This window comes from Oncorhynchus gorbuscha, linkage group LG02 (genome assembly GCF_021184085.1).
Source record: "Oncorhynchus gorbuscha isolate QuinsamMale2020 ecotype Even-year linkage group LG02, OgorEven_v1.0, whole genome shotgun sequence".
NCBI classification, from domain to species: Eukaryota; Metazoa; Chordata; class Actinopteri; order Salmoniformes; family Salmonidae; genus Oncorhynchus; species Oncorhynchus gorbuscha.
In genome coordinates, this window is record NC_060174.1 from 38,153,781 (window position 1) to 38,225,869 (window position 72,089).

General features: G+C 44.1%; 2 protein-coding genes across 5 annotated transcripts; one reads left to right on the top strand and one right to left on the bottom strand.

Moving 5' to 3' along the window:
* Window positions 1-1,661: 1,661 nt before the first annotated feature.
* On the top strand, window positions 1,662-8,964 carry rad52 (RAD52 homolog, DNA repair protein). Its single transcript, XM_046294145.1, has 11 exons — window positions 1,662-1,768; window positions 2,897-2,993; window positions 3,590-3,691; window positions 3,853-3,946; window positions 4,110-4,177; window positions 6,662-6,780; window positions 6,889-6,964; window positions 7,042-7,322; window positions 7,471-7,673; window positions 8,293-8,535; window positions 8,763-8,964. Exons 2-11 carry the CDS (start codon window positions 2,934-2,936, stop codon window positions 8,822-8,824), a joined length of 1,308 nt encoding a protein of 435 aa, XP_046150101.1. The 5' UTR covers window positions 1,662-1,768; window positions 2,897-2,933; the 3' UTR covers window positions 8,825-8,964.
* A 105-nt stretch (window positions 8,965-9,069) lies between these two features.
* On the bottom strand, window positions 9,070-53,679 carry LOC124001949 (serine/threonine-protein kinase WNK1-like). Of its 4 annotated transcripts, none has more exons than XM_046309135.1 (26): window positions 53,534-53,679; window positions 48,254-49,480; window positions 31,011-31,183; window positions 30,591-30,811; window positions 28,788-28,945; window positions 24,205-24,293; window positions 23,783-24,002; window positions 23,465-23,566; window positions 23,026-23,362; window positions 22,731-22,900; window positions 22,522-22,572; window positions 18,529-18,603; window positions 17,984-18,082; window positions 17,599-17,678; window positions 17,259-17,418; window positions 16,776-16,892; window positions 16,449-16,577; window positions 16,320-16,371; window positions 16,095-16,226; window positions 14,900-15,852; window positions 14,548-14,598; window positions 13,369-13,979; window positions 12,969-13,162; window positions 12,612-12,761; window positions 12,226-12,434; window positions 9,070-12,058 (listed from the first exon to the last, which is right to left on the bottom strand). In XM_046309135.1, the coding sequence occupies exons 2-26, from the start codon at window positions 48,995-48,997 to the stop codon at window positions 11,702-11,704; spliced, it is 5,634 nt and encodes a 1,877-aa protein (XP_046165091.1). In that variant the 5' UTR covers window positions 48,998-49,480; window positions 53,534-53,679; the 3' UTR covers window positions 9,070-11,701. The 4 variants fall into 4 exon arrangements, with proteins under 4 accessions (XP_046165091.1, XP_046165082.1, XP_046165108.1 ...); XM_046309126.1 differs by having other exon boundaries at window positions 18,529-18,606; XM_046309152.1 differs by lacking the exon at window positions 17,984-18,082.
* Between the last annotated feature and the right edge of the window lie 18,410 nt (window positions 53,680-72,089).

Consider the following 72,089-nt stretch of genomic DNA (forward strand, 5'->3'; position numbering starts at 1 on the left):
TAAAAGTGAAAGTCACTCAGTAAAACACTACCTGAGTAAAAGTCAAAGTATTTTGTTTTAAATATACTTAAGTATCAAAAGTAAATGTAATTGCTAAAATATGCTTAAGTTTCAAAAATAAAAGTATACATCATTTCAAGTTCCTTATATTAAGCAAATCAGACGGGACTATTTTTTATTTATTTATAATTTACGGATAGCCAGGGGCACACTCCAACACTCAGACATAATTTACAAACGATGCATTTGTGTTTGATGAGTCCGCAACACACACACACACACACACACACACACACACACACACACACACACACACACACACACACACACACACACACACACACACACACACACACACACACACACACACACACACACACACACACACACACACACACACACACACACACACACACACACACACACACACACATAGCTCTCATGGCAAGATTCTCTTGGCTATCAGGCTACATTCTTGTGGGCTTCTGTAGCCTAGATGTAATGTGCAATTCACATTTTGATTATGACCACTATCTCCCCATAAAGTCCTGACTAATGAGGTTATAAACATGCTGCTCTATATCCAGCATTGACCCCAATCGCACCCAGTTTAAGCACAGCAGAGAGGGCTCTCCTCTGTGCCATCTGTCACATCATCATGACACGAATGACGGGGGTCACTTTAGTGCAGCCAGTTGGCACAAGGTTGGGCGAGAAACTGCGATTATAAATATTTTTATTTTGACAAAGGTTGAGGTTATTTATTTTTCACATATACAGCTATCTATGTGACTGAAAACAATGACATATGAATTAATGATGATGATTAATTTAGGACATGAATGCACAAATCCTAACATCCTTAAAAATATTGTACAAACCCACTTAACTCGCGTATGACAAATGAACCAAGCGGGGGGTTTGGCTAGGGTAAAATTCAGGACGGGTAATGGCGGCTTGTAGAGTACATTTCTTTTGTCTACATTTTTTTGTCGACACGCAACATGGAGACAAATTGAAGATACAATAACCATTTGAACAGTTTGCTATTACAGCAGATGAAGTGGATTTGTGTGTCTTGTGTGTGCACGTGTATTTTGATTTTATGAGATACCCTGTGAGAGCAGTCATGACCAAACCCATGCAATGTGAAAAAAGGAAATTATTTGGCCATGTGTCAAGTGTATGTAGATGAGAGGAGTATCGTATGCTGCAATTGTGCACCAGAATTTCTGTAGTGCCCTGTTAGGGTGAAGGAGACGCAGCTGGCAAGAATAAGGGCTGTCCATCATGTGTCCTGTCCAGAGGTGGTGAGAAGAGTGGAGTGACGTTAAAGAAGTAATGGTAGTAGGAGTAGAGACACCAGGTGATGTTCCTTGTCAACAGAGGGATCCTGACATGTTGCATGTTATGAATTTGGACTTTGTAGCATTAACCATTTATTGGTTATAAACTGTCCCGCGCAAACAGAGAGGAAATCAGAAAGAATAGTCATTGTTGTGAGTGCGGCTGAGCGTTTTTTGGGACTCAGATTCTACAGCAGAGACATTACAAGGAGACTTGTAGATGAATGCTCTGTCCTCACAGGCGCCTGTATGGGGTTGTTTTACCACCCCATACAGTAGGTGGCGGCAATACACCAATAGGTTGTAGTCTGCCATAAAACCTTAAAGAAGAAGAAGATGCGTCACTCAAACGTCGACTCAGGGGCAAGCGGGAAATGCAATATTTTGTAGCTAGCTATAAGTTAAACACGCTCTAAACTAAGGTAATTTACGGAACATGTCTTAACTTTCCAACGTTTGTGAATAATACAGCTTCACCTCATAGCTAGCTAATTTGTCATCGGCCAATGTATGCCAAAACAACTGCTAGCCAATTAGTTATAGCGAGCCAACTAGTTAACGTTAGCTAGCTAGACACTTTCCAGAAATGAGCAGTTTGTGTCAAAGCGATAGCTACATTGTAACTATTCAAATCAAATTGTATTGGTCACATACACAACATGGTTAGGTGTTATTGCGAGTGTAGCGAAATGCTTGCTTATTAAGGTCAAAGTATCGAGTTAGTTTTGCAAACTCTGCGCACTTCGTTATGTCAGCATTTACATTTTCTAACGGTACGATGCCTTTTTGGACAGTAATACAGCTGGATACGTTTTATTAGTCGTATGTACTGGATACACGCGAAACGCTTACTTGCAGGGTCATTCTCGACACTAACAGTAAGAAACACACGTATAACAATACGAACAAAGTAACTGGCTCAGTAAGAATAGAATACACATTGAACCACAAGTAGCTATAATGTTAATACGGGAAGCACAGGAGGTTGGTGGCACCATAATTGGGAAGGACGGGCTCGTGGTTGTGCATCTTTAAGGGGCGGCAGGTAGCCTAGTGGTTAGAGCATTGGGCCAGTAACTGAAAGCTAACCGAGCTGACAAGGTAAAGATCTGTCGTTCTGACCCTGAACAAGTTAGCCCACTGTTCCCCGTCTTTGTAAATAAGAATTTGTTCTTAGCTGTCTTTCCTAGTTAAATAAAGGTTAAATAAAAACAATGGCTGGACCGTTATTAGTGGAATGGTATGAAACAAATGGGTTCCACCTGTTTGATGCAATTCCGTTCCAGGTATTATTATGAGCCGTTCTCCCCCCACAATTTAATGCTTAGAGACTGTCAGCTTGTGGCCGTGGGTCCTTTATGATGCTGCGGGCCTTTTACAGCCACCATTTCGAGGAGATGTCCTAGATGGGTGAGAGCATGGTCCCAGTGATGTACTGGGCCGTCTTCACCACCCGCTGGAGGACCTTACAGTCGTGGATGGAATAATTCCCATACCAGGCCTTCATGCAACCGGTTAGGACTTGATTGACTGTCATACACTTTTTGCAGCACCTGCCACAGTATTGATAAACTGGAGACTGAAAATATGCACCATGATACAGAGGAGGACAAGAGCAGCCAAGCATTCAACACGCGCTTCGGGCAGGTAGGTTTGTGGTGCATCTCAGTAGTCTAAAGTGGCTCCAAATCCTCTATCCTTTCATGTAAACACTGATGTGAAAGAACTGGACAAGGGAATGCGTCATCCATCCTTTGTTTTCAGATCAGTTAAAGCTGCAGTATTTCACTTTCTGGGTGACCCTACCAAATTCACATAGAAATAGAGATCTGCCATTCTCATTGAAAGCAAGTCTAAGAAGCTGTAGATCTGTTGTGAACTATTGCTATGCTTCCCATTAAGTTTAGTTTTAGCAGCTTTTACTTTAAAAGTACTTCTGAAAGTACTATATTTTAGGTTATGGAAAATATATTTCAGTGGTTTAGATAGTGCAGACTAAATAATCATTGTACTATGCTTGTTTTGTCACAAACTGAAATTAGGCAAACTTAGAATATTAGTAACCATGAAATGGCAGAGTGATTTCTGCATAGTGTATCTTTTAAGATGCAAGAAAGATTCTTTAGACTATAGAAAATACCTTAGACATTTTTATCCATCCAAATGGATAAAAACAGTGTAGAACACTGACCTTTTTGCTTTAAAATGGCAAGCAAACCTCAACCAAGACTTTATCTTTCCAGTATAACTATACTGCAGAGGAGTACCAGGCAGTCCAGAATGCACTGCGACAGAAGCTGGGACCTGAATACATCAGCTCCAGGATGGCTGGAGGGGGCCAGAAGGCAAGGCCAAGTCACACAAACTCTTTTGTTGTTGAAAACAACTTCAAATTACATCCTAATCCACCCAAGAGAAAACTAACCAATAAGTACACACTTCATCATCAGCCTTTACTCACTAAAACGCCCGCTTGGAACTAAAGACAGTGTTGTTCTTGTTGCAGGTGTGTTACATCGAGGGGCACCGTGTGATCAGCCTGGCCAATGAGATGTTTGGATACAACGGCTGGTCTCACTCCATCTCCCAGCAGAATGTCGGTAGGAGAGCTGGAGCATCGCTAGCTATTAAACAGTATATTTAGAAACTTACTTCTGTCTTCAGTGTAACCTTTATTATTTATTTATGACCCACTGGGTACTGTATATGAATGTGTCAGTGTAATGCACAGTCACAACACAGCAACGGACTGTCCCCTCACAGACTTTGTTGACCTCATCAATGGGAAGTTCTACGTTGGAGTCAGTGCGTTTGTCAAAGTCCAACTGAAGGTGGGTGATGGGCAGAGAAGTCAACCATTGTTATTTAAAATCTACAGTGCCACTTTTGGCTCTTCCCAGTTTTGGAAGTGTGTTTCAAGGGAGGGTGCAATGAGTTGTGTGTTGTTCGGCAATGCGGTGCCAACATTTGGTTTTTAGGTTTACCCATTAAATAGTTGGGAGCATCTATAGTACATACAGTGGGGCAAAAAAGTATTTAGTCAGCCACCAATTGTGCAAGTTCTCCTACTTAAAAAGATGAGGCCTGTAATTTTCATCATAGGTACACTAAACTATGACAGACAAAATGAGAAAAAAATCCAGAAAATCACAACGAAGGATTTTTAATGAATTTATTTGCAAATTATGGTGGAAAAGGAAGTATTTGGTCACCTACAAATGAGCAAGATTTCTGGCTCTCACAGACCTGTAACTTCTTTAAGAGGCTCCTCTGTCCTCCACTTGTTACATGTATTAATGGCACCTGTTTGAACTTGTATCCGCATAAAAGACACCTGTCCACAACCTCAAACAGTCACACTCCAAACTCCACTATGGCCAAGACCAAAGAGCTGTCAAAGGACACCAGAAACAAAATTGTAGACCTGCACCAGGCTGGGAAGACTGAATCTGCAATCGGTTAGGAGCTTGGTTTGAAGAAATCAACTGTGGGAGCAATTATTAGGAAATGGAAGACATATAACACCACTGATAATCTCCCTTGATCTGGGGCTCCACGCAAGATCTCACCCCGTGGGGTCAAAATGATCACAAGAATGGTGAGCAAAAATCCCAGAACCACACCGGGGGACCTAGTGAATGACCTGCAGAGAGCTGGGACCAAAGTAACAAAGCCTACCATCAGTAACACACTACGCCGCCAGGAACTCAAATCCTCCAGTGCCAGACGTGTCCCCCTGCTTAAGCCATTACATGTCCAGGCCCGTCTGAAGTTTGCTAGAGAGCATTTGGATGATCCAGAAGAAGATTGGGAGACTGTCATATGGTCAGATTAAACCAAAATAGATATTTTTGGTAAAAACTCAACTCTTCGTGTTTGGAGGACAAAGAATGCTGAGTTGCATCCAAAGAACACCATACCTACTGTGAAGCATGGGGGTGGAAACATCATGCTTTGGGGCTGTTTTTCTGCAAAGGGACCAGGACGACTGATCCATGTAAAGGAAAGAATGAATGGGGCCATGTATCGTGAGATTTTGAGTGAAAATCTCCTTCCATCAGCAAGGGCATTGAAGATGAAACGTGGCTGGGTCTTTCAGCATGACGATCCCAAACACACCGCCCGGGCAACAAAGGAGTGGCTTCGTAAGAAGCATTTCTAGGTCCTGGAGTGGCCTAGCCAGTCTCCAGATCTCAACCCCATAGAAAATCTTTGGAGTGAGTTGAAAGTCCGTGTTGCCCAGCAACAGCCCCAAAACATCACTGCTCTAGAGGAGATCTGCATGGAGGAATGGGCAAAAATACCAGCAACAGTGTGTGAAAACCTTGTGAAGACTTACAGAAAACATTTGACCTTTGTCATTGCCAACAAAGGGTATATAACAAAGTATTGAGAAACTTTTGTTATTGACCAAATACTTATTTTCCACCATCATTTGCAAATAAATTCATAAAAAATCCTACAATGTGATTTTCTGGATTTTTTTCTCATTTTGTCTGTCATAGTTTAAGTGTACCTATGAAAATGACAGGCCTCTCTCATCTTCTTAAGTGGGAGAACTTGCACAATTGGTGGCTGACTAAATACTTTTTTGCCCCACTGTATATAGTAGTACATACACTGAGTGTATAAAACATTGACACCTTCCAATTTTGAGTTTCAACCCCCCCCCACCCCTTTTGCCATCAGAACTGCCTCAGTTTGTTGGGGCATGGACTCTACAAGGTGTCGAAAGTGTTCCACGGGGATGCTGGCCCATGTTGACTCCAATGCTTCCCACAGTTGTGTCAAGTTGGCTGGTTGTCCTTTGGGTGGTGGACCATTCTTGATACACACGGGAAACTGTTGAGTGTGGAAAACCCTCTCGGCGTTGCATTTCTTGCCACAAATCGGTTGCCTTGGCACCTACCACCATACCCCTTTCAAAGGCACTTAAATATTTTGTCTTGCCCGTTCACCCTCTGAATGGTGCGCGCACACACACAATCCATGCCTCAAGGCTTAAAAATCCTTCTTGAACCTGTCTCCTCTTCATCTACATGGATTGAAGTGGATTTAACAAGTGACATCGATAAGGGATCATAGCTTTTACCTGGATTCACCTGGTCAGTCTATGTCATGGAAAGAGCAAGTGTCCTTAATGTGTTGTACACTCAGTGTCTATAGTAGCATATGTACAACTTTTGTTTTTTTAATACCGTTTACTCTCGGTTAGCATCGCTACAATTTTGGGTGTGTCAACTCACACTTTTTACTATAATGTATTTCACACACTTACTTGTATTACTAAGTGTGTTTGGTGTGTCTCCCCATAGGACGGGTCGTTCCATGAGGACGTTGGCTACGGGGTGAGCGAGGGACAAAAGTCCAAGGCCCTGTCACTGGAGAAGGCCAGGAAAGAGGCGGTCACTGATGGACTGAAGAGAGCACTCAAGTACAGGGGGAGACACTACACTTAATGTACCATGAACTACTTTTTACTGTGCGTGTGTTGGTGTCTGAGTTTGTTGTAGTTCTGATATTTGATCCCCCATTCTTCCAGATGTTTTGGAAACGCCCTTGGGAACTGTATCATGAATAAAGAGTACCTCATATCCATCAACAAGATCCCTAAACAGGTTAGATACTGTGCCTGTCGACTGTCATTTACATCCATCCACCCTTTCCAGTGTTCACTGTCTCTTGTCTCTCCCAGCCTGCTCCCCCTCTGGACCCAGCCCAGACCAAGCGTTCTGACAATGAGCCATCAGTGGAGAAGGCCCGGCTGTCTAGCTTGGCCCGGTGGGAGAGTGCTGGGCCTGGGTCAGGGAGGGCACCACTGGAGCAGCCCAGGGCCCACAACCAGGCTCCCCCAGGGGAGCATGGGGACAGAGGGGGAGCCAGGACCTTTCTCTCACACACCCCTACTGCTGCCTCTGGACCAGTAGCCCCCTCAGCTCCATCAGACAGTGAGAACAAGCGCTGTAATCTTGTCAGGTGAGCAACAGCCAGATGACTAACTGTCAAACCTTTCTTGTGTATTGGTTTTATTAGAGGTGTCTGTCTCTAAATTTCTTCCCTGTACCCAAACTTACCTCTGTTCTCTTTCTTATCCTCTCTATCCCTCACGTCCTCCCTCCTTCAGGTCTTTATCAGATGTGGAGGATCTCTGTCTCTCTGACGCCCACACAGACCCCAAGCAGCAGAGGAAGCTCAAGCAGCAGCAGCTGCAGCAGAAGTTCCGCCAGGAGATGGAGGCAAAAAAGCTCATGCAGGGACAACCTCTGCTCCAGCTCAAGACAGAGGGCCCAGACACAGCTATTGCACAGGCACCCAGTGGAGCTCATGGTAAGACAATAAGCAAGCAAGAAAATACAATATTTTGGAGGACCGGTGCTTGACTTGTGGGCAGGAGCTCACCGGAGCTGAGTACCGGCACCTAAAATATAAAACAGTGCCGGTAACCAAAATGATTTCCGGCACCTATTTCAGGCCAAGTTGTGCACTGTGGAGGACCATAAAATGTGTTAGCAAGAAATGTCCTAAGTTCTGTTTTAATGCAGTATGGCGTTTGTCTGTTAGCCATGTTCTTTGACTGGTTGTTCATCTTGTACTAGTGTTGCCATGCTCTTTGGGAATGGGATACCTCTCTCCTTCCAGGTAGGTTTAGCACCCCTGACCAGGGACAAAGACCACCATGGCTTACAGCACACCTAGTGGACACAAAGAACCCTGCAGCAGGGCCAGTACTGTAAACCACCACCAGGGGGCTCAAGTAGAAAGAATGGGAACTACTCTGAAAATGATTTAGATTACACATATCTACAATGTCTTGCAGAAATCTACCTCCCTATGCTGGCGTCTGTTTCATGTGTACCTGAATACTGTGGCTGCTTCTAGTTATAAAATCCCCATAGTGTGACAAATATACTGGATATTTGTTAACACTTGTCATCGTTCCCCCAAGATAACGGCATCCAGGAGTTGGAGGCCCCAGCAGGTGGACCTTCATCAACATCATCCTCGTTACGACCCAGCACGCCAGGGGGTAGTCACCAAATGCGGACCCGCAGTAAGACCCCTCAGAGAGGGGCTTCACCATCCCTACGACCCCCCGTCAGGCCCCACGAGCCCCCACCACACGGCCAAGTACAGGGGGGAAACCAACCCCAGTATCACAACCAGCACCCTAGGACATCTGACAGGACAGGTGAGACTGGGTAATGAATGAGCTGCTTTAAAACAGTGGACATCATTAACCCTGGTCCTGGGGGACTACTGGGCATGCTGCGTTTTGTTTGACCTTAACACATTCATCAACACCTTTGATTAGCTGAATCAGGTATTCTAGCAAAGTACCTTCAATTTAACCAGTTTGAGAAACATTCTTGTTATTGGTACAGCATTTTCTAGATTATTAATTGCCTTTTGTCACAGGTGAGGCATTCAGTCCATCTAGACCAGGACAGTACATGAAGAAACGCAAGCTGGACACTTGAGAAAAGGCTTTTTCACCAAGAAGTCTTCATTTGTATTTTATTTTAATTGATATGTTGAGTATATGGGCATCTCTTCTTGCTGAATGTAAAGAATTGTTTATGGGTTTTGTAAATAAAATGAGGGATTTCAAAAAACTGGACTATTCTCTGACTTGTAACCTTTGTTCTGAATATCATGTTCCTGGCCACACCAACCTCATTGGTAGAAATAGTTCTACTTGGTGCATGTAAAAGATGAAGCAATATGATTTCAGTTGCATTTATTTATTTATTTTTGTAGAACATGAAAAAACAGAGTAGGCTGGTCCTTGAGCAAGAGAAAATAGGGATGAGTACAACATGAAATAAGTCAGCCTAAGGAGACAATTATAGAATCTTTTCACCACTTGTGGATAATTGGGTGATTAGTAGCTTGTGCTGTACAGTGGGTTGTTGTAGGTAAGCCAATGGTCTAAAACCAGTTAGAATTCAGGAAACAGATGCCAATATTATATTGAGATACATTGACACATGAGCAATTCAAGATCGGCACTTTGTGTGGAATCATAGAAAAAAAAGCAGGATTTCAGTTTTCCCAATATCAAAAACACTAAGTAACCGTCGGCATGAAAACATTCCCCCTTGGTCCCTATTAAACATTGCATATTCTGCATTGCAGTAACTTATTATTCTCTAGAGAAGTTAAAGTAGTAAACCAGGAGTGGGTGAGGTCACTGTATTGAGGGGAATGGCACTCATCACGTAAGAGAATGGTGCCAATGGAGAGAAAAAACACCAGACAACAGTTTAGTTTGCTCATCTGTTGAAAACAAGTGCTGCTATGCAATACTGTACTGATTACGTTCACTTAGACAAATCATACCCCTTTTCAATAACTAACAAACACAAATGCTGGTTTTGGTGACCACAGCTCTGCTTTACATGAGTCAGTCCTGTGTTATAAGACTCACCTGCCTCTTCTGACAGACTTCTTTAGTTATGTCTAACTTTCACATTAAACATTTACCGATGTCTATGGACGTTTGATGGATCTCACAGGTCAGCAGTTAACTGGTCTTTCAGTCACTGGACTCTAGTCCATCAGAAAGAACAGTAGGGCTCGGTCATTATGGTGGAATCTCTCAGTAGTGAGGATGCGAAGCACTAAAGAGTTCTGAAAGTTTACAGGGCTGTCCGTGTGTGTACTGTGTGGGGGTGGGTAAATCGCAAGACATAGTACTCTATGGCGATGAGCATTATATGGAATCATTATTTAAATGCAACACATGTACCTTGCATGTATAGACATATACACACAGTAAAACAAAAAAAGACAGGGTGGTGTATGATAAGAGTTGAAGAAGCACAGGACTACTCTGCTGTTACAGAGTACAATACCAATAATAACCCTGCAATTGCACGTTATATTCCTTTAACTACATGTTGTTCAACAACACTTAAGTTAGTGAAATATCAAAATCTGATGGCTGAATACAGGTCCATAGAGAGCATCTTGTATTTGTATTTAAATATACACACAAAATAAACCACAGAAAGGGAACCCCAGACAATTTGTCATGATTTTGAAATATGACGACAACAGGAAATAAGGCTGGATAGATTTGTGAAAAGTTTACATTTCTAAGGTCTGTGTGAACATCATGCCCCATTGACTGCTATATAATATACCAGTAGTATCTATAGATAGTCTCAGGAATGTACCGAGGGCCATAGCCTTGCTTATCAGAGTGACTACAGTACACCAGGTGGTGAGGTGAGACAACCGACACAGTTGCTAAAGTCTAAAACCCCAAACCAAATTGTTACAGTTGCTGAAGCCTACAACTCAAACCCCTCAAACAGTTGATAAGCCTAACCAGTCTCTAAAGCGTAAACCAAAATCACTCATGGATAGTCAGGCTAAATCCAAAAGCATGGACATGACAGGAAGTAGATAATGATAAACTATCTACAGACAGGTCTGTTACTTAACTCACGCTAACAGGTCTCAAATAAGAAAGTAACACCATCAGTCAGGCACAACATCTCAGAGGGACAGATAGTCAAATATAACCATGGAATCATAACCTAGGACAAGAAATATTTGTTATACAAAGAAAATGTGCACATGCATTTAGGGGTTGAAGGCCACTGTTACACGGGGCCAGGGACTCACTCCTTTCCCCACAATGCTATTATTGCATCTTACTGTATGGCGATGATATGGGTAACCACTATCCAGTAAAACCTTACCGGCTTCCATTCACTCTCATTCCACCTCTTCTTTCCTTCTCTACATACTGTCTCTCTCTCGACTTTCTTTATACAAACTTGATACCCACAATTCATCCGTTTCTCACCAAGACAGCTTCCCATACCATTCAACACCCCTGAATCTCAGCCAATGACAGTAGGGCTAGGAGGTGTGTGTGTGTGTTGGTGGAGTTTCTCTCCATCTTCTAAATTCTGTCCTAGTTAAGCTCAAGGCCAGTTACAGTCAAGAAGTGAATAAGAGTTGCCCCGCCCTATCCTCTCCTTCAAGGGAATGGTCACAATGGTGCTTTCAACAGACGTCTCTGGCCGTTGCCGTTTGTGCTCTTGGGTCAATGGCTTTCATTGGACAAACCTAAATGTCACAGCCCGCTTCCACAGCCATTGGCAGAAAAGACTGGGCCCTGGTAGGAGTGAAGGTGTGATTGGTGTGCTATGGGTATGTATTGAAATCTCCCTCAAACCAACAGACAGACCTCTTTTTTCATCTGACAGGACCACAGTCTCCTCTTCTTTTTTTCCACCTCACCAATAAGCGAAACAGAACAAAACACCAGAGTGCTAGTAGTTGTCCTATAGCGCTCTTCCTCCCTGCCCTCAGCCCAGCCTGACTAACCCAGGTCCAGGCTACGTGGGCCTCAGGTTGGGGCCTCCAGGGTTGCCGACAGGTTTCTGAGTGGCTCCCGCGTGGAATGGCTGCTGAAGGGGGGCTGAGGCCGAGGAGGGGGCTTGGGGCTGGTACTGGGCCTGCGGCTGGGTGGAGGCTAGGAGGCCCACCTGACAGGGACCTGTAGGTCCTGCCCACTGGGGGGTGCTGTAGGTGGATGGGCCGTAGCCGAACACCTGGGCAGCGGTGCCCAGAGAGCCCTGACGCGGGCAGAGGGGGATGGAGGAGTTGGTGGAGGGGTGGGTAGTAGGGCAGAGGTGGCCAGGGGCAGAAAACTTTCGGCCCATGTTGGCTTGAGGAGGGATATGTAGAGGGATCTGTAGTTAGGAAGAGTGGACAGGAGAGAAGGAGAGGAATAAGGGGAAGTTAGTTAGATAAAAAACACTAAGAGAGCAAAAAAAAAGTAAACCTCATGTAAAATAGAGCTAAAAAAAATAGATTGGCAGACTATGGCTGGTCTTTAGACTGAGTCATGAGGCCTTACGTCGTGTCCGGGTCCCTGGGCTGTCCCCTTGGGTCCTTTCTTGCCGTGGGAGAGGCTGATGGCGTCTCGGGCCCAGTTGTCAACTAGCAGGTGCAGGTCGTCTGTGAATGTGCCCTTGCGACTCTGTGTTACAGCCGGGGCCATGTTGGGGCCTAACGGTTGGCACTGGCTGGTGTTCGCTCCACTGTCTGAACTGGTCCCACTCACTCCTGGAAGACACACAGAGACGAGTTCAACCTGGGAAGCCAACTCGTTTCTCAAATCAAGTTTGGCTTCTCTTCTGGAGATGTATCATCTCTTGGTTTGATGAATATTATGTGGGTTTGTCTTTCTAAAACATGTAGTGAAGGAGCATAGACAATAGGAGTGCCGCTGGGTTTGCTTACCCATGGTGGAGGTGCTGAGGCTGGGCAAGGAGGGGGAGAGTTTGAGATTCTGGGAGGAGGTCCGGCTGCCTGGCTCAGAGAGCCCTGCCGTGGGGCGAGATGACTGCTTAGAGGAGGACTCTGGGGAGATCTGGCCTGTGACTTGGTCTCCTAAACACACACACACACCAACATCAACCACAAAGGAAACACCTGATCATATTACCCCTTCTAAGCTAGCAGTCTCTACCCTTTAATATTGACTGATTACTTGTTGCTTGCAGTCGAACATTTGTAAATGAATTTCCATTCAGCAGTGTGCAGATAGTCCCTCACTAGATACAGACAGCTGGACTGACCAATCACAACTCGTGTTACCTGTGTGCAAGGGACCGGGCTGGGTGCTGCTGCGGGCTGATTTGCTGGCCTTGGTCTTGGCCCTGCGTCTGCCCCCGGCCATTGCCACAGAGGGGGAGAGGACAGCCGAGGGACGAGGTTTACCCAGCCTGGTGAACAGAGCATCAATTTCCTCCTTGTGACGGGAGTGGAGGGTCTGGCTCTCTATCATATGTCTGTGGAGGGAAGGAGGAGTGGAGGAAGAGAGGAGGAGGGCAGAGTGAGGCAGGGTTGTAACAAATACAGTACAACAGTCATCACTTCTCTCTTACACCACTAGTAAGTGATCCCATTGAAATATAAAATCATATAAAAGAGAAATATTGCCCAAAACAGCAAGCAAACAAACAGGTTACATCTTGGAGGAGTGAAGGCAACATACTTCTCTCGGAGGTGGCTGACTTCCCTTTCAAAGGCCTCGTCCTCTGGCCCAGAGTCGTCCTCGTTGTCGCTGGTCATGTAATGATTAAACAAACCTCTGTTCCCTGCGGAGGCGGAGCTACAGGGGTCAGAAGTTGTTGAAGAGGAAGGGCCGTTCTGATGGGAGGAGCTAGATCCCGAAGGAGCCGTAGTATTGGCTGCAGCTGGCGTCACTGAAAAACGGCCCACTTTGGAGACAGAGTTGGGGCTGGGTGTGACACTGGCAGTCACCTGAAAGCGTCCGATGGTGGCGGGCTGCGTCTGGAAGTGAGAAGTGAGCCCATCTACGGAGTCTCCACTCCAGACTCCTTTGGAGAGCGAGGAGGAGCGGTGGAGGGTGTTCTCTGGGCTGGAAAGGGAGGAAGATGAGGAAGAAGAGGAGGAGGATGAAGAGGGTGTGAGGGAGGAAGAGGAGGCGATGGTAGAGGGGTCAGGAGTCCTGCCGGCGCCAGCTTCTGAGACCTGGAAGCGTCCCAGTTTGATGACCCCTGTGGAGGGCGTTGCTGCTCTAATGCTCTCAGGGCTCACAGCTCTCCTCAGCTGGCCGTCCAGACTACCAAGAGGCTGCTGGGACTGGACACACACACACACACACACACACACACACACACACACACACACACACACACACACACACACACACACACACACACACACACACACACACACACACACACACACACACACACACACACACACACACACACACACACACACACACACACACACACACACGTCAGCAACAAACATACCAACACAACTCACTCAGAAAACATTCAAAATAACTAATGCAACTAATATAGGGAAGATAACACAACAGAACAAGCACAACTCTGTGTGTAATGTGTAACTCTGTGTGTAATGTGTAACTCTGTGTGTAATGTGTAACTCTGTGTGGTTGTATGTGTCGAACTGCTTTGCTTTATCTTGGCCAGGTCACAGTTGTAAAAGAGAACTTGTTCTCAACTGGCCTACCTGGTTAAATAAAGGTGAAATAACATTTATTTGTTATTTTTTATAAAAACTCTAGACACACCACTCAAAGATGACATTCACCTATTCCACACATCTACAAAACTTAACATTACAGTACATAACTTAAAACTTCTCAAAGGGGACAAGTTCTGAAAAGAGGACTAACCTGGTTTGGTACTGGGAATGGAGGCAATTGCTCAAAGGTAGGGATGCCTGCCTGCTCGGAGACATCAGGATACATACGACATACGACACACACACACACACACACACACACACACACACACACACACACACACACACACACACACACACACACACACACACACACACACACACACACACACACACACACACACACACACACACACACACACACACACACACACACACACACAAAGATGTCATCATTATTATCAAGGTAGGAGAAAATCTCTCAAGTTACAACTGAAAAAAGCATTTAGTACAAATACTATATCTTATCAGTCACTGGACAATCAGAGTTCCCTCTACTGTACCTGCGCTCTGATGGCTTGGCCATGCTTTTCTGGATGGATCTGTGCATGTTCCGCTGGTGTGAGGCCCTGTCCTGAGTTGGGGGGGGGGCCCGGGGCTCCCTGTTCCCCTGAAGTGAGGGACAGGTTGTAGGAAGGCACCAGGGCTGCCAGATGAGGAGGGGAGATGGTCTCTGTGGAGGAAGAGGTGGTCTCAGGGTTGCCAGTGTCAGCGGAGGTGGAGTCCTTAAAGAGGGAGCGCAGCTTCTTTTCTAGGGCATGGATGTCATCTATACCAGGGGCCTTGGACTGGGACTCTCCCCCATCAGGGTCCCCTGGCTGCAGCTGGGACGGTTGGGAGGGCAAGGTAGAGGGTGGAAGATGGGTGGGGGCCATTGCAGGCTGTGCTACAGGGACAAAGGTAGGGACAGGCTGAGACTGGGAGGAGGTGGGCTGAGTGACAGGAATGGACACAGGGATAGGCTGAGAGGACAGGACAGGAATAGGGTGCTGCTCTGAGCTGGTCACAGTCCCAGAGTTACTGGGTGGAGCTCCAGAGAAGGGGGCAGAGCTGCTGCCCATCTGATCGGCAGAGGCTGGGGGGAAAGAGGACGAGGTGGCCTGGGGGGGCTGGAGAGCAGCTGAAGGGGGGAATGTGATTTGGGCAGGAGCAGGTTGAGAGGGGGCAGCTTGGCAGCCAGGCTGGGGGTGTGGGATTAGCTCACTGGTAGCAGGTGCAGGGGCTGAAACTTGGGTTGGAGACCCCCTCCCGGTTGAAACTTGGCATGTGGAGGGGGGAAGAGAGGATGACCCAGAGGGGATAACAGAGACATGAGGCAGGGTGGTGGTCGGGTGCAGACCAGCCTGGGAGGAGGGGACTGTGCAGGTGGCTCGTCTCTCCCCATGCAACTCCCTCATCTCAGTGAAGGCCTGCTGGAGGCGGCTTGAGGGGGCAGACAGGGACAGGCCCAGACTCACTGGGGCAGCGGGGAGGTACACAGAGAGAGGAGTCACTTACATAACCTGGGCACTTAAACAAGTCATTTATCATCATGAGGTCAAACACACCAATGTTGGTAAATGCATCAAGCAACATGTTTTAGAGTTCTCAAACATGCCAAGGTTGGAAGTGGGGCACATGTTTGGAACACAGAGTTCTAACATTCTATATGTGAGTTCTGGTTGCACTCTATGGCCCAGAGATTCCAGTCATTCTCACCTGGATGGGGCTCATCCCCAAATGAGGTGTTAGCCGAGGGAGGGCCGAAAAACTGCTCTCTCAAACGGGACTCTGGGACAGGGCTAACGATGAACCTCCGGCCTGCAGAGTGGACCACCTGAGCTGCAACGCCTAGGCAACAGGGGTGAGAGGTGAGGGGTGAAGAGGTGGAGCCCAGACAATCATAATTCAGTAGAGATAGTAAATGTGTATGTGTATGTTTACCAGACAGAGGAGTGGGCTTGTCACGCTGCTGTAAGGGGTCATCTACCACAATCTGTGGAGAGAGAAGGACAACACCATGTCAACTAAAGGCTGCTTAGGAGTTAGTGGGTGGGTAGTGTAGTATGTTACCTGAGTGAAGGGCGGTTGAGCACAGCCTTCCTTCATGCCCTCTCCTTTATCGCCCGGCATTTCGATGACCTCCCGGACCTGCTCGATGAACGACTTGCGTTCGCTCTCCAGGATAAACTTACTCAGGACCTGAGAGAAGGATATACATTTAACTACAATAATACAAAAACTCATGCCTATCAAATCCACATTTCCACCTGTGGAAAGAGACCCGTGGAGCTACAAAACAAATACATCTAATTTCTTTACTCTTGACAATTACAGAGACCTGGGGGAAGAGATCAATACAACTCAGATCAGTGCTTTTTTGTTTCTTATCATCCTTACCATGATCCGTGCGATCTCTTCAGGGTTATCTCCATCCAGGTCGAACTTAAAGGTGACCATCTTCCTGTTGTGGGTCTCCAGCTGGCACTCTGCCACCCGGTCTCCCATGTTGGAGATCTGAAAACAGACACACAGAGAGAGGACACCAGCTGAAATACGACCAGACGTCTGTAGACACAGAGAGCGGGTGAGAGGCCAATAGGGCTGCAAAATTCCTGTAATTCTTGTAACTTTTTCTGAAATGCCGGTTAGAAGATTGTCCGGAATCCGAAGGGAATTAGCAGGAAATCTAAAATCCTCCAACCAGTATTTATGGACAACCTGGGTATGTTGAAAATGATTGGGATTTTGGCTTGAGGAGATAGAAGGTGGCCATGTGGGTTCTGTGTGTGACTTCTGTGCGAGCCAGGGACAGAGCGCTCCACATAGATGAAGACAGACAGACATTGAGTTGAGGTGAAAGTCTGACCATGTGACTCTTACATTGAGGACGATGAGCTTGGCCTTGGCAGTTTTCTCGTGGCAAGAGTGGCTGCGTACAGAGTTCTGCTGGTGCCGCTTGTTCATGGAGCGCCCTTCGTGTCTACCATCTGATGTCCCCTCAAAGCCGTCACTCAAACCTGACGACACGTTCGAAAGGCAACTAGGGGGTTGGGGGGGGGGAAGAAAGAAAGTAAGAAAGAAAGAAAAAGAAAGCGAGAGACATCACAAGGAACAAAGGGCTGTATCATACAGTATATAGATGTATTTTCAATAGAACATATTGAGTAGCAGAAAATGCTTTCTGGTTTGAGCTAGGTATAAAGCTGATGTGATGCCTTACTTCTCCACGGACTGAGGCACCGGCACTGTCTGGCCTGCTGCCTTCTCTGCTGATGCCGGCTGGGATACACTCACAGAGGCCTGAAACATTGTCACACACACACTGTTCATTAAAAGGAGCTTTACAACCATGTCATGTCAAGCATGAAAGCAAGGGTGTGTGATCTGACCGCAAGGGTGTGTGATCTGACCGAGTAATTGGAAATGCTTTGAGCACACACACACACACACACACACGGTTTTGAGCACACACACACTGAAGGTACTTCTCGTAGGACATGTTTTGTATGTGTGTTTGTAGGCTCCTTACAATACTATCACATGCCAGCCAAACAACCAACACTCACCTCACTCACACCCACACGTTAACCCTGGTCTGTGTGTACCTGCGGCATAGAGAGGTTTGCAGCCTGATAGAGGAAGTAGAGGTGCTCTGCGTTGATTGGAGGAGATAGGATAGGAGGGCTCGGTTCATTGGCCCATGACTGACAGCCATGCAGGAAGAAGCAGCAGCATGCAAGAGGAATGTATGAAAGAAAGAGTAGAGCCACGGAGCTTTTAGTCCAGTGTTTCCCAAACTCGGTCCTCGTAACCCCAATGGGTGCACGTTTTGGTTTTTGCCGTGGCACTACACAGCCGATTCAAATGATCAAAGCTTGATGATCAGTTGATCACTGATGTGAAATGCTAGGGCAAAAACCTAAACATGCACCCATTGGGTTCCCCAGGACTGAGTTTGGGAAACACTGGGTTAGTCATAAAAATAGAAAAAAAGAGCAAAATAATAGAAAAGAGAAGGAATGACAGGACTGTACTAGCCTGATACAAATAGATGGAATACATGCTGTGTCCTTGTTTGGGACTGTTTTAGCATTAGTAAGAGCGTAAGCTGGGCTTGTTGTGAACTAGTGTGTCAGTGTGTATGTCTCACCTGTATTTGCTGGGCACCAGGCTGGAGTGGTGGTAGTGTTGTGCTCTGAGGTGCAGTGCTGCCCACTGGCTGTGGCTGCTGGAGGTGCACGGGAAGGATGGGATGAGATGAGAGAGTGGAAGAGACAGAGACAAATCAAACAGCCTTATCTGCAGACAAGACAATCTCTTCATTATCTATTCACCAACACACTGCTCCTCAAACAAACCCACTATTCCTCCCCCAGGAGGAAACAACACTATAAATCAGCACACATAGCAACACTATAAATCAGTCTCATATAGCTTCAGTACAGGTCTTACAGCATGGATTATACCACACACACACACACTTCCTACTCTAGTCAAAAAGCCGTGAAGGATACCATACAATAGGCTTGGGGGGTATCCAGATTTTCATATCGTCATACCATCCTGCTCTCATCCTGGGATTTACAGTATTACCGGCATAGCACACAAGGGGGCGCTAAAACGCAAGAAAAGGCCATTGGGCCTCTATTACCAAAATGCTAACAAAATGAGCACAAACAAGTGAACAATAAACAAGTTATACAAGCATAGTTAGTAGCTACCGAATGTCATTTTTGGTGAGTGTGGACATTAACAAGCGAAAGGGAACAAGATACATTTAGCAAATTAACAAAGTTGTGATACATTCCTTTCTGAAGTAAGAGAAGCATGTGTATACGGAACAGAAGGGAAAATAACCAATGGACAAAATACATGCTAATAGGAAGCACCTGGAGAAAATGGCAACTGTGCAGATAATTCATCAAGAGCTCATTGACTTCTGGCAGAAAGCCATTATAAAATATAGTATCTGATATCAAACATTTACAGTGCATTCAGCAAGTATTCAGACCCCTTAACTTTTTCCACATTTTGCTATGTTACAGCCTTATTCTGAAATGGATTAAATAGTATTTTCCCCCGCATCAATCTACACAGAATAATTACAAAGCAAAAACAGATTATATATACACACAGACACACACACACACATACATACATACAGAGCCTTGCGAAAGTATTCGGCCCCCTTGAACTTTGCGACCTTTTGCCACATTTCAGGCTTCAAACATAAAGATATAAAACTGTATTTTTTTTGTGAAGAATCAACAACAAGTGGGACACAATCATGAAGTGGAATGACATTTATTGGATATTTCTAACTTTTTTAACAAATCAAAAACTGAAAAATTGGACGTGCAAAATTATTCAGCCCCTTTACCTTCAGTGCAGCAAACTCTCTCCAGAAGTTCAGTGAGGATCTCTGAATGATCCAATGTTGACTTAAATGACTAATGATGATAAATACAATCCACCTGTGTGTAATCAAGTCTCCGTATAAATGCACCTGCACTGTGATAGTCTCAGAGGTCCGTTAAAAGCGCAGAGAGCATCATGAAGAACAAGGAACACACCAGGCAGGTCCGAAATAAAGTTGTGAAGAAGTTTAAAAGTCGCAAAGTTCAAGGGGGCCGAATACTTTCGCAGGGCACTGCATGTATGCATATATATATATATTATATATATATACACATATACACACACACACACACATATATATACATATAGATATACACATATAGATATATACACATACAGATATATAATATAGATATATATAAAACATATATACACACATACACATTCACATATACACACATACATTCACATACATATACAGTCATGGCCAAATGTTTTGAGAATAACAAAAATATGAATTTTCCCAAAGTCTGCTGCCTCAGTGTCTTTAGATATTTTGGTCAGATGTTACTATGGAATACTGAAGTATAATTACAAGCATTTCATGAGCGTCAAAGACTTTTATTGACAATTACACGAAGTTGACGCAAAGAGTCAATATTTGCAGTGTTGACCCTTCCCTTTCAAGACCTCTGCAATCTGCCCTGGCATGCTGTCAATTAACTTCTGGGCCACATCCTGACTGATGGCAGCCCATTCTTGCATAATCAATGCTTGGAGTTTGTCAGAATTTGTAGGTTTTTGTTTGTCCACTAGCCTTGGGGATTGACCACAAGTTTTCAATGGGATTATGGTCTAGGGAGTTTCCTGGCCATAGACCCAAAATATCAATGTTTTGTTCTTCAAGCCACTTCGTCATCACTTTTGCCTTATGGCAAGGTGCTCCATCATGCTGGAAAAGGCATTGTTCGTCACCAAACTGTTCCTGGATGGTTGGGAGAAGTTGCTCTTGGAGGATGTATTGGTACCATTCTTTATTCATGGCTGTGTTCTTAGGCAAAATTTTGAGTGAGCCCACTCCCTTGGCTGAGAAACAACCCCACACATGAAGGGTCTCAGGATGCTTTACTGTTGGCATGACACAGGACTGATGGTAGCGCTCACCTCGTCTTCTCCGGACAAGCTTTTTTCCGGATGCCCCAAACAATCAGAAAGGGGATTCATCAGAGAAAATGATTTTACCCCAGTCCTCAGCAGTCCAATCAGTCTGTCCCTGATGTTTTTACTGGAGAGAAGTGGCTTCTTTGCTGCCCTTCTTGACACCAGGCCATCCTCCAAAAGTCTTTGCCTCACTGTGCGTGCAGATTCACTCACACCTGCCTGCTACCATTCCTGAGCAAGCTCTGTACTGGTGGTGCCCTGATCCCGCAGCTGAATCAACTTTAGGAGACGGTCCTGGCACTAGGGATGTTGCCTGGTTTCCTCCAGACATAAAGGTTGGCATTCAGGCCAAAGAGTTCAATCTTGGTTTCATCAGACCAGGGAATCTTGTTTCTCATGGTCTGAGTCCTTTACTCGCCTTTCGGCAAGCTCCAAGCGGGCTGTCATGTGCCTTTTACTGAGTAGTGGCTTCTGTCTGGTCACTCTACCATAAAGGCTTGATTGGTGGAGTGCTGCAGAGATGGGAGAATCTTCCAGAATGATAACCATCTCCACAGAGGAAGTCTGGGGCTCTGTTAAAGTGACCATCGGGCTCTTGGTTCCCTCCCCTGACCAAGGCCCTTCTCCCCCGAGTGCTCAGTTTGGCCGGGTGGCCAGCTCTAGGAACAGTCTTTGTGGTTCTAAATTTCTTCCATTTAAGAATGATGGAGGCCACTGTGCCCATGGGGACCTTCAATGCTTCATAAATGTTTTGGTACCCTTCCCCAGATCTGTGCCTCGACACAATCCTATCTCGGATCTCTATGGACAATTTCTTCCACCTCATGGCTTGGTTTTTGCTCTGACATGCACTGTCAACTGTGTACCTTATATAGACAGGTGTGTGACTTTCCAAATCATGTCCAATCAATTGAATTTACCACAGGTGGACTCCAATCAAGTTGTAGAAACATCAAGAATGATCAATGGAAACAGGATGCCCCGGAGCTAAATTTCGAGTCTCATAGCAAAGGGTCTGAAATCTTAAATAATTTAGGTATTTCAGCTTTTTATTTTTAATACATTCAAATTACTAACCTTTTTTCCCCTTCTTTCCCCCCCCCCACTTTGTCATTATGGGTTATTGTGTGTCGATTGAGGGAAAAATAATTTAATTAATTTAAAATAAGGCTGTAATGTAACAAAATGTGGAAAAAGTCAAGGGTCCTGAATACTTTCTGAATGCACTGCAAATTTAGAGGGGGGCTGTGGGTATGAGAGTAGAGGGAAGAGGTGTGCGTTTACAAGGGACGGTTTTTATATAGCAGAGGGACGAGAAAGACAGAGGGAGGCGAGCAGAAGGAAGGAACAGAGACCAAGAGGGCTGATAAAGAGGAAAAGAGAGGAAAATATAAGAAGAGGGGGATACCAGTGCATCTGAAGAAAGAAAAAGAGAGACGATGGAAAGGAACGCATAAAGAAACCGAAAGAAAGAGGGAGAGGGTCCACCATTGTTTTCAAAAACATGTCTACATTGGTCTTTTGGTAACCGCCCACAAGAACCTCTCATCATGGTGTTTCCATCTATGATCAGTTGAGGAACAGCAGTGGTGTGCTGTGATGTTATTGTGATGGAGACGTGTACCTGTTGTGGAGCCCCAGGGACAACAGTGGCAGTCTGGGCAGCAGGAACCACCTGACAAACAGGACAGAGGGAGGAGGAGAGAGGATAGAAGGAGGGAGAGAGAAAGTCAGATGTAGTTTCTATTATACTGTACATACAGAGACAAGAGTTGGGTACTGTTACTGTAAGAATATATTAAATGCATTGCGTGCCATGATAATGACACTCACCATGGTCTGCTGCGTCTGCTGCTGCGATTGGTCGGTTTGGACAGGGGGCGTGGCCTGTGGGTATGGGGCCTCTGGCTGAGGCTGCTGACAGGGCAGAGAACTGTATGACACCACCGGCTGAACCAGGTGCATCTCGGGAAGGATGGAGGAACTATCTGTTATTTGATTGGCTGAAAGAGGGAGGGTTAAAGAATAGGTTTATTAATTGATAGTAAAAACACTAGATTAAGACTAGGTCAATACTACAGAGCACTGAGCGCAACCAAAAAAAAGGTGCCAGGCAGAACGTACAGACCTGTCTCAGTCTGCTGCGGGTACTGGTCCACCTCTGGCACCTCTGACTCTGGCTGGGCTGGAACTTGGGAGGATACTGGGACTGGGAGCTGCCCTGTAGACTGGGGTACGTAGGGAACTCCCTGGGGCCCCAGCTGTGCCGTCTGAGGGGGGATGTCGGGTGTCGTCTGCAGGTTGGGCTGTGGTGGCTGCTGGGTGGGCTGTGGCTGGGGGTAGGGGGCAGCCTGTTGGCCTGGCTGGGAGGCCTCTGTGCCGGGCTGCTGCTGTAGAATTAGTTGTTCTTGTTGTCGTTGACCCTGCTCCTCCTCCAGCCTCCTCTTCTCCTGCTCCTCTCTCACCTTCAATATCATAACATCAAGTTCACCTCAGTTTAATTCATTTGATTGCAATATTATAAAACTTTACATTCAGAACCAAGATTCCATTGAGCTGGTACAGACCTGCTGCCTCTGCTCCCTCTTCCTGCTGATGAGGGAAACCCTGTCCTTTATGGCCTTAGCCATAGTCTTATGGTCCCCTTCACACACGTAGCCAGACTCCACCTGAGACAGAGACACACACACACACAGAGAACAGAACAGGGGACCAGGGAAGTGTTAGGACTTGAAAGATTCCTAAATAATCAGTAAGAATAGACTCCCAAATGGCACCCTATTCGCTATTGGCCCTGGTCAAAAGTAATGCACTATATAGATAATATGGTGCCGTTAGGGGTGCAGTCAATATCTCTCTGAAGTGGACATTGTGTCGTCACCCACCATCTCCTGGGCCACGTCCTCGGGGACGTCCTTGCTGAGGTCAAAGGAGAACTCGATGGCCTCGTTTTCCTTGTACTTCCCCTTCAGTTTCTTGACGTCCTCTATCCTCAGCCACAGCTTGATGGCCTCCATCTCCCCATCATCTTCCTCAGCCAGCTCCACACGCACCCCGGTCTCCTCCTGGAAGAAGGCATGGTTCAGCAGGTCCTTTATCGAGTACCTAGGAGAGACGGGAAGTGTAAAATCAACAGAGATATTTTTGACACAACAAAACCCCTTTAAAGTAGTCTCATTTTGAGAAGGTCCTGAGTGCATGAGTAGGAATTACTCTCCCTGCATCCGTGATTCTATAGCTGGACTTCGCAGAAATCACACTGGGTAAGAGTGTCTGCTAAATGAACAGAATGGGAGTGTGAGCTGACCTCTCGTCCTTGTTCTGTCTGATGCATCCCTCGATGATCTCCTTCACCTCAGGGATGGCCACCTTGTCGAAGCTGGCCGGCTTCACCCCCTATAGGACACACACACACACAACTCCCAGTCAACAACCCACACATTGTCAACATAGAAAGATTATTTTTCCGTGATTCTAACTTCCTGGTTTCCCAATAGCGATGGAACTTACGCTTACAAGTGTTTTATGGTGCATCTTTCCATCAGAAGATGTAACATGGTTTTCCAAAACACCACACAGAGAAAAGTGCGTCGTTGAGGCCTGTATTGATATGGATTGGATCGAAAGAAAGGCAGCACTGCTCTCGGATCAGCGTTCTCCCTTTCCAATCTAATCTTAACATTACAATTATTCCACAATACTGATGATGGATCAGCTCCTAGAGCGATATTATTATCCAAGGCTACAAAATATTGATGCGCCTTATTCTAACGCTTAACTATAATAATGCACTAAATCAAGATTTAGTACATCATTGCGCACATGTTACACATCATGAAATACATTGAGTCAAATAGCTAAAAAGCACACAAGTATCTAAATATAACTTAATTGAATTAACATGAAATTCTAATATCATTCATATATATTTTTAAGTCTATGTAGCCTATACTGTATTTATCTTTTGATACAGTTCTCGGTTTTCATTTGAAGTTTCTTTATATCATTCACTTGTTATGCAAAGAAATCAGCAACTTTGTATTTGTAGTCACTGTCACACTTGTTCTGAAGCTATTGGCGGTCACAGAAAGACAGATAAACATAGATTTGGTGTTAAGCGAAGATCTTCTGTGTATAAAATGATGCAAAAGTGCAAAACTGCATCTACTTAGCTGCTCTGAGGCAGTTGTTAAATAACAAACATTTTCAAGAGCAACTTTAGTAACAATGGTTTTGGGAAACCGTTTGGAGATTTAGCGATGCACCTACAAAAGATTCTAACGATGAAAGCAGCCTTAAGATGCTTTTGAGGAACCGGGCCCTGGTCTACTCAGGGTTGTGTTCTGGAGGGCACAATGTTGCAGATAGAAATTATGTGTACAAAGCTGAAATGATTCCATATTCTACATGCCAGAAGTATGTCTGTCTACAGAATATATTTATATCTGAACGTTCCGTGGCGTTGCCCTGTCACCTCCTAGCAGCACTGTATTAGAACAGAGTATAACCCTTCACTGGGCAGCAGTGCATGCTTTGTGCTAAAACCCATGTAATTGAATGTGATGTACTTGAATGTCCCAAATGTTTTTGTGGGAAAACAACGTTGTTGAGGGGGAATAGAGTCACCGGTTACAGTGCTCTCATCTCAGAGCAAGGTTCAGTAGCTACAGTACCCACTGAACCCTGGGCCTGTTTTGAGGGCCACTGATCTAAATTCTACATGTGCATTTAGAAGTCATGGTGACACTCCCACCCTTTGAAGATTAGTGGCTAGGGCTGTTACTGGGAGGGAGGGAGAGGAATGTAAATAAGGAAACTGACCATATTTCAAGAGGATTTACTTCTGGGTAACAGAGATTAGCTCTATAGAGACAGCAGGAGACTGCCTGGCTCTACAGAGGTATGGAGGGCTGGATAAGTGCTGTAATCACAGTCACATTAAGACAGCTCTGATAGACAGTCATAAGTTTGCACAATTCTGTGATAAGTATGTTGTGTATACTGATTCCTGGAATGCAAGTAACTTAAAGGGAGTTTAACAATGTTTAACTGAGGTAAAAAGGTAACCTGTGTCATAAACAGGGTTGGGAAATTAACACCAACCCTGCCAAATGCAGGTAGATTTTGTAATTGGTGGCCAAGAATGTCTATTTCACCAGCCACGTTGGCAGGTGATCACACATATATTTGGAATATATACATTTTTTTATCCATATGTTGAAGTTGGTCGAATTGACTAGAAAAGGCTACGTTTGACTTTTTCCTCGAGTTTCTTGGCCAGTTATATCACTTTGTTCACATGCTAGGTATATTTTTTATGTTAGTTACAGCGAAATCAAATTATCTGATGAAATGTTTTTTTTTTTCCCATTAGAGACAAGTGCATATCCAAGTTACCACGGTAACAGCCAGTCCCTTAAAGGGGCAGCTGAGCGTTTCACCTATTGATTGTGTTTGATTCAGTAGGGATCTCTCTCTCCTAAAAGCTTTTATTAATCAACTTTTAGTCATTTCTTATCATTAAAAACTCTAAAATAGTTTAATTGTTCTCCTAGATTTATTTGTGAGATTCTACATTTCTACTTAAGCCATATCACTCAGCCTTTTGTAGCAGGTAAGCACTTTGTTGATTTGTGATGTTCAGCTGTAGAACTGTTTACTATCTAAACTTCATCTTTGAACCAATGTATATTAAAAAACACAGGTCACAAACATTATGAAATTAAGCAATATACCCCATTAGTTCTTACTATACTGAACAAAAATAAACTCCCGTGTTTCCATGTTTCATGAGCTGAAATAAATTAATTTTGATAATTTCACAGAAGTTATCCGTTTGCACAAAAACCTTATTTCTCTCAAATGTGCACAAATCTGTTAACATCCCTGTCAGTTAGCATTTTATCCTTGGTCAAGATAATACAGCCATCTGACAGGTGTGGCATATCAAGAAGCTGATTAATGGAATCCTGACCTGTTCACCGGATGTGCTACCTGTCCCAGACCTGCTGTTTTCAGCTCTCTAGAGACAGCAGGAGCGGTAGAGATACTCTTAATGATCGGCTATGAAAAGCCGACTGACATTTACTCCTGAGGTGCTGACTTGCTGCACCCTCGACAACTACTGTGATTATTATTATTTGACCATGCTGGTCATTTATGAACATTTGAACATCTTGGCCATGTTCTGTTATAATCTCCACCCGGCACAGCCAGAAGAGAACTGGCTACCCATCATAGCCTGGTTCCTCTCTAGGTTTCGGCCTTTCTAGGGAGTTTTTCCTAGCCACCGTGCTTCTACACCTGCATTGCTTGCTGTTTGTGGTTTTAGGCTGGGTTTCTGTAAAGCACTTTGAGATATCAGCTGATGTACGTACGAAGGGCTATATAAATAAATTTGATTAAAACTCCATGATCATTACATAAATTAACCTTGTGCTGGGGACAATAAAAGGACCCTTTAAAATGTGCAGTTTTGTCACATCACAATGCCACAGATGTCTCAAGTTGAGAAAGTGTGAAATTGGTGTGCTGACTGCAGGAATGTCCACCAGAGCTGTTGCCAGAGAATTTAATGTTCATTTCTCCACCATATGCTGCCTCCAACATCGTTTTAGAGAATTTGGCAGTACGTCCAACCGACCTCACAAATCGCAGACCACATGTAACCATGCCAGCCCAAGAGCTCCACATATGGCTTCTTCACCTGCGGGATCGTCTGGGGTTGAGAAGTATTTCTGTCTGCATTAAATTCCTTCTGATTTGCTGGGCTTGGCTCCCAAGTGGGTAGGCCTGTGCCCTCCCAGGACCACCCATGGCTGCACCCCTGCCCAGTCATGTAAAATCCATAGATTAGGGCCTAATGCATTTATTTCAATTGACTGATTTCTTTATATGAACTGTAAATCAGTAAAATCTTTGAAATCGTTGCATTTATATTTTTGTTCAGTATAGTAATACATTTCTTGTTTTAGAAAAACAGAAAGCATGCTCATCCGTTTATATTTTTGTTGTAATTATGGCAAAAATAATATTGTCTGGTAAAATCAAATCTGAGTGTCTGGTATATTTAAAAAAAATCTACCTGCGACAGTGGCTGGTGGACCAAAAAGTGAATTTCCCACCGTGGTCGTGCAGCGCTCACGGAAGTGAGAGGTGTACCTACTACCTCCCAGTGTAGTTGATGAACAACTGGGATCATTGAGCGTGGCAACAGAGATTACATTACTAGAATGGCAATGCTGATTGGTGACAAAATAGGCTAACCTTCCATATCCATTTCTAACCATAAATCATGGAGTATCTATGTCGAGGTGTGTTTGCTATTGCTCCTTCTTTGGATCCAAGCCAAAGACCATTTCCAGTATCAGCCAGAAGGAAATAACAGGACAGTGCAGGACAACCGGGAGAGGGGGGTGGCAGAGCGGGTGGACAACCGGGAGAGGGGGTGGCAGAGCGGGAGGACAACCGGGAGAGGGGGTGGCAGAGCGGGAGGACAACAGGGAGAGGGGGTGGCAGAGCGGGAGGACAACAGGGAGAGGGGGTGGCAGAGCGGGAGGACAACAGGGAGAGGGGGTGGCAGAGCGGGAGGACAACAGGGAGAGGGGGTGGCAGAGCGGGAGGACAACAGGGAGAGGGGGTGGCAGAGCGGGAGGACAACAGGGAGAGGGGGTGGCAGAGCGGGAGGACAACAGGGAGGGGGTTGACAGAGCGGGAGGACAACAGGGAGGGGGTTGACAGAGCGGGAGGACAACAGGGAGGGGGGTTGACAGAGCGGGAGGACAACAGGGAGGGGGGTTGGCAGAGTGGGAGGACAACAGGGAGAGGGGGGTGGCAGAGTGGGAGAACAACAGGGTTCATGGAATGAGGGTTGAGGCGGGGGAGACTTACGCTGGTGACTCTGCGGTAGATCTGTGCAGCGTTCTGGCACTCGGAGTATGGGTACTCTGAGGTGGCCATCTCCAGCATGCACATCCCAAAGGCATACACATCCACTGACTCGTCGTACTTCTCCTCATACATCTCAGGCGCCATGAACTCAGGGGTACCTTAAATCAAATACAACCATTCAGAACTCTGTGTCTCTCTCCCTCTCGGAGTGTCACACCCAAAACGCCCCACTTCTCCTCTAACCGAAGAGGAAGAAGAAGAGTGACCCGTCGCCGCTGCCTCCGGGTGAGCAGAGCCTGCGAGAGGAGAGAAAGAGAGAGAGAGAGAGAGAGGGGGGAGGAGGAGAGCAACAAAAAAAAGGGGGGGGAGCTGGGTTCAGTTAGACTGTAGTGAAAGAGGCACACGTCTCTCAGTGTAAGACCTTGTTATCTGGGGGGGTATACACCTAGTATAGGGGTCTAAAGAAGATGGCTGGTGTACAGAACACACTGTGGGAAAATTGGTGTTAGACACATGTCAGTTCAACTACTGACAGACTGTAGAATTACCCGGTTTACCAGTCAGAACCCGGTTAGTGAGTTGAGTGATCAGGGGCTTCAATATGGCAGAGAAGGGGCATGAATTGTAAGACTAGCTATGGAAATAACTTGTGTCAAGACCTTACCTTTCACAATCAAACATAAACATAACCCCTTTCATACAAACTTACCTTTAAGTAGGCTGACTTACCTGTCCTCATTGACCTGGGGAGTAAGGTGTTACGGTGAGGGCCGAATGAAGCAGATCCCATAGCTAGTTAATGAAACAGTGTGTGGCTGGACACCAGCCGTATTCAAATAGCAGATACTCTGCTTTCAATCTTCTGAGGGTCTTACACAGAAAAACTCAAGATGGATATTTGAAATGAATAGGTTTTTGTAAGATGTGTGTCACAGTGCATTCGCACACTTACCAGGCCCATAACAATAGTCACTTACCAGCAGTACCCTACTTATTCCTTTACTGCAGCATGGAGCACATCTGAGGCTACAGCCTACAGTACAAGACATACCCGAGAATGAAAAAAAAAAAAAAATGAAAAAAGGTCTGATAAAGGAGAAGTGGGGGGGGGGGGGGGCTTTCCAGACAGGAAAAGAAGCAGACATTCTCTCTGCTCCTAAAATGGTTTAAAAGACAGAGAAACACTGACAAAAACCTGTGGAAGCAAACCCTTAAAAAAAAGAGAGACGGGAAATGTTATTGGCATCATTGGCAAACAGACCACATATTTCCAAACCACAGAGCAAAGACCAGTCTGAGACAGAACATAGAACCAGTGGCCATACCTGTTGCCCTGGTCTGGCTAGCCTGACGGTTAAGGCATGACAGGTGGATTGAGATTCATATTTCACCGAGAGATTGGAGGCGCTACATACTCTTAGTAGGAGCCTGACACAGCAAACTTTCACTTTATGGAGGAAAAAGACTATCTAATCGATTCTGTCACTGAGTAACCAGCCCTGGCGGACTCACTGACATGACAGTGTGTGTGTAAAGAAAGGGTTTGTGGGTCTCCCCATGACCTGGCCTCCGCTTGTGCTGTGGTTTGATTAGAGAGCTGAAACATTGTGGTCTGTTTTCCAACCACATTGTCATAAACAAAAAAGGTGATCAGAAACAAAAACCTAACCCCCCCCCAATCAAACCCTTCATAACCTCATGGTCAACCACAGTATAGGAACCTTACACAAGACATCCCTTTGGAGTGTAGCGAGGAGGAAAGCAGGGCACAGTAAAAGGAAGTGGATGATATTGGGGTCTTACCTATGACACTCTTGGCGAAAGATGACCTCTTGAGTGTGGCCAATCCCAGGTCTCCTATCTTGACGGAGCCTGTGGGGCCGGTGATGAAGATGTTGTCACACTTCAGGTCCCTGTGAATGATGGGAGGGGCTCGGGTGTGGAGAAAGTGAAGGCCCTTCAGGATCTGCCTACACCAGCTCCTCAAAACCTTAATCTTCATCACCTTGAAACGCTTCAGATACCTACAGAACAGGACAGATATAGGGTTAAAGATGGACGTCACACATCCATCCTCATTACAATTCACTGACTCAGGAACCTTGTGCAGACAGTTTCATTATGACCATCGTTGAGAAAGAACACACAGAAGAGAGCAACACCATTTGCATGACGTCCAGCACTGGACTGGTGTTGACGCCTGTGTGTAAGAATGATACTCACGTTTTCAGTGTTCCGGAGGTCATGAGTTCTGTGACCAGCACAATGCACTTCCTGCCTTTAACGGGGGCCTCCCAGGATTCATAGAAGCGGACAATGTTGGGGTGCTGCAGCCCCTTTAGCATGCCAGCCTCCTCCTTGAACCGCTGCCGTTCCGACTTGGACAGCTTGCGGTCCTATGTGGCGGGGTCATAGGGACATCAGTGTTAGACAGTCAGGAGAGAGAGAATAAACAGGTCTATGAGAGTAGATTTAGCTTACAGACAATATGGCATATACTCTTTTCATTCAGCAAAGGTCAAACAACAATGCGAACAGTAGCCGTTTACTAGTATGATGTCAAAGTGAAAGTGGCTCTACGTCGTGGCTCACTAAACTTTTGGAAAGAGGGCAAATCCTCAAACATTTCTGTGAGCTTGCGTTCAGTTAGCAAATGCTTGGGACAAATACATCATCACTTGTTTATTTCAAAGCAGTATAGTGACTGAGTTGGACAAAAGTGCTTGACAGTTCATAAAAAACAAGTACGAATAGACCGACATATATTCATCAAATTACAGTACCGGTCAAAAGTTTGGACACACCTTGTCCTTCAAGGGTTTTTATTTATTTTTACTATTTTCTACATTGTAGAATAACAGTGAAGACATAAAAACTATGAAATAACATATGGAATAATGTAGTAATCAAAGAAGTGTTAAACAAATAAAAACATTTGAGATTTTTCAAAGTAGCCACCCTTTGACTTGATGACAGCTTTGCACACACTTGGCATTCTCTCAACTAGCTTCATGAGGTAGTCACCTGGAATACATTTCAATGCTCCCGAGTGCGCAGCGGTCTAAGGCACTGCATCTCAGGGCTTGAGGCGCCACTACAGACAACCTGGTTTGATTCCAGGCTGTATAACAACCGGCCATGATTGGGTGGCGCACAATTGAACCATCGTCGTCCAGGTTTAACCGGTGTAGGCTGTCATTGTAAATAAGAATTTGTTCTTAACTGACTTGCCTAGTTAAATGTTGAATAAATAATAAAATAATAATAATTAACAGGTGTGCCTCGTTAAAAAGTTCATTTGTGGAATTTATTTCCTTCTTAATGCGGTACAGTTGTGTTGTGACAAGGTAGGGCTGGTATACAGAAGATGGTCTTTTACCAAATAAGGCTAAGTCTATATTACGGAAAGAACAGCTGAAATAAGCAAAAAACGACAGTCCATCATTACTTTAAGACATGAAGGTCCGTCATTCCGTAAAATTTAAACAACTTTGAAAGTTTCTTCAAGTGCAGTCGCAAAAACCATCAAGCGCTATGATGAGACTGGCTCTCAGGATGACCACCACAAGAAAGGAAGACCCAGAGTTACCTCTGCAGCAGAGGATAAGTTCATTAGAGTTACCAACCTCAGAAATTGCAGTCCAATTAAATGGTCAGAGTTCAAGTAACAGACACATCTCAACATCAACTGTTGAGGAGACTGCGTGAATCATGGTCAAATTGCTGCAAAGAAACCACTACTGAAGGACACCAATAAGAAGAGAGTTAATAAGAAGAGAAGAAAGACAAGCAATGGACATTAGACCAGTGGAAATCTATCCTTTGGTCTGATGAGTCCAATTTTGAGATTTGTTGTTCCAACCGCTGTGTCTTTGTGAGATGCAGATTAGGTGAACGGATGATCTCCACATGTGTGGATCCCCACCGTGAAGCACGGAGGAGGGATTATGGTGCTTTGCTGGTGACACTGTGATTTATTTAGCATTGAAGGCACACTTAACCAGCATGGCTACCACAGCATTCTGCAGCGATACGCCATTCCATCTGGTTTGCGCTTAGTGGGACTATCATTTATTTTTCAACAGAACAATGATCCAACACACCTCCAGGCTGTGTAAGGGCTATTTGACCAAGAATGAGAGTGGTGGAGTGATACATCAGATGACCTGACATTCAATCACCCAACCTCAACCCAATTGAGATGGTTTGGGATGAGTTGGACCGCAGAGTGAAGGAAAATCAGCTAACAAGTGCTCAGCATATGTGGGATGGTTGAAAAATGATTTCAGGTGAAGGTGGTTGAGATAATGACAAAAGTGTGCAAAGTGTGTCATTAAGGCAAAAGGTGGCTACTTGAAGAATCTAAAATATATTGGATTTGTTTAACTTCTCTAGGGTAGGGGGCAGCATTTGGAATTTTGGATGAAAAGCGTACCCATATTAAACTGCCTTCTACTTAGGCCCAGAAGTTAGGATATGCATATAATTGGTAGATTTAGATAGAAAACACACCAAAACTGTTAAAATAGTTTCTGTGAGTATAACAGAACTGATTTGACAGATGAAAACCTGAGAAGAATCCATTCAGGAAGTCGATTGTTTTTGTTTGTTTGTAGTTTAGGACTCAAATTGCAGTTCCTTTGCCTTCCACTAGATGTCAGTCTTTAGAAATTGGTTCAAGCTTGTATTCTGAAAAATGAGGGAGTAAGAGCAGTCTGAATGAGTGGACCCTGCTGTGGCACAGAGCTTTTTCATGTGCGAGACCAAGAGAGTGCCTTTCTTGTTTACCTTCTATATTTGACGACGTTATTGTCCGGTTGAAATATTATTGATTATTTAGGCTAAAAACAACCTGAGGATTGAATATAAACATCGTTTGACATGTTTCTATGAACTTTACGGATACAATTTGGATTTTTGGATATAAAGAGACTATCGAATAAAAGGAACATTTACTGAATAAAGTAATGTCTTCTGAGTGCAACCATATGAAGATCAAAGGTAGGTGATTAATTTTCTCTCTTTTTCTGACTTGTGCAACTCTTCTACATGGCTGGTTACGGTTTGTAATGATTTGTCTAATGGGCGATGTTCTCAAATAATCGTACGGTATGCTTTCGCCGTAAAGCATTTTTGAAATCTAACACTGTGGTTGGATTCACAAGAAGTTCATCTTTAAACCTATGTAAAATAATTGTATCTTTTCTGAATTTTTATAATGAGTATTTCTGTATTTGAATTTGGCACTCTGCAATCTCACTGGATGTTGGCCAGGTGGGACGCCCACATACCCTAGAGAAGTTAACACTTTTCCAGTTACTACATGATTCCATGTGTTATTTCTTAGTATTTTTCATAGTTCACTATTATTCTACAATGTAGAAAATAGTAAAAAATAAAGAATAACCCTTGAATGAGTAGGTGTGTCCAAACTTTTGACTGGTACTGTACATTAACTTCTTTGGGATGTCAGACGCTAGCGTCCCACCTCACCAACAGCCAGTGAAATTGCAGGGCGCCAAATTTAAAACAACAGAAATCACACAATTCAAATTCCTCAAACATACCAGTATTTCACACCATTTTAAAAAGGAAACTTCTTGTAAATCCAGCAACAGTGTCCGATTTCAAATAGGCTTTACGGCGAAAGCACACCAAACGATTATGTTAGGTCAGCACCTAGTCACAGAAAACCATACAGCCATTTCCCAGCCAATGAGAGGGCTCACAAAAGTCAGAAATAGCGATTAAATTAATCACTAACCTTTGATAATCTTCATCAGATGGCACTCACAGGACTTCATGTTACACAATAAATGTGTTTTGTTCGATAAAGTTCATCTTTATGTCCAAAAACCTAATTTGAAATTGGTGTGTTATGTTCAGAAATGCATCATCTCAAACAAACATCCGGTGAAAGTGCAGAGAGCCACATCAAATTACAGAAATACTCATTTATAAAAGACAAGTGTTATGCATGGAATTCTAGATAAACTTCTCCTTAAATGCAACCGCTGTGTCAGATTTCAAAAAGGCTTGACGTCGAAAGCACACCTTGCAATTATGTTAGGAAATCTTAACGCTACAGCATACAATGACATTCTAGACAATTCTCTGCTTCCAACTTTGTGGCAAAGGTTTGGGGAAGGCCCTTTCCTGTTTCAGCATCACAATGCCCCCGTGCACAAAGCAAGGTCCATACAGAAATGGTTTGTCGAGATCGATGTGGAAGAACTTGACTGGCCTGCACAGAGCCCTGTCCTCAACCAATCGAACACGTTTGGGATGATATGAAATGCCGACTGAGACAGGCCTAATCGCCCAACATCAGTGCCCGACCTCACAAATGCTCATGGCTGAATGGAAGCATGTTCCAACATCTAGTGGAAATCCTTCCCAGAAGAGTGGAGGCTGTTATAGCAGCAAAGTGGGGCCCAACTCCATATTAATGTCCATGATTTTGGAATGAGATGTTCAACGAGCAGGTGTCCACATACTTTTGGTCATTTAGAGTAGCTGCACATATGGAATGTAGCATGCGATTTTCTGAGATCACTTGGCTGGTGAGTGCTACTTTAAGAACTACTGGCTAAAAAGTATACACAATTACTGGGAGAGTCACTTTAAACTTTAATATAATTTGATGTAAATATATAGGCAGAGGTAAAACTGAAATAATGTACGCGCACACACACCCACGGACGTAGGACCTTGCGCCTGTTCTCTCTGGCATGGGGCAGTGACATGAGGAATGTGTGCAGCTTTGGCATACTTTCCCACCAAACTGAAAACAAAAAGGGCCAAAGCGTGACTGAGCGAGTGACGAAAGTGGAAACGTGAAAAACCTCATTCTTCCTGTCTACTAACCAAATCCCCTCAGTCTACCATCGCAAATCATACATAACATATATAAAACATTTCTCATCGGTAGGGACGGGAGTTTCTTGGTCAGGTCACGTGTTTAAAAAAAAACTGCTGGCTCTACTCAGACAACAGCCAAAGCTAGCCTACCACAAAAAAAACAATACAGCTTCATACATCTGAAACAATAGATTGCTGATAAAGAGTTCAAGACAGATTAAGTAGGCCACACTCACTACTACTATCCCTATGCTTCTCATAGTGCACTCTTATCCAAACACACAGAGCTCTGTCCGGTAACATTCAACAGGTGGCCAGCATAAAGCCCTGACAGAATATCAAGTACAAGTCAAATCAGATACCTTCATGCATTTGTAGACTATAACTCTTTGGAACACTTTATGATCGCCAACGCCTTCATTCTTGGACCAGTAAAAGTCAACAATAATCAAAACCTTTTCTTAAGAGGGCCAGCAAATACATTTTAACTAAAAAGTCTCATTTCACTTCGACAATAGGCCTATTTAAATACTAAAACAGGGGTAAAAGGCAACAGAGCTTGTGCACAGGCCTGAGGCCTTTATGCCTCAGTCTCAGTGTTGCCAGATACACTGCTAGGCCTAGACCTGCTCTCTGATCTGCTAAAAGTGCCAACCCAGACCAGACCACAATATGAAACAACATCAGTGCAGGAAACGCTCCCTATTGTGAGTGTGAGTGAGAGAGAGAGAGACAGGGAGCTTTCCACTGTCAGACTGACATCTGACTGCATTTAGAAAGGAACTGAGCTGTTCTGGCTCTGGGGCTTTGGTCTGACTGTTACGTGTTGGGTGTCTTTGGGGGTGTGGTTACTAGGGAGGGGGGTTTGGAGGACAGGGAGGTGGAAGGATGAGGATTCTTTGGACAAAGGCAGGTTTTTTTTTTGGGGGGGGGGGTACACACAGGGATGAGGTTGAGTCAGGGGCGAGGGGGTGCTTGCTTTGCTCTCTAACTAACTGACCTAGTTTCAGTTCATCTGTCGTGCCCATGGGCCAGCAGTTCCCCTTCCCTTTTCTCTTCCCATTCTGTAGTGCACGTGGAAACATTTGGGGTTCGATACCATGGTTGTGCACAATTCTGAATTTTGGAATCAACTCATATTCAACTCATGAGTTGAAATTCAAATTGAATTGGCCAGGATGTAAATGTTCACAGGAGAAAGACCCTAAGCACACAGCCAAGACAACGCGGGAGGGGCTTTGGAACAAGTCTGAATGTCCTTGAGTGGTCCAGCCAGAGCCTGGACTTGAAACTGATCTCTGGAGAGACCTGAAAATAGCTGTGCAGCGACACTCCCCATCCAACCTGACACAAGCTTGAGAGGATCTGCAGAGAAGAATGGGAGAAACTCCCCAAATACAGGTGTGCCAAGCTTGTAGTGTCATACCCAAGAAGACAAGGCTGTAATTGCTGCTAAAGGTGCTTCAACAAAGTACTGAGTAATGGGTCTGAATTCTTTCTGAATGCACTGTATATATCCGTAGATATTGACAGTCTTAAAAATAACAACAATGTTAATGATAACCTTACATTTTTAAAGAAGCGGTTGATTAAATAAATTAAACCATTCAATTATTTATAACATTACAAGTAATTTCCTAAATTAAGATGTATACCAATCTTATTTATATAAATAGCCTTTGTTCTCTTATTCCATACTTTTTACCTGGCGTGAACATTTTAACAGCAGCTGTAAAAATGTGTTGTTCTGCCCCCGAGCAAGGCAGTTAACCCACTGTTCCCCAGGCGCCGAAGACGTGGATGTCGATTAAGGCAGCCCCCCCACACCTCTCTGATTCAGAGGGGTTGGGTTAAATGCGGAAGACACATTTCAGTTAAACAAATTCAGTTGGACAACTGACTAGGTATCCCCCCTTTTCCTATGTTTTTAAAGAAGCAGCAATTGAAATCCACAGTGTGATAACTGAAATGCTGAGAAAATGTTTGTTTTTTAAAATCCCAAATAAATAGAACATATTGTTGATGTAATAAAACATGACATTAAAATCAGTCACGACAGGGTCAGAAATGTTGTGACAAAAACCATGTGCCTACACTTAATTCAAACCACTCCGCCCCATTCTGTGTTTACATGTGTTCAGCATTCCACAACTGCTTCACTGGCTGACTCCAAACACAGTTCACTGCAACGGACTGGTCGAACACACCATTCACTTACGGTAATTAAAACAGTTCATTACAACAGTTTAACACTAGGAACTCCTCTGACATTGTCATCTCAAAAATAGCATCTATGGAGTATAAAGCAGAACCTTATTAGGCAAGTTATGTAGTTCACACTTACAAAGCAATGCAAACTACTTCCTGCATTAACCTGAGCTTGGACATCTGTTACTGACAAGTCCCCCTTAGCTTGTCACATACAAGCAACAAAAGACACTCCATGTAGTAACAGCCATGTAGTAACACTGCACGTTACATGGTCACGAGAGATCACTGGCTACAAAAGATGCTAGCAATAATATATACTACATTTCAGTTCAAAACATCTTATGCATGTTTATAATTAGCTTATATCACACATGCTCATAGCTTAAAACTGAGCATTTCCGTTATTTTGTTGTGGTTGAACAACTACAGATGTCTGAGTAAAACAATAACAAAAGAGGAATAACATCCATACCACAATACCGGGCTGCTTGCAAATGCGTCATTGGTTAAGACTTATTTACATACCAGTAATGTTACTGCTGATATTTACAAAGAAGTGCCAATACAACTGAGTGATACTAGTGTCCTAATCACAATGTTATACTATTAGATCCTCTTAGTATGAATAGATTGTTTTTATACATCCTTAGAAAATAGTGTTAGGTTCAAGTTCTGTGTAGGAGAAATGTAATTACAGTGCACTCGGAAAGTATTCAGACCCCTTCCCTTTATCCAGTTACGTTACAGCCTTATTCTAAAATGGTTTAAACATTCTTTCCCCCCATCAATCAATCTATACACAATACCGAATAATGACAAAGTGAAAATGCACTGTATTTACTGGACTGCAGGAATGTGTACTCCCACTACCTCAAAGCCTCTCCTGACTTAAGGTGATCTGCACAAAGAAGTACGGAGAAATCCTGGGTGATGGAAAAGTACATCTTTGTGGCAGGTGGATGCATCCTGTCAGTAACAGTGGATAGAGCCATAGTTACTAAATCCGAGGGGATTACAGTCCCAATTTATGAATATGATGGGAATGAGAGACGTTGTGTAGATCTGGTGAGTTCATTGAACCAATATATTTGTGCCGGAGAAGTCAGTCACTGGCCGCAGGCAGAGTTTGGTACACCAACAGGCGGACTACACCGCTCGAGTCGCGTGCGATGCCAAATAAATTTAGAAATCTATATTATTCAATAATTGCACCCACACTGCTCGTGAGCGTCTGTGTTGCCAAGGGCTAAAATAGAAGTCAGTTCAATTTGTGATACAAATCACGCTGCAAGTCCTTCCTCTCCCATCTCCTTGTTAGTTTATGGAAGCAGATACCCACATGCCTTCTCCAAAATACCCACGTGGGTAAATGAAAGACGTGGCGGTCAGTGGCGGTAATGCCCCTAATTTATGAAAGTTGCCAATCGCAATATAAAGTCAAGAGAAGGAAAATGCCTAGAAGGAGATGACTAGAAACGATTCGGTTGACCGTTTTATGTGCGGATTAATTGACCGGTGACCAAACAGTGAAGCAATTGTGTGAGAAAGAAGAGGAGTTTAAAAGAGTGTATAAAGGTTGTTAAAAGAGGTGATCATGGGATGTTACGCTCCAGAGTCTATAACCCACAGAAAAAGCTGGGCCCCTACGCAACTGTGTAAATGGTTAAATTAGAAACAACATCAGTCAATTCAAAACCATAGACAATAGTTAAGACAAACAAAATTGGAAATGAAGCAGAAAGCGATAAGGAGAAGTTCAATAGATACAAGTACATTTAAAATTTGGTGAACATTGGTGTGATGACTGATGTATTTTATAGTTTGGAAGCATTACATATTAACCTCAAAATAAAAGACATTCATGAATGTGCAGCAAATGAATATACAACGGAGATAGGTAATAAATATGTACAGCAAAAAAAGATAGGGGAGACTAAAATACACGAAGCCTTCCAGGGGGGCAGTGGCCTGCCTGTGAAAATAAGTTTTGTTTTGTCTGTAATTAAAACCTTTTTGTTCACCTGGTAAAATAATGTTAGAGGGAAAGAGAGGTAAAAGCATAGAAGATATGTTAAAGGTAAACTAGTGTTAGAGTGGAAGAGAAATGTACTGGGTGATGATGATTGAGAGGGCTTTCCAGTTGGAAAGGGTGGAAAAGTGAGTTGAAGGAAAACATACAGTTGAAGTCGGAAGTTTACATACACCGTAGCTAAATACATTTAAACTCAGTTTTTCACAATTCCTGACATTTAATCCTAGTATAAATTCCCTGTCTTAGGTCAGTTAGGATCACCACTTATTTTAAGAATGTGAAATGTCAGAATAATAGTAGAGAGAATCATATATTTTCAGCTTTCATTACATTCCCAGTGGGTCAGAAGTTTACATACACTCAATTAGTATTTGGTAGCATTGCCTTTAAATAGTTTAACTTGGGTCAAACGTTTCAGGTAGCCTTCCACAAGTTTCCCACAATAAGTTGGGTGAATTTTGGCCCATTCCCCCTGACAGAGCTGGTGTAACTGAGTCAGGTTTGTAGGCCTCCTTGCTCAAAGACATTTTCAGTTTTGCCCACAAATTGTCTATAGGATTGAGGTCATGGCTTTGTGATGGCCACTCCAATACCATTTTGCCACAACTTTGGAAGTCATTGTCCATTTGGAAGACCCATTTTCAACCAAGCGTTAACTTCCTGAACGAGGTCTTGAGATTTTACTTCAATATATCCACATAATTTCCCCTCCACATGATGCACTCTATTTTGTGAAGTGCACCAGTGCTTCACGGTTGGGATGGTGTTCTTCGGCGTGCAAGCCTCCCCTTTTTCTTCCAAACATAACGATGGTCATTATGGCCAAACATTCCAACTAGACCAGAAGACATTTCTCCAAAAAGTACAATCTTTGTCCCCATGTGCAGTTGCAAACCGTAGTCTGACTTTTTTTATGGCAGTTTTGGAGCAGTGGCTTCTTCCTTGCTAAGCGGCCTTTCAGGTTATGTCGATATAGGACTCGTTTTACTGTGGATATATACTTTTGTACCGGTTTCCTCCAGCATCTTCACAAGATCCTTTGCTGTTGTTCTGGGATTGACTTGCACTTTTCGCACCAAAGTACGTTCATCTCTAGGAGACAGAACGCGTCTCCTTCCTGAGCGGTAGGATGGCTGCGTGGTCCCATGGTGTTTATACTTGCGTACTATTGTTTGTACAGATGAAAGTGGTACATTCAGGCGTTTGGAAATTGCTCCCAAGGATGAACCAGGAGGTCCAGGAGGGGGGGGGGGGGGCAGAGACACGAACCAGTATAATGGACACCAGGGTGTCAAGAAGTGTTTGAGAAGTTTAAACAAACGCTGTGCGAAGTCCCCACTCTGGGAATACCAAATGTAAATAAGGAGTTTGAGATGATTGTACACGAGGATAAGGGACTACCACTCTACATTTGGGTTGGATCATTTATCAATAGTTCTGATTCGGATGGGAGGGAGAGAGCTGCCCCTGGACTGTGAAGCACAAAAGGAGGGGCGCGTGCGCTACTCAACAGCGATTGAAGGGTGAAAGAGAAACCGTCTAGTCTATTTGACAATTTCTTGAATTACCTTATGGAATTCCCTATACTGTTATTTTAAAAGAACGAGAACCAGTTAATAACGTTATTTTACATTCCGGGCATTTTTTACAGTCCCGCAACAAAGCGCCTATGCAAAGCTTTCACTCACGAACGAAAGCAAAACTACTCCTACACATTTCTGTGCCATTATTCATATTTTGTGCAGAGGTGTCATATGATTTCTGACTTGGCGATGTCATCATACAGGTTGTTTCTGAAACTAATAAAATCTTTGTAAGAATTAATAGAGTCTAATTTTGAAGGTTTCCTTCCTGAGAGAGAAGGCCCTGTTGTACACTCGAGCTACTAACAAGCTACTCGGTCAGTGGTTATACCAACAACAATGATGTATGTAATGGTTAAGTTAGACCATATTTAGCTAAGCTTCCAGGTGACTAACGGTTTATTGAAACTAGAGGTCAACCGATGAGTTTTCAACGCCTATACCGATTATTGGAGGACCAAAAAAAAGCAGATACTGATTAAAAATCGGCTGATTTTTATTTATTTGTAATAATGACAATTACTCACCTGATAAAATCGGTTTCCTTAATTAACATACTTCTTTCAGAAATAAATAGTATAGTTTGATTACATTTTAGGGTATCTGAGGAGTAAATAGAAACGTATTTTGACTTGTTGAAACAAAGTTTAGGGGTAGATTTTCAGATTCCTTTCTCTGAAAGTTGAACGAGTGGATTATTCATATCGATGTCGCCAACTAAACTGACTTCTTGGGATGTAAAGAAGGATTTGATCTAAAGACACTACATGTTATAGCTGGGACCCTTTGGATGACAAATCAGATGTGGTGCGCAGTCCTCAAACAATCACATGGCGTGTTTTCGCTGTAATAGCTACTGTAAATCGGGCAGTGCAGTTAGATTAACAAGAATTTAAGCTTTCAGTTGATAGACATTTATAAAAGTTTCAAATCCATAATATTTACGAATATTTATTGATTTACGCTCCTCCAGTCTCACCGGAAGTTGTCCCGCTAGCGGGACCCCGATCCTTTTAACCGAATAGTGAGTCAAGAAGCAGTGCGGCGGGCCTCCGGGTGGAGCAGTGGTCTAAGGCACTGCATCGCAGTGCTAGCTGTGCCACCAGACTCTGGGTTAGATATACTGGTAAAGTTACCAGATAGATGAAAAAAAATCTACCAGCCACTCAGAATACTTAACAGTCATAATAACATCAAAAACCACAACAACAAAAAACTACTCAGTTTAGTTTTTCCAGGTTCACTCAAAATCTATTATTTTTTTATTTAAAAAATATATAATTTGATGTTCCAAGTCCATAACAATGATTAAAACCACATCAGGAGATCAGTTTTGAGGCCAGGAGAAGAAAATAAAATATATTTGATGGTACTTGGCATCGCTAACTGGCTACACAAAGTGGTAGACAGGCATTCCCATGCAGTTCTCTTCAGAAAGTTACAAGAACTACAAATCGCTGGTGCATTCTTTACAATATTAAAGAATCTGTGCTCACTTTTTTCTCTAGGGCACTCAAACAATTGCACAGTGAAGCCTATCATTACAACAATTATTATCTGGGTGATTTTTTCCCCCCTGGTCGCACTGGTGCTTCCAAAATAAAATGTTAGGTCCCACAGCAAAATATCAAAGAACACCTAATAGAGCCCTGGTGATACCCGTCCTCCGTGACCAGTCTTCACACACCGGCTTTGTCTGGAGCTGGGAGGCTGGAAAGCATGTCTGGTCTATTCTAGTCTGTGAGGGAAGAGATGGGCCTCGGTGTACATGGGGTTGGGGTGGGTGTTGTACACTGCTCAAAAAATAAAGGGAACACTTAAACAACACAATGTAACTCCAAGTCAATCACACTTCTGTGAAATCAAACTGTCCACTTAGGAAGCAACACTGATTGACAATAAATTTCACATGCTGATGTGCAAATGGAATAGACAACAGGTGGAAATTATAGGCAATTAGCAAGACACCCCCAATAAAGGAGTGGTTCTGCAGGTGATAACAACAGACCACTTCTCAGTTCCTATGCTTCCTGGCTGATGGAGACAGGCCAGTACAGCAGGAGACGTGGAGGAGGCCGTAGAAGGGCAACAACCCAGGAGCAGGACCGCTACCTCCGCCTTTGTGCAAGGAAGAGCAGGAGGAGCACTGCCAGAGCCCTGCAAAATGACCTCCAGCAGGCCACAAATGTGCATGTGTCTGCTCAAACGGTCAGAAACAGACTCCATGAGGGTGGTATGAGGGCCCGACGTCCACAGGTGGGGGTTGTGCTTACAGCCCCACACCGTGCAGGACATTTGGCATTTGCCAGAGAACACAAAGATTAGCAAATTCGCCACTGGCTCCCTGTGCTCTTCACATATGAAAGCAGGTTCACACTGAGCACGTGACAGACGTGACCGTCTGGAGACACCGTGGAGAACGTTCTGCTGCCTGCAACATCCTCCAGCATGACCGGTTTGGCGGTGGGTCAGTCATGGTGTGGGGTGGCATTTCTTTGGGGGGCCGCACAGCCCTCCATGTGCTCGCCAGAGGTAGCCTGACTGCCATTAGGTACCGAGATGAGACCATATGCTGGTGCGGTTGGCCCTGGGTTCATCCTAATGCAAGACAATGCTAGACCTCATGTGGTTGGAGTGTGTCAGCAGTTCCTGCAAGAGGAAGGCATTGATGCTATGGACTGGCCCGCCCGTACCCCAGACCTGAATCCAATTGAGCACATCTGGGACATCATGTCTCGCTCCATCCACCAACGCCACGTTGCACCACAGACTGTCCAGGAGTTGGCGGATGCTTTAGTCCAGGTCTGGGAGGAGATCCCTCAGGAGACCATCCGCCACCTCATCAGGAGCATGCCCAGGCGTTGTAGGGAGGTCATACAGGCACGTGGAGGCCACACACTACTGAGCCTCATTTTGACTTGTTTTAAGGACATTACATCAAAGTTGGATCAGCCTGTAGTGTGGTTTTCCACTTTAATTTTGAGTGCGACTCCAAATCCAGACCTCCATGGGTTGATAAATTTGATTTCCATTGATAATTTGTGTGTGATTTTGTTATCAGCACATTCAACTATGTAATGAAAAAAGTATTTAATAAGAATATTGCATTCATTCAGATCTAGGATGTGTTATTTTAGTGTTCCCTTTATTTTTTTCAGCAGTGTATAACCTAGACTATGTCTGGGGAATAAAGCCTTGTGCTTTAGTTTTACTGATCATAGGACAGCTTTAATAACCGTGTGAGGGGATTTCAGCACCTCCCAGCATAGTGCCTACTAGGGTTGGGTGGTATTGACTTTTGGAGTTTCATACCATTCCTGTACCATACCAGGGTATACGGTATTACCACACAATGGGCAATATTTAATTCAAAAAACATATATTTTTTTTACGCTCAAAACAAATTTAGGCAGCGGGGATCTTGATCCAGGAGGAGATTGTCTCTTCTGTACCCAAGAAGCTTGATCTTGCAAGCTAGCAAGTTAGCAAGCCAAATGCATAGCTGGAGCCCTGAGCTGGAGATAATTTATTTTGCAGATCTTAGATAGTTAACTTATACTTCTCAGCAATGGCATAGCACACACCAATTTATGTTTGTGACAAAGATTTGAAATGTAGAGTTCGAGAGGGAGCACAAAATAAAGAAAAGGCAAGAATATATCCTGAGGCAATAGAAAATCAAATGTGCAGCTTGATTGGTTATATGCTTTATGTCTGAATCCTGGGGAGAGATTAGTCACATGCCACTATCAGCATAATCTCTGTAGAATGGATGGAGTGTGGAAGGGGAGAGAGAAGGGACTAAGTGGAGGGGGGGGGGATAGAAGATGGATAGATAGAGAGCTGAAGAAACAGGCCTTGGCAGGCCAGCCTGCTGCACTTCACACAGGAGATTAGAAATTCATCAGTCAGGAATCTGACCCATTTTAAATTCACAAAAGCAATGAGCTCAGGGGCGGACTGAGCATGTGCAGAATTCTCTCTCTGGGCTGAGGAGGGGGAAGGGATGTGATAGCAGCATCTCCACGTTCTTGGTATGTGTGGGATCTGTGATTGTTATGACAGGCTCAGAGAGTGTCAATATAAAGTGCATTCGGAAAGCATTCAGACCCCTTGACTTTTTCCACTTTCCACCTATCAGGCCTTCATGGTAGTGGCTAAACGGAAGCCATTTCTCAGTAAAAGGCACAACAGCCCACTTGGTGTTTGCCAAAAGGCACCAAAAGACTCTCAAACCATGAGAAACCAGATTCTCTGGTCTAATGAAACCAACATAGAACATGTTGGCCTGAATGCCAAGCGTCAGGTCTGGAGGAAACCTGGCACCATCCCTACGGTGAAGCACGGTGGTGTCAGCATCATGCTGTGGGGATGTTTTTCAGCGGCAGGGACTGGGAGACTAGTCAGGATCGAGGCAAAGATGAAGGGAGCAAAGTAAAGAGAGATCCTTGAAGAAAACCTGCTCCAGAGTGCCCAGGACCTCAGACCGGGGCGAAGGTTCACCGAACAAATACCCCAAGCACACAGCCATGACAATGCAGGAGTGGCTTCAGGACAAGTCTCTGAATGTCCTTGAGTGGCTCAGCCAGAGCCCGGGACTTGAACCCGATTGAACATCCCTGGAGACCTGAAAATATCTGTCCAGCGACGCTTCCAATCCAACCTGAGAGCTTGAGAGGATCTGCAGAGAATAATGGGAGAAATTCAACAAATACAGCTGTGCCAAGTTTGTAGTGTCATACCAAAGACACCAGGCTGTAATTGCTGCCAAAGGTGCTTCAACAAAGTACTGAGTAAAGGGGCTGAATACTTATTTAAATGAAATATCTGTTTTTAATTTTTAATAAATGTTTGCTTTGTCATTATGGGGTAGTGTGTGTAGATGGATTAAATGATTTTCCTTCATCAAATTTGAGAAAAAGGCTGTAACATAACAAAATGTGGAAAGTCAAGGGGTCTGAATACAAGGCAGTTTCACTTATAATAAGTATTCAGACCCCTTGACTTTCCACATTTTGTTACGTTACAGCCTTTTTCTCAAATTTGATGAAGGAAAATCATTTAATCCATCTACACACACTACCCCATAATGACAAAGCGAGCACTGTATATGGTCATTTGTTTTTATATACAGGGTATATAATCAACCTTTGAATTCTCATCCGAGTGGAGAAGTGTCTGATGTGGAGCAGAAAGTTTATTTATTTATTTATTTTGCATTAACGCGAGACACATTACTAGCTTACACGTTTAATCGGCAAAAATGACAAACTTGAAGTTGTAATTTAACATCATGACCTTCAAGACAAAACATGCAACACAGCTCTGTGTGACTGTACGAGTAAAGGATAAACACATTGTGAAACACTTGTCAAACCAATACCACAATGAGGAAGAACACATTCTTTACATAAAAATAAATAAAAAACCATCACAAAATGAGGAAGTGTGGGGCCACTCTAGCGCCCTTCCTCTGACCAGAAAGAATCCAAACAATTAAAAGGGAAAAAAGCTGTGGCTGTGACTCAGGAGACTGAATCAGGGAGGAAATCACTCTGGCTGTGGGCCTCGAGATTCTACTGGAACGTGAACAGTCACCGGTGTTGTGGTGGCATAGACCCATGTAGTAGGTACTAAACGGTCAATATGAACACATTGTCAAATTCCATTTAAAAAGCTTTGCTGCATTGTGCACTAATGAAGATGACCCTTATATTCAGGAAGGGGTCCATCCTGATCGAAAATATATTGTTGTCCCTAGGGCTGGGACAATACCAGAATCCCAATATCTTTTCCATGGCAAAAATGAAAACACAAAGCAGGCCACACACTCTGGTTCTTTAAAAACCTGCGGTATGTAAAATAGTGTGCTATAGCCTGGAAAATAAATCCATTTGACTCTGGATGACAAAATAATGACGTTTGTTTCCGACATTAGGGATGTTTTCCTAAACAAGTTAAATCCCCTGTGTTTTGTTTCCTTGTCACAATATTGGTATTGTCACAAACCTAGTCAGCTCTGTAACATTGCTATTGGCAACGGGCTAGATCTCAAAGAGGAAATGCCAGGAACTCGACTAATGAGATAAGATCTATAATAAATACAAAGGTGAGGGTTCGGAAGAACAAAAGAGACATTGCACTAGTGTACTAAACTAATATCAGGAGGATTATTAGCAACTATTTTACAACAGATATTTGATACGGCTTTGAGATACAGCACGCGCATTGGCCATTGCGATTGGGTGGTAGGCTACAACTGCAAAGTTTTTAGGATATTAAATGTATTAATAGACGGTTACTAGCAGTGGGTATAATATTTAGAGTTGGCAATCTAGCTCATGTTTTTTTAGTTTCCACTTACTCAGTTGGTGAATTACCCCCTAATAAATTAGCCTATGATATCAGTGCACGTAAAGTTGCATGTAAATTTGCATCACCGGAGCACGGCAATGTGAAGGGACACGCTGGGATGACTGTGACTGATTTAAAACACCTAAGGGTGTGTCACCGGTGACACACACACAGTTTATGTCCAAATGCCCTGAATGTGACTCAGACCGCATGACAGTACCACAGTCACAGGAAGGAAAGATAGGTATGTAGAATTATGGGCCTAGACCTCAGTAGTCATGAAGAGTGGGATTTGAGGATACACATTTATTAAATAGATAGTATTGAGATGCAGGTAGCCTAGTAGTTAGTGTTGGGCCAGTAAACGAAAGGCCTAGTTAAATAAAGGTCAAATCAATGAAAAATTAAAAAGCACATGCTCTTACCTGCAGCTCACACCATGCCACCTCCACTGTGGTCTCTGTGTCCAGGCCCTTGTAGACAGTCTTGAAGGAACCACGTCCAATCTCAATGTCAAACTTCAGGAAACGCCCATCCGGCGACGTTCCCACCGCTTTCGTCTCTGCTTCCTCGATGTCATCCTGCACCTTTTTCTCGGCCTCTCTCTGTTCAGCCTCCACCCGGGCTTTCTCCTTCTCTTCCTCCCCCTCTTCCCTCTCTTTCACTTCACCGCCACTCCCAGGTTCTGTCGTATGGCTTGGCGGTTGGGCAGCTAGACTGTATGCTGGCTGAGTCACTACTGCTTTCCCATCACAGATATCTTGTACTACGGCAGCCTCCTGCTCTACAGACACATCTACCTTCACTTCTCCTCCTTCACTCTCTGTCACAGTCACACGGGGTGCAGGTCTTGGGGTGGGGGGTGGACCGGCAGGATGGGACACATCTTGCACGGGGGGTACAATGGGAGCGAAGATAGGGATTGTACTGGGTAAAGGGAGGTCAAGGGCGGTGGCATTAGAGTCGCTGATGACGCTGCGGCGGAAGAATGGTCGATATTCAGCGGTGCAGCGATCGCGCTCCATGGTGTGGTGGCGGTGCCTCACCTCCACTGCCACCCTTTCACCAACAAGTGAGTCCGAGCCAGATCCGTTGTTTACGTTGCCATTACCACTCTTGGAAAGGGGAGCCAGGAACTTCACCATCTTGTCGTTGGGCTTTTCCGACATCCCACCACCCAACGTGAGAGTGAGCGGATACGATTCAACAGAGAAAAGGGAAGTCAAACATCCTCCATACAGGTTTTGGAATTAAACAAATCTGGTCAAAAAAAAAAAAAAACTTTGTATTTTTTATTTTTAAATCAGACTGCCACTAAACAGGAGCTTGTTTTGCAGATCTCCCCTTTCCTATTCCTAGCTGTATGCTTGTTGCTTTAAAACAGTCTGCAGGTGTACAGGGCTCCACGTCTGGATGGAGGGTGTTCTTTTGTAGATGGAAATGAACAGAACACCGTCACAGAACAGGAAAAGCTGATGCTGATACACAAGACCCTTTAGATACACACCATCCATGCCGCAAGAAACCAGGTACAACCGCGATCCATCATAAGGAGCCACCAGGGTGGGGGAAAGAGCTAGACTCTGCTCCAGGCACTGAGCTTCACTGCAGGCAACGACAGGCCACACACTGCCAGCTGAGATCAAGTGTCACTGCAGGGGGAAAGAAGCAGGGAGAGATGAGATCAGCATAACAAAATTCAGGGGGGAAAGGGAAAACTGGTTTAAGGGCAGGCGAGGTGAGGGTTTGGTCAGAAAATCTAGAATTCCTGACTTATCAGGCCAAATTCCCACAATGAGTGCAAAGAGGTTTGAGGAATGTCTGTTTAAAAAAAGTTGTTAAGAAGCAGTACATTTACAGAGTGAATATCTGTAGCTACCGTGTTGTGGTGGTCAAGTGGCAGACAGTTATCTCAAGCTTTACAGTACACAGCAGAGTAACAGTGATTCAACTAGGTAACTAAATATCACAATATTTACACATAATACGACAGTAGCTTCATTGGCTTGAACGTTGTAGTCGACTGCATTCAACGCCAACCCAACAGCAGCTTTGAAACACTACAAGGTTTTATGCAACCCTCTGTCCTAGTTATGTCACACTGTTATGGGTCTAAACCACATTGATTAAACCCCCTAGAGTCGATTGACACACCTGTGCCTCACAAAGTGACGTCATTTTGAATATTGAATAGCTCCCTGTGTGTTTATGCTAGAGATTTACTGTTTGTTGTAGTGGCTGCAACTCAAGGCCCTCTTTCCGCCGATATAAAGTTTACGCCTATTCCATAACATGGGAGCTTGTGAAAGTGGCCTTTTTCTACACGAGGATCCAGACAAGAAAATTGTCACGAAACCGTCTGTAAAACCCGAACCGTCTGAGCTACAAACTAATATGTGACAGTGTCAGTTGTTTGGCTGTACGACAACAATCGTCTCAACTCTGTCACTGACTTTGTCATTTTGAGGTCATCTCACAAAACCGAATGTCCAGACCGAACCGTCAGAGTTACACACCAATATCGAAAGGGGAGACTCACAAACAAAGGTGTCGGTTGTTCTGCTCTAAGACGCACACAATCTTCAGGGGAGTAAGTACCGGGCTGTAAAACATGCATAGGGGGTCAAATGTGCCAAAAATAATATGACCAAACATGGGTGTACATTTATTTTTTCTAAGTTATTTTCCCTCTCAGGTATAGATCTCACTTCAAAACCTTGTTCCTTATTATTTATTTACTTTCTGTTTTGTCATATATGAATGTGTTATTCAATACATTTCTATGGGCTATAGCAGTAAATGCCAAATTCAATATTTAATCAGTTATTTTGTGTGTGTGTGTATATATATATATCTCACACACAACAAAAATATAAATGCAACATGCAACAATTTCAAAGAGTTACAGTTCATATACGGAAAATTGGTCAATTGAAATGAATTCATAAGGCCCTAATCTATGGATTTCACATGACTGGGAATACAGACATGCATCTGTTGGTCACAAGGTATGTCAGTATCTGGTGTGACCACCATTTGCCTCATGTAGCACGACACATCTTCGGCTGTTGAGTGTGGCCTGTGGAATGTTGTTCCACTCCTCTTCAATGGCTATGCAAAGTCGCTGGATATTGCCGGGAACTGGAACACACTGTTGTACACGTCGATCCAGAGCATCCCAAACATGCGCAACAGTGTGACATGTCTGCTGAGTACACAGGCAATGGAAGAACTGGGACATTTTCAGCTTCCAGGAATTGTATACAGAACCTTGCAACATGGGGGATGAATGGGGGATGATGGGGCTCAGGATCTCACCACGGTATCTCTATGCATTCAAATTGCCATCGATAAAATGCAATTTTGTTGGTTGTCCGTAGCTTATGCCTGCCCATACCATAACCCTACCGCCACCATGGGGCATTCTGTTCACAACGTTGACATCAGCAAACCGCTCGCCCACACACCTGGTTTGCAGTTGTGAGGCGTTTGAACATACTGCCAAAAATTATGTTGGAGGCAGCTTATGGTAGACAATTAACATTAAATTATCTGGTAACAGCTCTGGTGGACATTCCTGCAGTCAGCATGCCAATTGCACACTCTTGAAACATCTGTGGCATTGTATTGTGTGACAACTGGACATTTTAGAGTGGTCTTTAGTTGTCCCCAGCACAACATGCACCTGTGATCATGCTGTTTAACCGGCTTCTTGATGTGCCACTGTAACGGATGTGAAACGGCTAGCTAGTTAGCGGTGGTGCGCGCTAAATAGCGTTTCAATCGGTGACGTCACTTGCTCTGAGACCTTGAAGTAGTGGTTCCCCTTGCTCTGCAAGGGCCGCGGCTTTTGTGGAGCGATGGGTAACGATGCTTCGTGGGTGCAACGATGCTTCGTCCCCTCGTCCCCGGCGAGGGGACGGTCTAAAGTTATACTGTTACACCACACCTGACAAGTGGATTTTGGCAAAGGAGAAAAGCTCACTTTTTATTTTGCCTTTATTTATCTAGGCAAGTCAGTTAAGAACAAATCATTCTTATTTTCAATGATGGCCTAGGAACAGTGGGTTAACTGCCTTGTTCAGGGGCAGAACAGATTTTTACCTTGTCAGCTGGGGATTCGATCTTGCAACCTTTCAGTTACAAGTCCAACACTCTAACCACTAGGCTACCTGCTGCCCACTAACAAGGATGTTAACAAATTTGTGCACAAAATTAGAACAACCTTTTGGTGCGTATTGAACATTTCTGGGATCTTTTTGGGTTCAGAGTTTGATAAATCAGAGAAGTGAAAGATTACTTCTTAGCTGTTAATTTTCTCGAGCTCTAAAGTAACAACCTTGATTATAGCTAACGTCATAACTAGTTGAACACGTTATTATTCCCAACCTCGTGAAAGTGAAATGTTTTAATTTCCCTAAAAGCAACTTGATATTAAAGGAGTGCCTTTGATTTTACGGCCTACACATGCGCAGTTCGGCCGAGACGACAGTTACACCTATTTATATACGAGTTTAGTTTAGCGAGCCAACGTCGCCTGCAATCAAAGATGTTACAATTGTGATTGGGGATTTATATTGGATTAACAGTTTTAGCCTAACTTTTTCTCTATTTTCCCCTAAAATCACATACTCAAATCCAGCTGCCTGTAGCTCAGGCCCTGAAGCAAGAATATGCATATTCTTGGTACCATTTGAAAGGAAACACTTTGAAGTTTGTGGAAATTTGAATTGAATGTAGGAGAATATAACACAATATATCTGGTAGAAGAAAATACAAAGAAAAAAACAACCGTTAAAAAAAAAGTCTATCGTCTTTTTATTTTTCTGTATAGTCTTTCGACAAACGTTAGCTACTAGTTAGTTAGCTCCCCATCATTCCATTGCGACTGCGCAGTTAGCTAGCTAGTATTATTAATTTACCTAAAAAAGAGTGATAGAAATATAAAAAGTTTCTAAACCCAAAGCCGCAACATTGCAAGACCTTTGGGAATGCTTGAGAAACAGACCAATCAAACCAGAGAAGTGAACAATTCTTACTTGGTTGTTAATTTTCTCAAAATCTAAAGGCGCAACCTATAATTGAGGCAAATGTCTTAAGTGGTTTAACATCTTATTACTCCAACCTCGTGAAACTGACCAACTGGCACGTTTTCATTTTCGTTAAAAAAAAAACTTTATATCACAGGAGTGCCTTTGAGTTGACAGCCTGCACATGCGCAGTTCGGCGCGAGACGACCGTTAGACCCGACGACGTGTTTCTACGCATGAGCTAAGTAGCCAAGGTCCCCATGGTATCGCCAACTAGTGTGGTCGGAGAAGCAGTTAGCCTACCTTCACATTGTACTGTCTTTGGAAATATCTCAGTTAGCTAACTACTTTAAGTTACCGAGCAACGATGGCAACTTTGCTACCCCAACTTGATAAAATACAATTGATTAACGTTTGTCAAATTACATCATCATGAAATCGAAACGATAACACAAAACAATAATAATACAAAGACGAAAAACGAACATGAGATTTGGCACTTGACTGTTTGAAATCTGTCTAATTCGCGTTGGCTAGCTGGAGCGAGAGTTCTTTGTTAGCCCATCTCCGCATAGAACATCGAAGGACAGTTCCGCGTTGCCAAAACTGCGATTTCTCTCCCGCTCATAGAATGCTAATACTAATAGAAATACGTTAATCGTTAGTTTCATTTACCGTTGTGTGGTCAAGTTTCCATCCATAAGTAGCCATCAAGTTGTGAGAAAACTCCGAGACGTTTGTTTACCCAAGAAGGTCCTTGCCAAAGGAGCCGGTTGGAGCCTTCCAAACACAAACAGGCAGCGTTGATTCTTCTTCTTTGGGTTTATTGGCGAACGACACGGAAAAATGTACATTGTCACCACCAACTGGACAGGGGTGAAGAATGCACTAAAGAAAATTAAATTCCATTGTCTCCAGGAAAAATCTAATTAACATTATTCCACACAAACTACGAAAAAAAAACCTGTGTGTGTGTGTGTGTGGGCCAGTGACATTAAAAAAATGGATTTCATTTTCAACTTAAGCTGTATCACAACAAATGTGGAAAAGTCAAATGGTCTGAATAGTTTCTGAATGCACTGTTCATCATTGGTACTGACTCGTGTGGTCCCATCCTGTCGAGCCTGAGCAGGGAATTTGAGGTTTCAAATGACTGAAGGAGCGGGAATATTTACAGTGTATTTACAGTATAATATGTACGGTGCCTTCAGAAAGTATTCAGACCCTTTGACTTTTTCCACATTTTGTTGTGATACAATTTTTGAATTGTCACTGGTCCATACACACACAATACCCCATAATGTCAAAGTGGAATTATGTTTCTTTTACGAATTCATGAAATGCTGAAATATCTTTAGTCGATAAGTATTCAACCCCTTTGTTCTGGCATGCCAAAATACATTCAGGAGTAAATATGTGCTTAGCAAGTCACATAATCAGCTGATTGGACTGTGTGCAATAATAGTGTTTAAAATTGTTTTTTTTTGTGACTACCTCATCTCTGTACCCCACACATGCAGTTATCTATAAGGTCCCTCAGTCGAGCAGTACATTTCAAACACAGATTCAACCATGAAGACCAGGGAGGTTTTCCAATGTCTCGCAAAGGGCACCTATTGATAGATTGGGGATTGATCAACAACTTTGTAGTTATTCCACAATTCTAACCTAATTGACAGAGTGAAAAGGAAGCCCGTAAAGAATACAAATATTCCAAAACATGCATCCTGTTTGCAACAAGGCATTAAAGTAATACTGCAAAAAAAATGTGGAAAGGAATTATATTTTTGTCCTGAAAACAAAGTGTAATGATTGGGGCAAATCCAATACAACACATTACTGAGTACCACTCTCCATATTTTCAAGCATAGTGTTGGCTGCATCACGTTATGGTTATGCTTGTAATTGTTAAGGACTGAGGAGTTTTCAGGATAAAAATAAATAGAATGAAGCTAAGCACAGGCAAAACAATCCAAGTGTGGAATGCTCTTAGAGACAGACTTACCCATAAAAACTCACAGCTGTAATCGCTGCCAAAGTTGCTTCCATAAAGTATTGTATGTACATTTTATATTTCTACTTATCTAAAAAATATATTTCTTACTTCATTTTCAATACATTTGCAAAAACATGTTTTCACTGTCACCCATCAACCAATAGGTGCTCTTCTTTGCAAAAAAAATCTAACTTGATTTCATTTTAAATTCAGGGTGTAACACAACAAAATGTGTAAAAAGTCAAGGGGTCTGAATACTTTCTGAAGCCACTGTACATCATTGGTACTGACTCGTGTGGTCCCACCCTGTCGAGCCTGAGCGGGGGATTTTAGGTTTCAAATGACTGAAGGAGCGGGAATAAATATATATATTGGTTTTTTTTCTTCGTTTTTTCGTAGTTTGTGTGGAATAATGTTAATTTGATCTTTCCTGTAGACAGTGGAATTTACTTTTCTTTAGTGAATTTTTCACACCTGTTGGTGGCGACAATACACATTTTTGCGTGTATTTATTATTTTTAACCTTTATTTAACCAGGTAGGCTAGTTGAGAACAAGTTCTCATTTGCAACTGCGACCTGGCCAAGATAAAGCATAGCAGTGTGAACAGACAACACAGAGTTACACATGGAGTAAACAATTAACAAGTCAATAATACAGTAGAAAAAATGAGAGTCTATATACATTGTGTGCAAAAGGCATGAGGAGGTAGGCGAATAATTACAATTTTGCAGATTAACACTGGAGTGATAAATGATCAGATGGTCATGTACAGGTAGAGATATTGGTTTGCAAAAGAGCATAAAATAAAATAAATAAAAACAGTATGGGGATGAGGTAGGTAAAAATGGGTGGGCTATTTACCGATAGACTATGTACAGCGGCAGCGATCGGTTAGCTGCTCAGATAGCAGATGTTTGAAGTTGGTGAGGGAGATAAAAGTCTCCAACTTCAGCGATTTTTGCAAATCGTTCCAGTCACAGTCAGCAGAGAACTGGAACGAAAGGCGGCCAAATGAGGTGTTGGCTTTAGGGGTGATCAGTGAGATACACCTGCTGGAGCGCGTGTTACGGGTGGATGTTGCCACCGTGATGATAGAGGAATTCTAAATTCCTTTAATGTTTTAATTGCCAATACCAATTAGCACTCATTTCTAATTCATTTAATGAGTTGTAAGTTCATTAATTATGCATGAAGTAGATTGAGACCAGTCTTAAAAGCCAGGTTAAAGAGCGTTTTAATTCCAGAGAGTACTAACCACATACACAGATTTCCACAGGTTATAAACTCAAAATGACATCATCAGTTTCCCACGATAGCCCCGTTGTTTTTTTGTTTAGGTCCGGAGATGTTTTCTACTCCCCTCATAAACCAGACATTACAACCTGTCTAAAAGATGCAGATTTCTCTCAACAATGGAACAAAACCCAAACATTCTTATCTTGTCTGAAAAGCTTTTTCTCCCCCTTGACCTTCCCAAGAGGCACAGACAATCAAATTAGTTCTGCTTACATTTTCAGTAACAGCTTAACCAATAACCTTTACTTTTCATATCATAACATAATAGTATTAGAATAAATGGTTTCTAATCATTAACGAATACATAATTGATCATCTAAACTATATTTTCCTCTATCAATCCTCCCTTTGATCAAATATTATACATTCAATTCTACATCTAGTTTTATTTAATCATAAAAAATATAAGTATAAACGAATTTAACTAAGCTTTTTATAGAGGTTTATCAGATTATCATATGAATAGACACACACGTAATCAACAAATTAACATTATTATTTTACATTTACATTTAAGTCATTTAGCAGACGCTATCCAACTCTCCAAATATCATTAATCAAATCTAACCTTAACTCCAACTGTTTTTAAACCTACATCAGAATCATAACTCTTCCTTCCGGATTTTCGTCACGACCTTCATTAAAAAACAGTTTAATCATGGAAACAAATTACAATCTAATTCCCCTTCATCTCAACACTAGCCTCATCAAACATAAATTCCCCACAAATGACAGATCCAGATTCGTCCACTTCCTCTGTAGATATGCCTTCAGTCCTCCATGGGTCGGAACCTGGAATTGGCCCATAACGGCCCCATCTGTAGTGTCATTGATCTCTCTATAGTCCTGGAAACAATAACTTTCATACATACACGCAATCAACCACGTACGTACAAGACTAACACAGTCACACAGGTTAAAGTGGCCCATAACACCACATTTTTCCATAAATACTGTCAACCCAATTTAATTCAGAGAAATATCCACCCCAGAGTTTCTGCCAACCCGTGAGCCAGGGTGGTCAAAACAGCTGAGGCTTCGGGCACTGATTCGTCCGGAGCTGTGCCATTCGGGATGAAAGTACAACACATGTTCCCGAAGGTCACACATACCCCTCCCTTTTCAGCCAATAACATATCCAATGCAATTCTATTCTGCCAAGCCATCAGGCTGGTTGCTTCAGTCTGTTCTGCCAAACCTTTAATCGCATCTCTGGAATAATTGATAAAGCGCTGTTGATTATAATAAATATAATTAATCCAGTCTACATTGCTTGACTCTAAAAAATGCTTGACTCTAATCCTGCTAGTATCTGATTTCTTGCCTTGAACTCATCCGGCACACCTCGTGGCACCCCAATGTTATCAATATATACTCTGTCGTCAAAAGACCCAGATGGAGCATCTCTCTCGTTTTGCTAACTTCATGTCTTGGTGTTGTATGAGTGTAAAAGGCCTTCCTAAATGTACTAAAGCACATAGTCCATTCCAATCAGTCGGCAATACCGCACAAACTCATTCCCCCACACAACCACCAGATGTCGACACTGGCCCATTTTATTTTATTTGGCATTCCTGCTTTCATGAATAGCTTTACCATACATGCCATTCCCTTAGGGGAATTAATTCCGTTCAGTGGAAAAGGGATGGTTGTTAACTTCGACCGTTTGGACAGGCATAACATTTATCTTTAGCCACTGATCTGGCCGTATATTGAATCCATTCCAACCATAAGTTGGACTCCCCAAATCCAGTCTCTACCTCTATAACTTCTTTAAGGTCTTTGGTCTGAACTATTCGTACTGGTCCTTTACCCTGGATGATTACACTAGGAATTGCCGTTGTTTTAGAGGGATTGGTTGAACTTCGGCCGATCATATTCTCCTTATCGACTCTAACTTCTGCCACCTGGAACGGTACCATAGTATCAGTTGAAAACTGGTCGAAGCCCACATACCATAACCCGAGGTCCTGAGTATTGACCGCTTTAATGTTAATTCGCACCTTTATACAATACTTCCTCTGCTCGGGAACACAGTCCAAAACGACAACCCTTACTATACTCCACCTGGTCCCAAATTGAGTGTATGGGTTTACGTAGCCATCTCTTTCAGTGTGAGCTATGACCTGGCTCATGTCCCATGTCCCATGGTTCTAGACTGCCAAGGAGTGAATGACCCCAATTGGTCTACACAAAATTCTACTGAGAGATCCTTGCCAAATTCCACCCTCACTTCCTTACTGTTTTGTTTCAGTGACCTTTTGAGAATCTTTGGTAACATCCCATTTCCCTCATCTAGCACATGAGTCAAATTATCCTCTTTGGCACTCTCCGGGGGATCATGGTGAATCAGGAATATGGCCCCCACAATAAAACAGCTCAGGACGGTCAGTGCACATGTGAAGCCCCACCCTCTCCCCGAGAACATATCAACAGCCAGAGCCAGACACATCTTCACTCCTATGAACAAAAACAGGGGTGACAGGACAGGGAGGATTTCATACTTCATTCGAGAGTTGGCCCCCGGAATTCTGTTAATTCCAGTTCTTCTCCCGAACTCTGTTTATTGTCCGACAGTGAAAAAGTGTCTTACCCTTCCGCCGTGCGATATGAATCTGGGTAGCTCTTTCAGCTAGCTGTCACCAGGGGTCTTCTATGGTCCCCAAGCCTCTGGGACTGGATTGAGTGACTTCACCTGTAGATCACCTGTAATGCATAAAATCCTGGACATACAGGCTTGGTTAACAAACAATTTCTCATATGTTTTATCTGATTATATCTTTAACTTCTATGTCCATTTGTTAGCTACATTTTTAAATGATTAGTTTCTTATCCAATAGTCCCCATCCTATCCTAGACCACAATTTAACCATCTTCCCCCTTTTGATACCTGGCTCTGCCCAGGTATCAACCTTACCTACTCTAAATAATGACTTAGGTAAGATTAGTATATTATCCTTCTGTTCTGACATTATCCTGTAGGAGCGCCCCCATCATTTTCCACATGTCCAACTCTCTCCCCTGTCTCCACTCAGCAATTGCTATCTTTGCCTATCCTGGCCCCCCCCTTTCCAAAACTCTCCTCACTTCTCTCCAACTTTCAAGGTCTTTGCAGTGCGGGGGAGGGCCCCTCCGTCTGCCTTCTCCCCTATCTGTAAAATCTTGGACATACAGATTTGGTTAATAAAACAGTTTCTTATTCGTTCTGTTTATTAGCTAAAATCTTTTTTTTTTATCCTATTCTAGAACACCATTTACCTCCCCCCTTTTGTTACCTGGCTCTGCCCAGGTAACAACCTTGCCTTGTTTTAAACAATGACTTAGGTAAGATTTAGTATACCATCCTTATGTCTGACATCATCCTTCAGTCACAATTATCTACTCACTATGTTATCTTTGCTCGTCCTGTCTCCCCTCCTGAAACTTCTCTGCTCTCCAACCTTCAAGGTCTCTGCAGTGAGGGCTCATCCTGTCTTTTCCCCTATCTGTCTGTACTGTTATCTTTCTCATGTCTATGAGAGGCTTTTCTCCAAATTCCCCACAAATTCCCTCAATCAATCTATATTAATCCTAACAATAATCCTAAATCATCACAGATGTCCTACATTCCTGCTAAATGCAACACCATTCAAAAACTCATAATAATCAATCAAGGTCTAATAAATGCCAACCATATTAAAAATCCTTCCTATACTAACAAGCCCTCTCCTTGGGGACCCTCAGTCCTCTATCTGACAATAACATGGATTTAATGTGTTGCAAAGTGTGGAATAAAACTTTGGTCATGGATAACAGAGTAAAGCAGAACAAAGCATTCTTATAACCCATCTGGTCCTCTCAGCTATTCTTATCCAGCACCAGGTGGACACCATGCCACCCTTCATGACAGGGAGAACAAAGATATCCTCTTCTCCAGTCCCAAAACTGTCCCAAGTTGGTTATCATACGGACAACCTCCCCCATTACACAGGTAATGTCTCCCGTCTTTTGACACTCCTGTAACCGAGTGTTAAAACCAAACAAAAATATCTCAATTTCTTCCCTGCCCTGTTGGCTCAAAATATGTTATCTTCCCCTATTTATTCTCAATGATAAATATGACTTTCTCTCTGTTACAATACCAAATCCCTAATAGCCCATTCAAAAAACTTCACAGCTAATGTTATAAGACAGAATCCTGAACCACTTTCTCATTTGCGGTTCAAACAGTAATTCTAACCCTCAACCAAAACTGCTTTATTTCTAATCAAATCAAATCAAATCAAATTTATTTATATAGCCCTTCGTACATCAGCTGATATCTCAAAGTGCTGTACAGAAACCCAGCCTAAAACCCCAAACAGCAAACAATGCAGGTGTAAAAGCACGGTGGCTAGGAAAAACTCCCTAGAAAGGCCAAAACCTAGGAAGAAACCTAGAGAGGAACCGGGCTATGTGGGGTGGCCAGTCCTCTTCTGGCTGTGCCGGGTAGAGATTATAACAGAACATGACCAAGATGTTCAAATGTTCATAAATGACCAGCATGGTCAAATAATAATAAGGCAGAACAGTTGAAACTGGAGCAGCAGCACAGTCAGGTGGACTGGGGACAGCAAGGAGCCATCATGTCAGGTAGTCCTGGGGCACGGTCCTAGGGCTCAGGTCCTCCGAGAGAGAGAAAGAAAGAGAGAATTAGAGAGCATATGTGGGGTGGCCAGTCCTCTTCTGGCTGTGCCGGGTGGAGATTATAACAGAACGTGGCCAAGATGTTCAAATGTTCATAAATGACCAGCATGGTTGAATAATAGTAAGGCAGAACAGTTGAAACTGGAGCAGGAGCATGGCCAGGTGGACTGGGGACAGCAAGGAGTCCTCATGTCAGGTAGTCCTGGGACATGGTCCTAGGGCCCAGGCCAGTTGAAACTGGAGCAGCAGCATGGCCAGGTGGACTGGGGACAGCAAGGAGTCATCATGTCAGGTAGTCCTGGGGCATGGTTCTAGGGCTCAGGTCCTCCGAGAGAGAGAAAGAAAGAGAAGGAGAGAATTAGAGAACGCACACTTAGATTTACACAGGACACCGAATAGGACAGGAGAAGTACTCCAGATAAACAAACTGACCCTAGCCCCCCGACACATAAACTACTGCAGCATAAATACTGGAGGCTGAGACAGGAGGGGTCAGGAGACACTGTGGCCCCATCCGAGGACACCCCCGGACAGGGCCAAACAGGAAGGATATAACCCCACCCACTTTGCCAAAGCACAGCCCCCACACACCACTAGAGGGAAATCTTCAACCACCAACTTACCATCCTGAGACAAGGCCGAGTATAGCCCACAAAGATCTCAGACACGGTACAACCCAAGGGGGGACCCAGACAGGCCGACCACAACAGTGAATCAACCCACCCAGGTGACGCACCCCCCCAGGGACGGCACGAGAGAGCCCCAGCAAGCCAGTGACTCAGCCCCGTAACAGGGTTAGAGGCAGAGAATCCCAGTGGAAAAGGGGGACCGGCCAGGCAGAGACAGCAAGGGCGGTTCGTTGCTCCAGAGCCTTTCCGTTCACCTTCCCACTCCTGGGCCAGACTACACTCAATCATATGACCCACTGAAGAGATGAGTCTTCAGTAAAGACTTAAAGGTTGAGACCGAGTTTGCGTCTCTGACATGGGTAGGCAGACCGTTCCATAAAAATGGAGCTCTATAGGAGAAAGCCCTGCCTCCAGCTGTTTGCTTAGAAATTCTAGGGACAATTAGGAGGCCTGCGTCTTGTGACCGTAGCGTACGTATAGGTATGTACGGCAGGACCAAATCAGAGAGGTAGGTAGGAGCAAGCCCATGTAATGCTTTGTAGGTTAGCAGTAAAACCTTGAAATCAGCCCTTGCTTTGACAGGAAGCCAGTGTAGAGAGGCTAGCACTGGAGTAATATGATCAAATTTTTTGGTTCTAGTCAGGATTCTAGCAGCCGTATTTAGCACTAACTGAAGTTTATTTAGTGCTTTATCCGGGTAGCCGGAAAATAGAGCATTGCAGTAGTCTAACCTAGAAGTGACAAAAGCATGGATTAATTTTTCTGCATCATTTTTGGACAGAAAGTTTCTGATTTTTGCAATGTTACGTAGATGGAAAAAAGCTGTCCCCCACAATATTTTCCACTGTCATACACTCAAACCACTGTGATTACCGTGCACTGTCCCTTTAAGATAAGACTTTTCATTTGTTCCGCACATTGAGGTCGGAAATCAGATCATTTTTAGAATACGTTACTTTTCATTCAAATTCACTGGCGTTACCTTAACCAAAAATCAATAATTAGAAAAACAATCACAACTTCTTACGATTAAACTATTCTCACCTAATTTATAGTCCAAAGCGTTGCACTATATAGCCCCATTTGAGTGTCTAGTAATTCCGTTGCTTGGCTATAGACACAAATCTGCCTGCCTTTGTAAAATATATATTCCCTATTCAGATTGAGTTCAGTTTTGAATTCTAATCATCAGAGTAAACCCAACCGAACTTCTAAATTTAATTTACCCTAACATTTAACGTACCCTGCTATAACGTCCAGATAGCCCGAAATTGTATCGTATCTCTCCGTTATTCCCTACATTTAAATTACAACCTGTTGACGATTTTTTCGTGGAGTGTTACACTCCCGGGCGAAATGTCCAATTTTGTTACAATTAAAACATCTTGTATTTTTCTTTTGACCCACCTTATTCATTTTTCTCGACTTTATTTCCTTCTCTAACTTCATTATACCTCTCTTAGTTTCCGCGGGATCCACATACTTGGGTGGTAATTTCACCGGTTGCTCCAGCACCCATATTCTTATAATCACAAATTCGTCAACTGGATTATCTCTGCATTGTTGGTATAATCTAGGAAGATATAGTTTGTTATCCTCGCCCCCACTCAATTGGTTAACTTCTGTATCTGCGGGAGCAGTGGGTAGTGTCTCTCGAACCTTGTTAGATTTAATCTCTTTTTCGGCGCGTCCCATTCTCTTTTTTGCTTCCGAAAGCCAAACTCCGGCCGTGTATAACCCCTGTTTATGTCATGCAGGTGAAAGAGGACCCAAAAGCGACTTAACAGAAACAGAGTTTATTTAAGTCCAAACAGGGAATAACAGAAATCCTCTAGTCTGTAGAGGGGAATAACTGGAGAAGCGGCCACAGACTGCAGGTCGCTTCGGGTAGGCGCAGGCCGTAGTAGACAGAGACACCTGCTCACACGCAGCATCTGAAGAAGGCAAAAAACACGACAGGACAGGGCGATACACAATCACAGCAAAAACACGACAGGACAGGGCGAAACGCAATCACAGCATGGTGAATACTAAACAAGGAACCGACGGGACAGGAACGGAACACAAAGGAATAAATAGGGACTCTAATCAGGGGAAAGGATCGGGAACAGGTGTGGGAAGACTAAATGATGATTAGGGAATAGGAACAGCTGGGAGCAGGAACGGAACGATAGAGAGAAGAGAGAGCGAGAGAGTGAGAGAGGGAGGGGAGAGAGAGGGATAGAAGGAGGGAAAGAACCAAATAAGACCAGCAGAGGGAAACGAATAGAATGGGGAGCACAGGGACAAGACATGATAATAAATGACAAACATGACAGTACCCCCCACTCACCGAGCGCCTCCTGGCGCACTCGAGGAGGAATCCTGGCGGCAACGGAGGAAATCATCGATGAGTGAACGGTCCAGCACGTCCCGAGACGGAACCCAACTCCTCTCCTCAGGACCGTAACCCTCCCAATCCACAAGGTATTGGTGACCCCGTCCCGAGAACGCATGTCCATGATCTTATGTACCTTGTAAATAGGTGCGCTCTCGACAAGGACGGGAGGGGGAGGGAAGACGAACGGGGGTGCGAAGAAAGGGCTTAACACAGGAGACATGGAAGACAGGATGGACGCGACGAAGATGTCGCGGAAGAAGCAGTCGCACAGCGACAGGACTGACGACCTGGGAGACACGGAACGGACCAATGAACCGCGGAGTCAACTTACGAGAAGCTGTCGTAAGAGGAAGGTTGCGAGTGGAAAGCCACACTCTCTGGCCGCAACAATACCTTGGACTCTTAATCCTGCGTTTATTGGCGGCTCTCACAGTCTTCCCCGCAGACAAAGGCAGACCGGTAATGAAGTCTAAGGCGATGTGAGACCATGGTCGAGAAGGAATGGGGAGCGGTCTGAGACGACCGGCAGGAGGAGAGTTACCCGACTTAGTCTGCGCGCAGTCCGAACAAGCAGCCACGAAACGGCGCGTGTCACGCTCCTGAGTCGGCCACCAAAAGCGCTGGCGAATAGACGCAAGAGTGCCTCCAACACCGGGATGACCAGCTAACTTGGCAGAGTGAGCCCACTGAAGAACAGCCAGACGAGTGGAAACAGGAACGAAAAGGAGGTTACTAGGACAAGCGCGCGGCGACGCAGTGTGCGTGAGTGCTTGCTTAACCTGTCTTTCAATTCCCCAGACTGTTAACCCGACAACACGCCCATAAGGAAGAATCCCTCGGGATCAGTAGAAGCCACAGAAGAACTAAACAGACGGGATAAGGCATCAGGCTTGGTGTTCTTGCTACCCGGACGGTAAGAAATCACAAACTCGAAACGAGCGAAAAACAACGCCCAACGAGCTTGACGGGCATTAAGTCGTTTGGCAGAACGGATGTACTCAAGGTTCTTATGGTCTGTCCAAACGACAAAAGGAACGGTCGCCCCCTCCAACCACTGTCGCCATTCGCCTAGGGCTAAGCGGATGGCGAGCAGTTCACGGTTACCCACATCATAGTTGCGCTCAGATGGCGACAGGCGATGAGAAAATAAGCGCAAGGATGAACCTTATCGTCAGACTGGAAGCGCTGGGATAGAATGGCTCCCACGCCTACCTCTGAAGCGTCAACCTCGACAATGAATTGTCTAGTGACGTCAGGAGTAACGAGGATAGGAGCGGACGTAAAACGTTCTTTTAGAAGATCAAAAGCTCCCTGGGCGGAACCGGACCACTTAAAACACGTCTTGACAGAAGTAAGAGCTGTGAGAGGAGCAGCAACTTGACCGAAATTACGAATGAAACGCCGATAGAAATTAGCGAAACCTAAAAAGCGCTGCAACTCGACACGTGACCTTGGAACGGGCCAATCACTGACAGCTTGGACCTTAGCGGAATCCATCTGAATGCCTTCAGCGGAAATAACGGAACCGAGAAAAGTGACGGAGGAGACATGAAAAGAGCACTTCTCAGCCTTTACGTAGAGACAATTCTCTAAAAGGCGCTGTAGAACACGTCGAACGTGCTGAACATGAATCTCGAGTGACGGAGAAAAAATCAGGATATCGTCAAGATAGACAAAAACAAAAATGTTCAGCATGTCTCTCAGAACATCATTAACTAATGCCTGAAAAACAGCTGGCGCATTGGCGAGACCGAACGGCAGAACCCGGTACTCAAAATGCCCTAACGGAGTGTTAAACGCCGTTTTCCACTCGTCCCCCTCTCTGATGCGCACGAGATGGTAAGCGTTACGAAGGTCCAACTTAGTAAAGCACCTGGCTCCTGCAGAATCTCGAAGGCTGATGACATAAGGGGAAGCGGATAACGATTCTTAACCGTTATGTCATTCAGCCCTCGATAATCCACGCAGGGCGCAGAGTACCGTCCTTCTTCTTAACAAAAAGAACCCCGCCCCGGCCGGAGAGGAAGAAGGCACTATGGTACCGGCGTCAAGAGACACAGATAAATAATCCTCGAGAGCCTTACGTTCGGGAGCCGACAGAGAGTATAGTCTACCTCGAGGAGGAGTGGTCCCCGGAAGGAGATCAATACTACAATCATACGACCGGTGAGGAGGAAGGGAGTTGGCTCGGGACCGACTGAAGACCGTGCGCAGATCATGATATTCCTCCGGCACTCCTGTCAAATCGCCAGGTTCCTCCTGAGAAGTAGGGACAGAAGAAACGGGAGGGATGGCAGACATTAAACACTTCACATGACAAGAAACGTTCCAGGATAGGATAGAATTACTAGACCAATTAATAGAAGGATTATGACATACTAGCCAGGGATGACCCAAAACAACAGGTGTAAACGGTGAACGGAAAATCAAAAGAAATAGTCTCACTGTGGTTACCAGATACTGTGAGAGTTAAAGGTAGTGTCTCAAATTTGATACTGGGAAGATGACTACCATCTAAGGCAAACATGGGCGTAGGCTTGTCTAACGGTCTGAAAGGAATGTTATGTTTCCGAACCCATGCTTCGTCCATGAAACAACCCTCAGCCCCAGAGTCAATCAAGGCACTGCATGTAGCACCCGAACCGGTCCAGCGTAGATGGACCGACATAGTAGTACAAGATCTAGATGAAGAGACCTGAGTAGTAGCGCTCACCAGTAGCCCTCCGCTTACTGATGGACTCTGGCCTCTTACTGGACATGAATTAACAAAATGTCCAGCAACTCCGCAATAGAGGCACAGGCGGTTGGTGATCCTCCGTTCCCTCTCCTTAGTCGAGATGCGAATCCCTCCCAGCTGCATGGGCTCAGTCTCAAAGCCAGAGGAGGGAGATGGTTGCGATGCGGAGCAGGGAAACACCGTTGATGCGAGCTCTCTTCCACGAGCCCGGTGACGAAGATCTACCCGTCGTTCTATGCGGATGGCGAGAGCAATCAAAGAGTCCACATCTGAAGGAACCTCCCGGGAGAGAATCTCATCCTTAACCACTGCGTGGAGTCCCTCCAGAAAACGAGCGAGCAGCGCCGGCTCGTTCCACTCACTAGAGGCAGCAAGAGTGCGAAACTCAATAGAATAATCCGTTATGGACCGTTCACCTTGGCATAAGGAAGCCAGGGCCCTAGAAGCCTCCCTACCAAAAACTGAACGGTCAAAAACCCGAATCATCTCCTCTTTAAAGTTCTGGAACTTGTTAGAGCAATCAGCCCTTGCCTCCCAGATAGCTGTGCCCCATTCTCGAGCCCGGCCAGTAAGGAGTGAAATGACGTAAGCAACCCGAGCTCTCTCTCTAGAGTATGTGTTGGGTTGGAGAGAGAACACAATCTCACACTGCGTGAGAAAGGAGCGGCACTCAGTGGGCTGCCCGGAGTAGCAAGGTGGGTTATTAACCCTAGGTTCTGGAGGCTCGGCAGGCCAGGAAGTAACAGGTGGCACGAGACGTAGACTCTGGAACTGTCCAGAGAGGTCGGAAACCTGAGCGGCCAGGTTCTCCACGGCATGGCGAGCAGCAGACAATTCCTGCTCGTGTCTGCCGAGCATGGCTCCTTGGATCTTGACGGCATTGTAACGAGCGTCTGAAGTCGCTGGGTCCATTCCTTGGTCGGTTCCTTCTGTCATGCAGGTGAAAGAGGACCCAAAAAGCGACTTAACAGAAACAGAGTTTATTTAAGTCCAAACAGGGAATAACAGAAATCCTCTAGTCTGTAGAGGGGAATAACTGGAGAAGCGGCCACAGACTGCAGGTCGCTTCCCGGGTAGGCGCAGGCCGTAGTAGACAGAGACACCTGCTCACACGCAGCATCTGAAGAAGGCAAAAAACACGACAGGACAGGGCGATACACAATCACAGCAAAAACACGACAGGACAGGGCGAAACGCAATCACAGCATGGTGAATACTAAACAAGGAACCGACGGGACAGGAACGGAACACAAAGGAATAAATAGGGACTCTAATCAGGGGAAAGGATCGGGAACAGGTGTGGGAAGACTAAATGATGATTAGGGGAATAGGAACAGCTGGGAGCAGGAACGGAACGATAGAGAGAAGAGAGAGCGAGAGAGTGAGAGAGGGAGGGGGAGAGAGAGGGATAGAAGGAGGGAAAGAACCAAATAAGACCAGCAGAGGGAAACGAATAGAATGGGGAGCACAGGGACAAGACATGATAATAAATGACAAACATGACAGTTTATTCTGCTTTTTCACATTATTACCACATTCCTTATGTATCTGTTTTATAAGGGATTCCAGCTTTTCTACATTTAGACGGCCATCAAAATCGTATTTCTTTTTCCATCTTAGACAGAAATCGATGTTTCTCTTGTCTTTCTGTGCCATGTATCGCTCGTCTCCCGTTAGTTCTGGGGCTTCTTTCGAGGCATTCCCTCCCATTCTAAATCCTTGTCGTTCCCTTGTAGCTATGGTATCTAATCCCTTATCTATGCCTTACTATATAATTTTCAAATTCTATGTGCGTGCAGTTCTATAAATTTGTAATTTACCGTTACTTAGTTACTTCTAGTTACTATCCTGTCTGCCTATGTGTGTGTTCCTTTAAAAATAATCAGTATGTATTTTCCATCCTGTGAACCGCGTCCATAGAAGACTTTTGATCGGACAATAACATTTCACCCAAAGGATATTCCTTTTGGGACTTTCAACGTAAAATGTCTCAAATCTCACTACTCTAGACTAAGTTGACCTCTCCTGTGAACCACGTCTATAGAAGACTTTTGATCGGACAATAACATTTCACCCAAAGGATATTCTTTTTGGGACTTTCAATCGTTAATGTCTCGAATCTCACTAATCTAGACTAATCACTTATCATTTGATATTAATTTCTTTCAGCATTGTACAGGTTCATTTATTCTGTTCGCCTAGAATTACCCTGCCTTCTCACCAAGCCTAATTTATCCTCACCTATTTTAACATACCTATCTGCTACTTTCCGCAGTCAGCTTCCCATATACAGATAGACTATCAGGTAAAAACTTTATTTAGGTATGTTTATTGAATTATTGGCCATCCTATTTGTACGGAACAAGCGTCCTAATTCTCCAATGCGTACTATATCACTCCTTAATAATCCTTCTGGCTTGCAAGACCAGGCTTTATTAAACTCTAGTTTATTTGGTGGTAGTGCACCTTACCTCAGGGTCAATTTCGGACCCTGCTTCCTTTTTATCGATATCCTGGTTAATACCCCCGGTAGAAACCCATTTTATTTGTTCGGAATATTCAAGCACCTATTATTGATCAAATTCAACTCCTTTATAACATTTGAATCAATAAATATCCTAAATAATCCCTCCCAAATTCGAGAATAAAGGCTACTTTACCTGCTGCCGACTGGGAAAAGCATTGTTCGTTGTATCTAGTCACCCTTCCTGTCCTCCGTGATAATACGCAGGCCTGTTTTAATTTTAACCTCAATTCAGAGGTCAGGTCTTTAGTAAAACGAGTCAAAAATTCGTCCGTGCACGATTTTCAGCGTATTACCTTCAGATAACAGGTAGAGTTGTTTAGATCCGGCTCAAAGGACCAAATTGATAGAGGAATTCTAAATTCCTTTAATGTTTTAATTGCTAATACCAATTAGCACTCATTTCTAATTCATTTAATGAGTTGTAAGTTCATTCATTATGCATGAAGTAGATTGAGACCAGTCTTAAAAGCCAGGTTAAAGAGCGTTTTAATTCCAGAGAGTACTAACCACATACACAGATTTCCACAGGTTATAAACTCAAAATGACATCATCAGTTTCCCATGATAGCCCCGTTGTTTTTTGTTTAGGTCCGGAGATGCTTTCTACTCCCCTCATAAACCAGACATTACAACCTGTCTAAAAGATACAGATTTCTCTCAACAATGGAACAAAACCCAAACATTCTTATCTTGTCTGAAAAGCTTTTTCTCCCCCTTGACCTTCCCAAGAGGCACAGACAATCAAATTAGTTCTGCTTACATTTTCAGTAACAGCTTAACCAATAACCTTTACTTTTCATATCATAACATAATAGTATTAGAATAAATGGTTTCTAATCATTAATGAATGAATTAATTAATTAATTAATGAGTTCCCGCTCAGCCCAGTCAAAACTGTTCGCTGCTCTGGCTCCCCAATGGTGGAACAAACTCCCTCACGACGCCAGGACAGCGGAGTCAATCACCACCTTCCGGAGACACCTGAAACCCCACCTCTTTAAGGAATACCTAGGATAGGATAAAGTAATCCTTCTCACCCCCCCCCCTTAAAATATTTAGATGCACTATTGTAAAGTGGCTGTTCCACTGGATGTCATAAGGTGAATGCACCAATTTGTAAGTCGCTCTGGATAAGAGCGTCTGCTAAATGACTTAAATGTAATGTAATGAATACATAATTGATCATCTAAACTATATTTTCCTCTATCACGTGACCAGTGAACTGAGATAAGGCGGAGCTTTACCTAGCATGGACTTGTAGATGACCTGGAGCCAGTGGGTCTGGCGACGAATATGTAGCGAGGGCCAGCCGATTAGAGCATACAGGTCGCAGTGGTGGGTGGAATAAGGTGCTTTAGTGACAAAACGGATGGCACTGTGATAAACTGCATCCAGTTTGCTGAGTAGAGTGTTGGAAGCAATTTTGTAGATGACATCGCCGAAGTCGAGGATCGGTAGGATAGTCAGTTTTACTAGGGTAAGCTTGGCGGCGTGAGTGAAGGAGGCTTTGTTGCGGAATAGAAAGCCGACTCTTGATTTGATTTTCGATTGGAGATGTTTGATATGAGTCTGGAAGGAGAGTTTACAGTCTAACCAGACACCTAGGTACTTATAGATGTCCACATATTCAAGGTCGGAACCATCCAGGGTGGTGATGTTGGTCAGGCGTGCGGGTGCAGGCAGCGAACGGTTGAAAAGCATGCATTTGGTTTTACTAGCGTTTAAGAGCAGTTGGAGGCCACGGAAGGAGTGTTGTATGGCATTGAAGCTCGTTTGGAGGTTAGATAGCACAGTGTCCAAGGACGGGCCGGAAGTATATAGAATGGTGTCGTCTGCGTAGAGGTGGATCAGGGAATCGCCCGCAGCAAGAGCAACATCATTGATATATACAGAGAAAAGAGTCGGTCCGAGAATTGAACCCTGTGGCACCCCCATAGAGACTGCCCTCCGATTTGACACACTGAACTCTGTCTGCAAAGTAATTGGTGAACTAGGCAAGGCAGTCATCCGAAAAACCGAGGCTACTGAGTCTGCCGATAAGAATATGGTGATTGACAGAGTCGATGAAGACGGCTGCACAGTACTGTCTTTTATCGATGGCAGTTATGATATCGTTTAGTACCTTGAGCGTGGGTAAGGTGCACCCGTGACCGTCTCGGAAACCAGATTGCACAGCGGGGAAGGTACGGTGGGATTCGAGATGGTCAGTGAACTGTTTGTTGACTTGGCTTTCGAAGACCTTAGATAGGCAGGGCAGGATGGATATAGGTCTGTAACAGTTTGGGTCCAGGGTGTCTCCCCCTTTGAAGAGGGGGATGACTGCGGCAGCTTTCCAAACCTTGGGGATCTCAGACGATATGAAAGAGAGGTTGAACAGGCTGGTAATAGGGGTTGCGACAATGACGGCGGATAGTTTCAGAAATAGAGGGTCCAGATTGTCAAGCCCAGCTGATTTGTACGGGTTCAGGTTTTGCAGTTCTTTCAGAACATCTGCTATCTGGATTTGGGTAAAGGAGAACCTGGAGAGGCTTGGGCGAGTAGCTGCGGGGGGCGGAGCTGTTGGCCGAGGTTGGAGTAGCCAGGCGGAAGGCATGGCCAGCCGTTGAGAAATGCTTGTTGAAGTTTTCGATAATCATGGGTTTATCGGTGGTGACCGTGTTACCTAGCCTCAGTGCAGTGGGCAGCTGGGAGGAGGTGCTCCTGTTCTCCATGGACTTCACAGTGTCCCAGAACTTTTTGGAGTTGGAGCTACAGGATGCAAACTTCTGCCTGAAGAAGCTGGCCTTAGCTTTCCTGACTGACTGTGTGTATTGGTTCCTGACTTCCCTGAACAGTTGCATATCGCGGGGACTATTCGATGCTATTGCAGTCCGCCACAGGATGTTTTTGTGCTGGTCGAGGGCAGTCAGGTCTGGAGTGAACCAAGGGCTATATCTGTTCTTAGTTCTGCATTTTTTGAAAGCAGCATGCTTATCTAAAATGGTGAGGAAGTTACTTTT

Coding starts and splice junctions, on each gene's coding strand:
- rad52 (XM_046294145.1), top strand. CDS start 2,934: ATGCACCATGATACAGAGGAGGACAAGAGCAGCCAAGCATTCAACACG. Junction 3,692..3,852: donor TGGCTGGAGGGGGCCAGAAG/GCAAGGCCAAGT, acceptor TTCTTGTTGCAG/GTGTGTTACATCGAGGGGCA. Junction 4,178..6,661: donor TTGTCAAAGTCCAACTGAAG/GTGGGTGATGGG, acceptor GTCTCCCCATAG/GACGGGTCGTTCCATGAGGA.
- LOC124001949 (XM_046309126.1), bottom strand. CDS start 48,997: ATGTCGGAAAAGCCCAACGACAAGATGGTGAAGTTCCTGGCTCCCCTT. Junction 15,853..16,094: donor TGGGGATGAGCCCCATCCAG/GTGAGAATGACT, acceptor CCGCTGCCCCAG/TGAGTCTGGGCCTGTCCCTG. Junction 13,163..13,368: donor GTCAGCCACCTCCGAGAGAA/GTATGTTGCCTT, acceptor TTCCCTCCACAG/ACATATGATAGAGAGCCAGA.